The 72,089-nt window shown below is 36.5% G+C and overlaps 1 protein-coding gene across 1 annotated transcript; it reads right to left on the bottom strand.

Annotated features, from left to right (window-relative positions):
• Positions 1 to 22,195: 22,195 nt before the first annotated feature.
• Positions 22,196 to 61,042, bottom strand: LOC137660297 (mucin-2-like). The gene is made up of 6 exons (XM_068395088.1): positions 60,964 to 61,042; positions 28,466 to 28,781; positions 28,170 to 28,305; positions 27,531 to 27,790; positions 27,308 to 27,409; positions 22,196 to 27,183 (listed from the first exon to the last, which is right to left on the bottom strand). The coding sequence occupies exons 2-6, from the start codon at positions 28,640 to 28,642 to the stop codon at positions 22,981 to 22,983; spliced, it is 4,878 nt and encodes a 1,625-aa protein (XP_068251189.1). The 5' UTR covers positions 28,643 to 28,781; positions 60,964 to 61,042; the 3' UTR covers positions 22,196 to 22,980.
• Positions 61,043 to 72,089: the final 11,047 nt, after the last annotated feature.

The following is a 72,089-nucleotide window of genomic DNA, read 5'->3' as shown; positions in this document are numbered from 1 at the left end:
GGTTTTGTAAGAGTGTATTTGCGAATTTATATTCTGTTGCCGAGTGAGATGAACCAATCATTGTTTTATTATTATTATTATTATTATTATTATTATTATTATTATTATTATTATTATTATTAGGTGAGCTATAACCCTAGTTGGAAAAGCAGGATACTATAAGCCCAAGGGTTCCAACAGGAAAAAATGCTGGTGCTTGAGTGAAACCTCAAGCAAGAGAACTCTAACCCAAGACGGTGGAAAATCATGGTACAGAGGCTATGGCTTTACCCAAGACTAGAGAACAATGATGGTTTGAATTTTATGTGTGTTTTATCCAAGAAGAGCTGCTTCCCATAGCTATAGAGTCAATTCTACTCTAAACAACTTCAAGAATGCATAACTTTCTTACTATATGTGCTGTTTCTTGTAACAGTTTCTGCTACACGAGTTCTGTGGTTAATTTAGATTCTAATCTTTCGATATTTAATTCTGTTCAATGATTTCAGTATTGTCCTTAATGCTCCAATAGTCATGGTCACCATCTCCACTATGTATTTCATAGCATTCTTGATTAATTGTTCAGGTCGTAATAGTTTTCTAGTTTATCTCTCTCGATTTCTTCCACTCAGGAGATCATCGGTACTGCGACGTCTGTGATAGGTATTTTCTTTTTTATTTGGTCAACCGGTAGATGTCCTTGTGTCATATTTTGTGTCTTGATATTGCTGTCTGAAAGTAATTTAGCCGGTTTGTTTCCTATCACACCGAGAGGGTTGCGTTCTTGCCCTTTGTTACTGAAGGATATTTTTACGCAGACTCCAGTGGAGTGCTTAAGCCAGTGAGTGAGGGTGCGAGCTATACCTCGTGTGTATATATATACAGTATATATATATATATATATACATATATATATTGTGTGTGTGTGTGTGTGTGTTACTTCTATGAACTATGATTTTTTTTTTCTGGCCTTAGAAAACATTTTCTTCACGTGTTCCATTAGCCAAAGTGATCATCTGGAGATTTCTTACCCACACCTGCATCCCATTTTAATAACATGAATATTAGTCATTTAACTTCGATCACCTAAAAACCATTCACTTTAATTTTAATTTCCTGGAACTAATTCACGCTCAGTGATCGAATGAAATTCGTTCACCTTTCGTTTGAGGTTAAGTGAATGTCTTGAAGGTAAGCTTCACTCAGTCTAACCGTCTGGAGATATGTGCCCTGAGTTCGTCATTATCAGAGGCACTTATCAGATGTTTCATCACCTGGAAGCCATCGTTTTCTACACCACAACCTTGAAAACATGCCTTATTAGGTTACATACCTAACCAAAGTCAACTTTGCTCAGTTAATTTATTTTACTTCTGTTTATTATCCGCATTGGTTTTCATAACTTGTGACACCTAAGCTTGAAGCATTTTGCTTTTCCAGTGAGGATTGCAGCTTGGTTTATAATAGAGGTAATGATAAGCCTTCCTCGTTGATTATAAATTCCTGGTTATTACATAAAAACATGTGTTCACGTGAATGAATTTTCATTTTTAATGATATATAAGATTTTCATAAATTTTCAGATATTCTAAATTACATTAGAGGAGCAGGGAATTAGCCACCTGCAGTTATCAGCTTAGTTAATCTCAAGTCATTTTTTTTTTAGTTTGTTGAACTTGAAATCAGATTAGTTGTATTTCCTGAATATCTAGTTTTTATCTATTTACTCATTTAAATGAAAGACTCTCTCTCTCTCTCTCTCTCTCTCTCTCTCTCTCTCTCTCTCTCTCTCTCTCTCAAATTTCCTAGCACAAAACGTTAAAGAGAAATGTAAATAAACTAGTTAGTAATGCCAAGATCAATAAAGAAAAAAGAGCGACTTCAGCTAGTAAATAAAACCCTATTTTATTTCATTTGTAAATAGTAGGTAACCAATCAAAAGATTGATTAAGAGACTCGTAGGGTAATCTTATAACAAAAAATTTGGAAAAAAAGCAGAACTGATGAATGCATATATCACAACCGTATTCACTATTATTATTATTATTATTATTATTATTATTATTATTATTACTATCCAAGCTACAACCCTAGTTGGAAAAGCAAGATGCTATAAGCCCAGGGGCTCCAACAGGTAAAAATAGCCCAGTGAGGAAAGGAAATAAGGAAATAAATAAATGAAGAGAACAAATTAACAATAAATCATTCTAAAATAAGTAACAACGTCAAAACAGACATGTCATATATAAACTATTAACAACATCAAAAACAAATATGTCATAGATAAACTATAAAAAGACTCATGTCCGCCTGGTCAACAAAAAAGCATTTGTTCCAACTTTGAACTTTTGAAGTTCTACTGATTCAACCACCCGATTAGGAAGATCATTCCACAACTTGGTAACAGCTGGAATAAAACTTCTAGAGTACTGCGTAGTATTGAGCCTCCTGATGGAGAAGGCCTGGCTATTAGAATTAACTGCCTGCCTAGTATTACGAACAGGATAGAATTGTCCAGGGAGATCTGAATGTAAAGGATGGCCAGAGTTATGAAAAATCTTATGCAGCATGCATAATGAACTAATTGAACGACGGTGCCAGAGATTAATATCTAGATCAGGAATAAGAAATTTAATAGACCGTAAGTTTCTGTCCAACATATAAGTTGAGAATCAGCAGCTGAAGACCAGACAGGAGAACAATACTCAAAACAAGGTAGAATGAAAGAATTAAAGGGATGAATCAACGACCCTCCCCGAATCAGTTAACAAATATGAAGGTCACAACCACTAAACTGAATCACCTTTACAATAGAAGATGTTGAAAATAAAATAAAGGGACTCTGTGTGTCTAAGGCACCAGGTCCAGATGGTACTTATCCAAGAGAAATAATAGAACTAGAAGAGCTAACCCCACACTTTTACAAAATGTTCCGAAAGACAGCCAACAAAAGAAAGGCACCAGAAGGGTGGAAACAAGGCACTGTTCCTCAAGTCTACAAGAAGGGACCTAAAGACGAACCTGGCAACTACAGACCTATGTGTCTATCTTCATTGCCTTGCAAAATTTTTGAATCAATAATAGATTCAGTAGTAGAACATATAGAGAAAAATCATCTTTTGATAGACAGCCAACGTGGTTTTAGACAAAAGAGATCCTGTGTTACAAATCTGTTGGAGTTTTTCCACATGTTAGCATTTATGACAAAAGCAAGCGAATAGATGTCATATACCTAGACTTTCAAAAGGCTTTTGACAAAGTCCCTCATAAAAAGATTACTGGTTAAAATTAGAGCACTAGGTATCATTGGCGAGCCAGGTGAATGGATCGAAGATTGGCCCACAAACAAAACAGAGCTGTAATCAAAGGAGAAGCCTCAGAGTGGGCACCTGTTAGGAGCGGAGTACCTCAAGGATCCGTCATAGGCCCATTACTACTTCTGATTCACAATAACATAGATTTAGGATTAACTAATAGAACAGCCAAATTTGCCAACGATACTAAACTAGGCATAAATGCTGCGAACTTAGAAGACGTAGAAGCCTTATAAGAGGATCGAATTAAGTCTTTCAACTGTGGTAAATGCAAAGTTATGCACATATGTTATAGTAACCCACAAACAGATTAATCATTGCTGGGTAATGAAATTGTGGACCAGGAGGAAGATCTCGGCATTATTATTAGCAAAGAGGTAAAGTTCACCAAACAGAGCATAAAAGCTGAAAAAGAACAAAAACTAATAGGTTACATAAAGGGACAATTCAAATACAAAAACAAAGACACCGTACTTCAGCTGAATACATCACTAGTTAGACCCCATCTAGAATATGGAGTCCAATTCTGGGTTCCTAGTATCCAAAAGATTATAAATAGAATGGAAGCAGTACAAGCTAGGGCCACCAGACTAGTTCCAGCACTAAGGCAATTTGGATATAGACGGAGGATAGAACGTTTAAACTTATTTGATCTACAAAACTCAACGACTAAGGGGACAGATAATAAGAGGCATTCAAAATTCTTAAAGAAATAAATGTTGATTACAACAATCTATTCTCGCTTAGCACAAATCAGTCCAAATGTTACGGATACAAACTGGAAATGAAAAGATAAAACAACACTCATTGTGGTAATTTCTTTACATACGAAATATCAAATACATGGAACAGACCTTCCGCGGATGTAGTTAACAGTAACACGGTAAACGAGTTCAAGAATAAATTAGGCAAGATCATAAAATCTCTCTAAACGTTCAAATCAAATCGCTCTACCCAAGAGCAAATGGAGTTTCCGCGAGTGGACTAAAAAGTCTTTGAGACATCCAAATTCCTTGTAACTCTCTTTCTCATATGTGACCCCACTTTTTAGACTTTCAGTACCTCTGTTCCATCTTCTATATTGTGGTTTAACGTATTAACTCTTACTTCGTATTGCAACTGTGGGGTTTTCCCCTTAGTTGGCGTTGAAGGACTCCCCCGGCCACAGCACCAAGCCACAATGGCCAAAATCATTCATCTAAATTCACATGTTATCATGCAATCATTGAGGCGCGCACTCATACTTAGGTATATAATCCAGGAGAACTTTGATTCCTCAGTTGTTATGTTGTTCGAAGTTCAATTTTGCCATTTATGTTCTTCTGTTATATTTTGTATATTTTTAAATCTTTAAAATTGAGAATGGACTGAAATTGTCAGCCAGTATCATTGATTGAACATAAGATTGATTTTTATGTGGCACCCACAGTGCTAGATTACTTACTGTATATTAAAAATTAGTACGAACTTTTTATTTCATATATCATTAAATTCGAGGCTCCCAAAGATATGCAAATTACTAACATTTAAAATTGCTTCCTCCTTTCAATTACCTGTTTGGCAACCAGTACATATTTGTTTTATATTGACCATATTTGATAACTCATGTAATAACACATCATGAAATTCGTATATATTGCTTTATCTTTTAGAGTGATTGAAGGCTTCTGTAGAAGGGGCTTTGGAAGTCTAGTAATTGAGGCTTCAGGCAAAGATTATCCCCTTTAAAATTTTGTTTTTTTAATGAATGCTTTTCTTGTATTATTTAGTAGAAAAAATTACATATAGTTATTTCTACTCATTATCTTCTCATTTTTCTGATGGCCTTCGACTGTGGAAATTTATTGAGCAATGTCCTTGCTATTTGATATATAAATACATATGAATTTACTTTTACATAATAAAGGATAGTAAGAAAAATAATAATTCAGTAACAAGCAGGATAAGTGAAATTTTGTTTATATAACTAGCAACATGATTGTTTCCGAAGAACATTTTTGCTGGTTACTATCTTGAATCTCGAAATGAAGAACCATCATTCGAAAAGGTTATTTAAAGGTTAATGTTGTTACGCCTTTAAAAGGGTAATGGATACACGTTGCATGCAAATGCTGCTGAAAGCTATTTATCAACATTCGCACACTGGTTCTATTTGTTTTTTGAACTTCGTTGAGGTTAATCAAATTTCTGGTATATCAGAATCCAATAATTTTGAAGATATTTTTACATTCCCACTTTTTTTTCTTTTTTTTTTTTTTTAGCCATGAAATTAGTATTGCCATTCCCAGTTTATCAACAATAGATGACGTCCTGCCGTCAATCAGGTCTAAGTGGTAAACTGATATAATCATGTTATTCAGTTGTATTCCGTTGTTGGGATAATGCATCTTTTGCGGTTTCTCCAAGACAGGATAAAGCAACAAAATTAACTATGTTACTCTTAACAAGCGTCAAGTTCTTGCAATATATATATATATATATATATATATATATATATATATATATATATATATATATATATATATATATATATGTGTGTGTGTGTGTGTGTGTGTGTGTGTGTGTATGTTTATATATATGCATGTATGTATATATACACATACATACATTTTCCCACAAACGCATTTTGCTATCGAATTTACTCGACCTCTATGCCTTTGAATTAAGATAAGTTTGTATACCGAGTTTTTTTTAACATTTAATTCCCCTCCATTATCTTTTCCTTTCTTCCCTCTTGTTATTCAACCTTTAACTATTGCACCTCGTCTCTGAATGGTCTCCCCGACACCAGTGCAAGGTCATGTGGCCCAGTTTCCTTAAATCAATCAATAAACGAATGAAACCTTGCACTCCTTCGTGGCACAACTTGTACCCACACGAGAGGTTGCTGGAACGCACAATGTTTTGAAAACATTTCGATCACCATTATTTCTTACAGAGCTCTTTCGTAGTCCCTGACTAAGAATTGAAATAAAAGTTTGTTTTGAATAGTTCAAGTAATTAATAAATGTTTTGTTTTTGAGTCTACTTAAAAGACCTTTGGATATTTAGTGTTTTTATATATTGCCCTCTGGGAGTTATATATTTTCTCAGAGCTCGGGTATTAATTTTTTTATAGCGTAACATATTAACGTAAAAATAAACAGGTGAGTTTGGAACTCAGGAGGTCATGTAATTTGCCAGCCGTACCATATATATATATATATATGTATATATAATATATATATATACATATATATATATATATATATATATATATATATATATATATATATATATATATATTATATGTGTGTGTGTGTGTCTTTTTAGTTTTTACTTCTTTATTTTTTTCCGATTCATTTGTTAAGTTACTGGTAAGTCGCACCTGTTCACGTAAACACTCGTAGGTATACCAGTAGGTGTGTATTCTCCTTATGATTGATATGTTAGACCTTTTGTGTCTGTTTCTTGTTACTTGTCTCCAAATTATTATTAACAGTCTGCAAAAATCAGTTTAATCTAGTAACAATGCCATCAGTTCCTTGCGTCTGAAGAGTTTATTTGATAATGTGAAGCAGCTAATTTAGAGCTGGAGCGTTGAAGGTATTGAAATTAATCACCGATAATATCGATAAAGATTTGTCGTATTTAGTACACGTTAGAAGTTTTAATATGGGTGGTTGTTAATTTAACAAAAGTAAAAGTTGGTATCTTTGAAAACTAATATCTTTTGTTGTAAAAACATACAGAAATAGTTGCCCTTCTTATTTACAAGAAATTAATCCAGAGTGATTTAAATGTTAAAAAAAAAAAAAAAATAAATAAATAAATAAATAAATAAATCCTGACACCCAGTAGGAAAAAGAATATTGTGGTTAGAAGTTAAAAGAAACGTGGATGATATCTGTTAAAACGTAATGCCATCTGATTTCTATAGAATTAAGAGGAATAAACTCATTTACAGATTTCATTCATTTTTCCGGAGAAACTTACGTTCCTCATAACTAAAAAAATAAAAGTGATCAAATTTGTGGGAACAATCTTTTTATTATAGAATGTCTACAGTCTACACTTGAAGTAAATACGTTCATCTCATCTCTGTTACTTATGAAATCAGTAGTATTGATAGAGGAAATGACTAGAAATTATTATTATTTCCTGGTAATAGATAAACATTTTATCATTCCGACCGTCATATTCAAGTATTGAAAAAAAGTCTAAAACAAAGAGAGAAAGATGGAGCATTAGATAAATAGGACAATGATTTATCAGGTCACTTGAAAAAAAAAATAGAAAATAATCAAAGAAATTTCTACTGGAAGAGTGATGTAGAAAGAAACTTACTCCCAGTCGCTACAGATTAAACTTTCCCATAGACCTTTGCTTACTCCCAGTTCTGTGGAGCCACTAGGAATCGTGAGTGGCGTAGCGTGGGGTCGTATTGATTTCGTCTTTCGTAGCACCTGTTGCTGCAAGGAAGAAGGAAGGGGGGGGGGGGGCAATTGGACAGAGGAGAAGAGGTGCGTTGGGGAGACAACGTGAAGAGGGAATGCTAATACTACTTTGCCAGGGAGCTGTTGTAACATTAATGATGATGATAAGAATGAAAATATTTTTATTGCGTATGATCAAATGTTGTCTTTGATCTTTTTTATCATATTGTGAAGTTACTAAGCGTGTTTATGGGCTTCTGATTCTTTCTAAAAGTATCTGTGTAAATTGATAAATATTGATAATAGTGATAATGATAATGATAATTAGGACGGATATAAGAAGGTATTTTACTCTGAAAGTTTATAATTTACTAAATTAGAAATGTTTGATGTCTACCAATAATAACAACTCCGTTTGGAATATAGCCTATACTTTTTTGTTTTTATTAAATTCGCTAAATCCTCAACTACTGAATTATTAATTGTTTTCTCGGTGTTGCTAAAATTAGGATGTCTGAAATACTTGAGAATCTCTTTTCCTTTGTTAGAGTTTTATTTTGAAATTACTTAACATAATATATCACGGTAGATTCACTTTCCATTTTGTAGGATAGATAGATATTTTTGTTGGATGATTGTGGACGACCCTCATACTTAATGCAATTTAGCCCTTTCATATAAGAATTTCTACAGAAGTTGGTAATATTAGAACAGTTTGTTCTTAGATTTTTTTGCAAGGTTCATGAAATTGTTTCACGAGTCTCTTGAAGGTGTTTAGCGTAATCACTGCATATCAACTGGGTCGACCTTACTAAAAGGTCAAACCCTTTTTAAACCGCTTTTTGTTTGGGTCAAATTGACAGTAGTCTTTAGAAGGTTGAATGAGAAAAATACATTATATTTTCTTTTTCGTATCCCACTCTGCAACGCTGAATATATATATATATATATATATATATATATATATATATATATATATATATATATAAAATGTATATATATTTATATATATACATATATATATATATATAGTATATATATATATATATATATATATATATATATATATATATATGTATATATATACTCTGTATGATGTCTATGTGCGTTGGTATGTATGTATATTTATGTTTAATAACCTTTGTAAATTTTGTGGGCTAATAGATGATGAACGCACATATATGCATATACTGTACATGCAGTGTATACATATGTACAATATATGTATATTTTATATATATATATATACACATATATATACATACATACATACATACATACATACATACATACATACACATATTTGTGGCTTACATTACAAAATTTCCTGCACGACCTGTTCAGGCTTCATGCGTCTCTTTATTATGGGACATAAAACTTTTATAAGACACATACATCAACACATTTCCGTTTATATATATATATATATATATATATATATATATATATATATATATATATATATATATTTATATATATATATATATAATATATATATATATATATATAAATATATATATATATATATATATATATATATATATATATATATAGTTATTGTTTGTTTAGACAAATGTACGCATTTAAGACTGCTTTTGTAGAAGGATGTAGAATTTATAATTTTAGGTTATTGAAATTTCATATAAACTTTCCATAGCTCTAAAATATGTTATTTTTTATTTTTGCCGTTTTTATATACTGTTGATTATATTTGCGTTGTAGCACGTTTTAAAGTTTTGAATGAGTAATGGTAAGCTCTGCTTCAAAGTAATTTCACTGAATAATGTAAGCGAAAAATATATTTTAATTTGTATGAAGCAGAATTTAGGTGTTGTATTTAATTAACCATTCCCATTTAGTTGTTCGGATTTTGGGATAGAAAAGATATTTTTAAAGTATTATTATTATTATTATTATTATTATTATTATTATTATTATTATTATTATTACCCAATCTTTAAATCTAGTTGAAAAAACAGGACGCTACAAGCCCAAGGGCTCCAACAAGAAAAGCGCTCCAGTGCGGAAAAGAAATTGAGAAGTAATGAATAAACTATAAATTAGAAGTAATAAAATTTTCAATAAATGTTAAGACCAGTAATAACGTTAAATAGAGCTGCCATATATTAACTTTGAAACGAGATGTATTTCATACTGTTCAATAGAAAATTATTTGCAACAAGTTCGAACTTCTGAAGTTCCATCGCTTCAAATACTAGATTGCGAAGGTCATACCGCAATCTGGTCACTGCTTGAATACAACTTCTGTGATACGGTGTAGTATTGAGCTTTAGAAGACTAGTATGCGTGCTTATTACTATGAACAAGATCGTACGTCTATATTGATATTATCCAGATCAGGTATGAGGAATTTAATAAACTGTAAGTTTTTATCCAACAAATTAAGATAAAAGTTTCCAGCTGAAGGCTAGACGAATACCTGATAGGAGAACAATAAAACATTTCCTTGGGATTGATATAGCACTAATAATCGTAAAATACTTTCTCAATATGCCTTTTTTTAGTGGAATTTAAGAAGAAACTGATAGGATGTATTTCTCAAGAGTAAATTTGCAATCAAGAGTCACAATTAGTTGTGACTCTTATAAGTTGTATATGGTTAAAAAGACATTGTCAAGAAAAGGATCTGGATGTTTAGGAGCCACTGTTCTTGACCTACTTACAATCATTCTTTGAGGTTTGTTAGGATTCAACCTCATCTCCAAAATATGCACCACGGGTTAATTTTAAGGGATTCAGCATCCATAGGTCTACATTCAGGAGATGAAATTGAAGGAAAGGTAGTAGCATCATCTGCATATGCAATGCTAAACCGAACACTACTGCTCAGTAATACAAGATATATTCCTATACTCACTATGGCGCTCATCAACAAATACTTTTTACGATTTATTACATAAAAATTCAATAATAATGCCAAGAAACTACCCACCCACTCCCAAATATTTTAGTTTGAAAATAAGGGCCTCATGATAAATACGGTCAAAGGCAGCACTCACAACAAGGCCAATCATATTGACTTCCTAACCACAAGCAAGGGATTTTTTTACAACATTGAAAATTGTAAGATGGATCATATGCTTCAAGGCCTTAGGAAAGCCAAACTGCAAACTAAGGAATAGATGATTGCCTACAACATGGCCAATTAGACTTTGCCAAAAGACATTCACAAACTTTAGATAATATGGGAATTATGGAAATCGGTAGGTAATCAGCTGGGCTAGACCTACCAAAGACAACTTTACCCAATGGAGTAATGTAACCAATTCTAAAACAAGATCAAAAGAAAATTTTTGATCACTTGCGAAAAATAAAAGACAGCTTGCTAAAAATTTATTTTTTATAAAAAACATAGGAAAAATACTAATTAGATAGCCGAAAGTCTCCGATAATATTTCAGGCCATTCTCTTATAGAGATTTTTTTTTTCTTCTTTTTTTTTTTGCACAGCTAAGCCAAAACCCTAGTTGGAAAAGCAGTCTGCCATCTTTCATACTCTCTCTCTCTCTCTCTCTCTCTCTCTCTCTCTCTCTCTCTCTCTCTCTCTCTCTCTCTCTCTCTCTCTCTCTCTTTTTTTTTAATATATATATATATATATATATACCCCTGAAGCTCTATTCATTGAAGGTTGATTAATATAATGAATATGTTCATCTCTTTCATTTAATAATAAAGGAAATTATTGGAAATATAAAGCTCTAAAGTGTATTTTTCTAATTTAATCCAGTTGTGAGATGGGCAATCTAAATATTTTTTTCCATTCGTCGATTTTATTATTGGGAGTACGAAGGGCCCTAAGATGATAAAATGTCATCTTGATGTGGCATTGAATTTGTTTGATATAAAATAACGAGAGATGGATGAATGTGAATTTAAAGAAAAATTCGATGACTAATATCAATTCTAATTATGATAAGTATGTTAATAAACACGGTAAATGTAATTTTGAAAGGAGATCCATTCACATCCCTTATATTATCATTTAAGCGGTGATAATCATAGCCCAGTTTTACCTAATTACCACCCAGCTGTCAGCAAGGGCATGATAAGCCTAATTACTTGAAGGCAATTTTATCAGGTAATTAATGAATCTGGAAGTTTTAATTTTCATGGTGGAGGAGTCACGAATGTGAGGACTGGGATATGTAAGGGATTTGCAGTGCTTTTAAAGTAATTCCAAGTGGACACAGTTATACTGGATATTAGTTGCGTAGTAACAGCAAATTTTTTTGCTGTTGGTCCTGTGAAATGTTGTGGAAGTTATTTTTCCTTGGTAAGTATGATTAAGTTTACGGCTTTTTATACGGTGGAAATACAATTATTCTTTTAATTTGAAATACTGTACTCTATAATATATATATATATATATATATATATATATATATATATATATATATATATATATATATATATATATATATAGAGAGAGAGAGAGAGAGAGAGAGAGAGAGAGAGAGAGAGAGAGAGAGATAGAGAGAGAGAGATATCAACTGACGACACGTTTATTAAACTGTCCAACACTTTTACTAGTGAACAGAGGTCGATTATGAAATTTTGAACTCATCTCTCGAACATTCGGTCACTTAATGTGTTCTGAAATACTTATGAAGCCTTTAGGTGATCAAGAATCCACTTCTACGTTCGCGTGCGTTCTTTAGCATAGCATTCAGCTTGTTTTACGACACGTCTTCCATATTGAATTGCTTGTAACTTGAGAGTCCATTTAATCTACTGCGTGACACTGTATGACCCATATCATGTGGCAGAACTCGGTATCCTATGATACCTTCGATGAAAAAAGTAGGAGCATCTTTCCCTTTACATCCTCATTTTTTTTTTTCTCGGTACGTAACTCTTCTTCTTTCATACTGTTATCCCTATAGTAGAGGGGCGAAACCTGAAAATTGCTTTTTCAAAATAATTTTCTGTTACAAGCCGGCATCCACCATATTTTGTTAGAATATGATGTTCTGCATTCAGTAAGGGTGGATGACACTTGAGATTTTTCCAAAAAAGGGCTAAAATTAACCCTTTTTAGCGAATACGCGATTTGAAAAAACGACGAAAAAGCTGAAGCCTCGTTTAGGAAACACTCTGTAACTTAACCATCTTGTATGCTATACATGATTATGATACCTCATTTTGTAGCTTATGATAACACCTTTACAATGAAATAAACAAATATGAAGGATTTGGAAATTAAGGGTCCTGATAAGGTCAAAGGTCACGTGATCACGTGATTACCTATTTTGGGGGGTATTCAATATTCTTGACCTCACATATCATACTTTGCCCGCATATATTTCTATAAAGATGGTTTCAATCTTAAGAAGACATCCTTAGGCACTTTTTAAAAGTAAAAGGGTCTTTCAATTCCTTCTTACCTAAATTTTATGAGGGATTGAATTTCGACCCTTTTTTGGGAAATCACTAAAATCGTTGAAAATTGTGTTCTGACTACTTTGTTGTGATAATAATAGCTGTTATTATATAGGCCTATATAAGAAGCTTTGTGTTAAAAAAAATTAAGTCTTAGAGATGTAGAATAAAGGGTACATGCAGTTAAAAAAGGGGTCAAAGGTCATGTTCATCGGTATAAGGCCAATGATAATGTTGTTATTCCTCGAAATTTGAATCGGGGTAAGTTTGTCCAATTTGCAGGTGACAACATCAATATTTTAGAAGAAACCCTTGATGGTAAAGGACAATTCAATGCCACCCAGATGGTAGCATTTCAGGAGAAAAATAGTGAGGTCATGCCAAATGTGGAGGATACCTGCATAGGTAAGGATAGATCTATTGTCAATTCGATTCCTTCAGACTTTCACGAAACCCTGTCAAGCGGCTATACTAAAAGCAGGCGACCTTCTCCAGTGTTACCAACAATTGATTTGGACTGGTACAGAATGACTGACGAAAATGAAGCTATCAAACATGCCAAGTGCCAGGATTTAGCTTGGATTCAATCACGCATTGCTGGTTGTGAAGACGGAGATGAAAGTGTTCCTGCATAGACTGGATTCAATAAGATCATCTCAAATGTACATTCAAATGTAGTCAACGTAGGGTACATGCCAATAATTCCTGCACCTGCTGATGATCCTGATACAGTTTATACAGTACTGTCAAAGTGCAAATACATTGCCGAGTCCTTGGGACAAAAGTATACAGTAGTATCATTTGACCAGGCCCTCTATTGTAAAGCTAAAGAGATTGTATGGCAGAAAAAGGATAAACATGAAGATACGATAGTTCGATTGGGAGATTTTCACATCATAATGAACTTCATGAAGGTTATTGGGCAGCACCTTGAGGATTCCGGCTTGAAGGATGTCTGGGTTGAAAGTGGTGTTTTCGGTGAAAACACAGCCAACCACATGATGGATGGTAAAGCATACAATAAGGCTGTTCGTGGTCACAAATTAACGGTAGAAGCTCTTTGGTGAATTTTGTGGGACCACGTCAACACATGGGCAGATGAAAATGGTAAAATGATCAGTGAAGAGATCAAGGTATGTGCGAACGAGGTTGCTTCTGCATTCAGCGAGTGTAACACGGACAACTCTGAGAAGACATATGAAAGACTAGTTTCATTGAACATGGACGTCATAACACTTCTAAAGGAATTCCAAGGACATCATGCTGATGAACCAACATTTCAGTACTGGATAAACTATATGGAGATGGTCTCTATCCTCTTGAACTTCATCCGAGCTGAAAGAGAAGGTATATGGGAACTCCATCTAGCTTCATTTGCGAGGATGCTTCCTTGGTTCGCTTTGTACAACCATACAAATTACACAAAATGAGGACCAGTGTATTTGGCCGATATGAGACAACTACCTAGTTCTGCTCCTTATGTTCATGATCAGTTTGTTAGAGGGAAATTTTCAGTGAAAAGGACAAACAAGAAATTCTCGCAGGTATCAATTGATCAGGCCCTCGAGCATGTAAATAAGGTGTCAAAGGTCAGCGGCGGAATCATTGGGATAACAAAGCGGAATGCTGCAAGAGATAAATGGTGTCTGGTGTACAATGAAAAGGCAAGATTGGCAGAGGCAACCTTTAAAATGTTTAACCTCCATGTAGATGATGATATCGATGATGAATGGTGTCACCTAGAGTCTGGCCCTACTCGCCTTAAAAGAGACGAAGATGATGTTCAGAAGATAATGGAAGAATTCAAAAGATTTGGTGTATTTAGCTTCAGTGAAGAACATCACGAGGACCTAGTTTGCCTGACAACAAAAGACGTTGCCAGAAGAAATTACAAGGGATATAATGAAAGCCCCAATAATCGGAATGTCGCTTCTGGAATCCTTTGTAGCCACCAGACTTCTTGAAAAGTCAAAGGACTTCTATGGAAAAATAGCCCGCACAAAAACTGCAGCCGTCAGCTCCATGTAAAAAACTCAAGCTCCTTCAGTAGGTGGGAAACAGAAGGAAGTCAAAGCCGACCGTGATCTTATTCACAGACTGTTCGTTGCTTCACAAAGTGGGAGAGAGGTAGACTTAGTCAGTATCTTACAGCATGAACTATCCCCAGTCCCAAGGGCATTTGCTGGAACAAATCATCAACTTCATACAACAGATACAGCTCAGCTACAGGACTTGCCGGCAAAGGATATAGAGATCCCAGTTACACTTCCCTTGAGTGAAGCCAAAACATGCCTGCTTATCGATGGTCAAGCACTAATACAAGCTATTGGAAAGCCAGAAAATGTCAAAACCTTTGGTGACCTAGGTGAAGTGTTCTGCACAAACATCTTGAACCGCTTTGGTACAACATACTCACGGATTGATGTCTTGTTTGATCGGTACATTGACAATTCAATAAAATCAGGTACACGCAAGAAACAAGCTGGAAAAGCAAGACCAATTAGACGTGTCATCGGTTCAAAAGCTGTAAAAGTTCCACCCAACTGGAAATCCTTTATGAGTTTGGCTGCAAATATTCTGATCTAGCTGCTTTTCTATCCAGATCCCTTGTTGAGAAAGCTGAAAGAGAGCTGTCATCTGAGTACGAGCTTGTTTTAGCTGGAGGCTTTGAAGATGTCTCAGGGGTGTGGTCATCCTCAAGTTGGACTATTGATCACCTCAAATCGACACAAGAAGAGGCCGATACTCGTCTCATACTTCATGCTGAAGATGCATGTATCAATGGGTATGCAAGAGTGGTATTGGAATGCAGAGACACAGATGTGCTAGTGTTGGCACTTTGTTTCAGAGACAGACTACCAGCACAAATATGGATGTACACAGGTAAAATGGGTAAACGGCCATACTTTCCAGTACATGAGATAAAACTCCCCGAGGAGATTGTAAAGAGCGTTATAGCTTTTCATGCAATCAAAGGATGCGATAGTGTCAGTCAATTTGCAGGAAAGGGAAAGAAAACAGCGTAGAAAGTATTCATTCAGGAACCTGAAAGTTTGGAACAGCTAGGGTCTGTGGAGCTGACTCCAGAAGCAATATCAGGTGCAGAAAGATTTGCTTGCAGGCTCTGTGAAAAAGATTGCGATCTCATTAATGAAGCAAGAGTAAAGACCTTTGTCCAGGGAAAGAAAACCCTTGACGCCCTTCCACCAACTAAAGATGCGCTTGACAAACATATAAGGCGCGCTAACTACCAAGCCCTTGTCTGGAAGAAAGCCTTGACTCCATCTCCCGTGCTACCTAATGCGACAGACAGTGGTTGGATACTTGAAGATGGAATGATAAAGCCAGAACTAATGACATTAGCACCTATTCCGAAAGCTTGCACTGAGTTAGTGACCTGTTCATGCACAACTGGCTGTGGCAAGAGATGCGGTTGTGTGAGAGCAAGGCAGAAGAATTGCACAAGTGCTTGTGCTTGTGAGGGCTTATGTAACAATAATACAAACGCAGAGGATGATGATACAAACTAGCTAGTCAGTGAATATGTTAGAAGTTAAGTAGTTGAACTTAAATGACTGCCTATGTGTGCATACAAGTAACTCAGTGGAAAAGCAATTTTGACTTTTAAAGAAACTTGATCATATTGGATAATTATGTAATCATATTGGATAATTATGTAATCCGTAATGAACATGACCTTTGACCCTTTTCAACTGAAAACACCCCTTATACACTGTACTATTCTAAACACAATAATTATAATAGAACAATAGCAGTTAATATTACAAGTATTCAAAACATGATTTTCAACGATTTTAGGGATTTTTCCAAAAAGGGTGGAAATTCGATCCCTCATAAATATTAGGTAGAAAGGAGTTAAAGAACCCTTTTACTTTTAAAAACTGCCTAAGGACGTCCTCTTAAGATTAAAACAATCCTTGTAAAAATATTTGCAGGCAAAGTATGATATTTGAGGTCAAAAATATTGAATATCCCCAAAATTGGTAATCACGCGATCACTTGACCTTTGACTTAATTAGGACCCTCAATTTACATAATCTTTCATATTTTTTTTTTTTTTTTTTTGTAAAGGTGTTATCCTAAGCTTCAAAATGAAGTATCATAATCATGTATAGCATACAAGATGATCGAATTACAGAGTTTTTCATAAACAAGTCTTCAGTGTTTTCGTCGTTTTTTTTTTAAATAGCGTATTCGCTAAAAAGGGTTAATTTTGGCCCTTTTCGGAAAAATCTCAAGTGTCATCCACCCTTACTGAATGCAGGACATCATATACTAACAATATATGGTGGATGCCGGCTTGTAACAGAAAATTATTTTAAAACCTGAACGAGGCCTCTTTTCAGATTTCGCCCCTCTACTACTACATTAAGGGGTCGGTTGCCTGATGTGCCCTCTCCAATGCCTTCTATTAAAGGCATCCTCTTCCACCAAACCTCTTCTCTCCATATCATCCTTCACCTTATCTCGCAGAGAATTAGATGGCGAGATAAGGTGAAGAACCTTTAACTTCAGCCTTATTTTATTTTATTTTATTCTCTCTCTCTCTCTCTCTCTCTCTCTCTCTCTCTCTCTCTCTCTCTCTCTCTCTCTCTCTCTCTCTCCCGGCGGGAGCCAGGTAATGGCATTTGAGATGACCGTCCCGTTGGCTTTGCTTCTAAAACAAAGAAGTTTTACCCGATGTTTTTCCATGGAACATAAATGTTCGTTACCGTTTTCAATTTCGGCTATCTTTAGGATAAACGATACTGAAAGGTCTTTGAAATTACTTTTTAAGAACCATCCTAATTGTTTTCTTCCTCTAACTTTTGCTTTAATAGGTAACGAAAAGAACTGACCTTGCTCCAAAGTTTCCCTGTTGTATAATTAATTCTTTGGTCTTCTCCTGCGACTCATTGTTCATGTTAAATTACTTTAAGATTTTAATCGTGTTTTTGTAACTATTTTTATTACCCGTCACAAAACGTCATTTGTCAATGATTTGAGAGGCCTGGCTTATATTAAATTCATGTGCTATATTTTAGGTGTTCATTCATAGTAATGAAAGCAGGTATTGTTGATTAGCCCCCCCCCCCCTCCTCTGAGTAATTAATAACCTTAAATGCACGGGCATGCAAGTGAGGTGGAGGGTGATACAGAAGAATAAAGCCAGTTGGCTGGTTGAATGGATGGAGGATATTACATTAGATGGGAAAGTGTTAAACACGAAAGAGCAGTATAGGGAATACATTTATCTATTTTTTTGTTGGGGGTTGTATACAGCCTTTGAATTTAAGAGAGAGAGAGAGAGAGAGAGAGAGAGAGAGAGAGAGAGAGAGAGAGAGAGAGAGAGAGAGAGAGAGAACATATTTACTTACTCTCAATCTCGCTAAAGATGTCAGTCCTCATACTATTAAATAAGGCAATGAATAGAGGGTATAGTCCGAATGTTTGAGCTTTTTCATCGTTAAAATTTAAAAGCTTTTATTTATGTTACAGATGTGTAAATCATATCCGTGAATGATTTTAGTATGTTTGACTCTGGAATTCCTTTTATTTTATTTAAAAATCTGGCATTCAAACGACCAAGTGTTCAATGGTGTGGTCCAGGCTTGATACATAAGAAATATTTTTTTTTTAGTTATGTGTAGCATTGATAATCTAATACTTATTTCATGAACTATCGTGTGAATTCCGTATGAAATAAGTAAAATATATATATTTAGTTTACCATTTTTTAACGGCCATTTCATTTCCATTTATGATCAAAATTGTTTCAACGCCTTTTTATAGAAGTGATCAATTAGGTCTGATAACAGTTTACCCATTAATTCGAGCAATAATTCAATCAAATTATATATTTTTTGAAACGTGATTTTAAACCCTTAAATATTTTATTGAAACGTGATTTTAAAGCCTTAAACATTTGATTGAAACAGGATTTGAATGCCTTAAATATTTTATTGAAACGTGAGAAGTATTGAATTAAAAGCTCAAGAGAGAGAGAGAGACAACTGGCGAAATCTAACTGAGGTCCTTTGCGTCAATAGGCGTAGATGATGATGATGATGATTTTAAAGTCTTAAATATTATATTGAAACCTGATTTTAAAGCCTTAAATATTTTATTGAAACGAAATTTTAAACCCTTAAATATAATGAAACGTGATTTTAAAGCGCCTTGAATATTTTATTGAAACGTAATTTTAAAGCCTTAAATATTTTATTGAAATGAAATTTTAAACCCTAAAATATAATGAAACGTGATTTTAAAGCCTTGAATATTGTATTGAAACGTAATTTTAAAGCCTTAACTATTTTATTGAAATTAGATTTTAAAGCCTTAAATAATATAATATTGCAATAAGATTTTAAAGCCTTAAATATTATATTGAAACCTGATTTTAAAGTCTTAAATATCTTATTGAAATGTAATTTTAAATCCTTATATATTTTACTGAAACGTAATTTTTAAGCCTTAAATGTTTGATTAAAACGTGATTTTAAAGCCTTGAATATAATATTGAAACGTAGTTTTAAAGCCTTATATATTTTATTGAAACGTGATTTTTAAACCTTAAATATTTTATTAGAACCTAATTTTAAAGCCTTAAATATTTCATTGAAACGTAATTTTAAAGCCCAGTGAAATATAATCGTAAATCTTTTTTTATTTTTTTTTCTTGCAAAAACCTATTATTTTTTAAAAGAAAATTAACCAATGTGTGTTTTCTTCTCGCGGAAACTTTGAAATGATTTCATGGGTAATATCGAACACAAATGAATTAGTATTCCCGGTAATTCAATTGGTTGACGTCATGAATTGGAAGGCTGTGTTTAGTGATCATTAGAAAGAACATTTTGGCAGCTGGGTTGGAAATTAGGGAGTTTCATTAGTCTTCAGTCACAACGTTCTTCTAGATTTGGCATTTTTGTTTTCTTGTTAGAACTGCAATGACAAGGATTAAAAAGGTTTATCAGCAAGTTATATTCAATTTGATTAGTATTTATTTTTATATTTTACGTGGATATCATATTTTGGGCCAAAATATCAATCGACCCCCTTTTGACCCCTAGATAAATTACAACTTTGATGACCCCTGGTTTACACCATGGCCCAGAAAAAGGCCATAAGAGGGGCCATGTTTCCCGTAGGAAATCTTGAATCCCATGCTTGCAGGGCAACAAGATGCTTCAGATGATTAGTGTGAACCATAGGGGCCTTTGTATATGCTAATTTTCATTATAACTGTCATTAGAATCTCTGTCTTATTATTATTGTATGATTCTGTTGGTTTCATTAGTCATTATTCTCTCAATTCTCCTTCCTCTGCTTGTGTGTGTGTTTTTTTTCTTGTTTTTTTTTTTCTTTTTTTACATTCAAGTAAAAAAATCAGATCCCAGCAGGATGGTTTCGCATCATCTAGTGTGCTGTAACTATTTATATTATATTGTTTTTCAATTTTTCGTTCCGTACTTTGTTGACCATGTTGCATCAGTATTTTTTGCAACTATGTGGCCTTGAATTAACAATGAAATATTATTTTTCAGGAAGTCAGGATTCTCACGAAACTGGTTATCTAAAGGTCAGTCATCAACATAGTTTAATTAAGGTTTCTTTTTCTTGAGGCAAAAAATAATGCTGCTGTTTAATTTAGTTTCTTGATTTTTATCAATATTCCTTTTGAGGAATTGTTACGAGAGAAAATCTCTTGTGTAACGAAGTAGGATACCCTTGAGTTTCTTGTATTTATAGCGATAATTTCATACCGCTGCAGTCGATACTTGTTCACCAACAAACTTGGAACACGCCCATTTTAGACGGTATGAGTGGTACAGTTTCTCCCATTGTACACTTCTAGTTTGTCGATTATTTATAACGTTCAGGAGTTATAGGAATTTAATAGTTTGCCTTTTGTAGTAATTATGTAACTCGAATTATCCACTTGTACTTTCTAGTTATATATGAAACTTTTATAAATTTGACGAGTTGTGGTAAATCTAGTTAGTTCTTTAAATTTCCAGTTATGAGTTGGCTAAAAAAACTAAAAAAGCCGTGTTTCTAGGTTTCAGCTTTTTATGCTCACAAGGATTCCATTTGTGTATGGTAAGGATGTTCTAAAGTAGTTTCAACTCAGAAAATTACTGTATTTTTCAGTATGAGTAATGATTCGATTCATTAAAGTTTGGTCTGATGATCTTGCACTGTGACCTGTAGGTTATTTCTATACCATATTAAGACTTGGAAGAGTGGACATTAAGAATTGTTGGACAGCAGGATTAGATATAGACAATAAACGAGATGAATAAAGATAAAAGTGAAACTGAAGGAATATCCAAAAGTTTATGAATTTGACCCATAAGGCCAGGCACTGGGAGGCCATTTGACACTCAAGTGTAATTAGTCGTAGGACAGTAAGATGGAAGAATGCAGGGATGGGGGAGGTTAGAAAGTGAAAAAGGGAGTCCAGATGAGGAAGGCCCTTTATTGTACTGTATAAAGAGCATTGCTAGTACAAGTGAAAGAAATGGGAATGCTGTTACTAAGTTGTCTTATTGCCCAGTACCTTAAGTCATCATCACATATCGCTACGTTTTTGCAATTTACCTTTTCTTTCCATATTTGTAATAATGCTTCAAAATTCCTTTGTATTTCAATTACCTTTTAGGATTATATGCATATGAATCATTGCTAATTTTCTACTTCAGTTCCTGTTTGTTTTGCCACATTGACATTTCCCGTGTTAAAGTTATGAGAAAGAAATAATGTACCTTTTATATAGCTTAATAACGATTTTTTTTTTATTTCTTACTTTTAATGACAATTTTCTATTTGATCATCCATTATGCTTAAAGAATTTATTTCCAACGATCCTTTCGTCAGTACTTCATAAATTTTCCCCTCTTAAAATCACTTAGTCAAGAATTACATAAAACTTCCACAGTACCATTACTTTTCCTAGATTGCAAATTATTAAAATAATAACTGAAACTTCCACAGTACCATTACTTTTCCTAGATTGCAAATTATTAAAATAATAACTGAAAATTTCTCAAGAAATGACAATAAAGGGTTAAGATAAACAATGTTGCCATAATTTGTTTATTTTTAAAAGAATCTACATAATTGAAAATCATCTATGCAATCCCAAATATGTACAATATATTTTTTTTGTATATACAACTGAAGTTCTTGAAACTACACCATTGCAAGACCGTACAAAAATTGTGCACTGATCAGACAAATTTCCAGTGGAAAACTTTCAACTATAAAGAAACAAAAAAGCAATTCGCCAGAAACATATCTCCAGTAATGCAAATTTGCATTACATTAATAATTGTTATCACAGTAAATAGTCGTAACACGTCCACACCAATTACTGCCAAGTTACCTCAAAACGTCTCGTGTATATTCTTCGTGTAAGCCATTAAGGTCATATAAATGGAAGCTTTGTCAATTATGCATAGATATGTGAAATTTTGCATATCGTTAATTTATCACTCTTGGATATGCACAGATAATTCACAGTCATATGCGATATGTAAAGGGAAAGCGTATCTGCAATTTTCAAAATACTCTGAATGATTTTCAGTCATTCACAATCTTGTCCTCATTTATCAATCACAGAAAATTATAAGCAATACTATCAAAAAGACAGCTTCCCTTGAAAAACACTATAGTTTCGTTACCACAGCAGTTCACCATAAAGGCACTTGGATGTGGTAGAAAATTGACAGAAAACTGGAATAAATCACTAAGTTACATGACAAATATATATACTTTACTATACCAAAAGTCTGACAAAACATTATATCAACATATCACTTTATATCACTCTTCCTCCAGAACAACCACCTCTATAACAGCCCTTCCCTATCTATTGTCAAAATAGCGGAATGATGGGGAAGCAGCAGCAGCAGCAGCTGGTGCAAGAGAACGAGTCATATTTTCAATTTTCAGTATAGATGAGGTTTCAGGCAGAGGACCAGTGTCTTTAAGGGGCGAGTTCCCCTTCGAACGACCACTATTGTTCAGTTTTGGTGATTGTTGAGTTTTCACAGAAACAGAGTTGCCCTTTGTAGCAGTTGCTATAGTTGTCTTATTTACATTATTGTTATTTCGCACCTCAGACTGGTGCCTCAGAAGAGATGGATTTGGAATTTGCCGAACTGATGCATTTGCTGGTGACTTTGTCACAGATATACGGTTTACAGACACAGGACGTTTAGTGATTGATACAGTGTTTGTACTAGAGGGAGCAATCTTCACCAAGCCGGGCACATTTTTACCAGAAGAAGGGACTGTTGGATTAGTTGTCGTCGAAGTGGCAGCAGTATTTGGAAGTTTGGTTATGGTAACTTCAGGTGTTGGAGGCGATATTGTTGGAGCGCTATTATCATCACTGGTGCCAGCTTTTAATTGTGCAGATTTTGTCACTTTACTACTGTTGGTTGATGTTGGAGATGTGGTTGATAAAGTGTTGCTGCGACCATTAGTTAGTGGAGTCTGTGGGGCAGCTTTGGAGGTTGGTGAAAGGTCAATTGGGGCTGGATCGTTGGTCTTAGCTTGCGTTTCTGCTGCCTGGACCATAGCAGCCAAGTTGAATTCACGCAAACAGGCTGCAGTACTCAATGTTATGAGATTTCTCATGGCATCTTCACCATAGGCAGACGCCATGTATGCAGCTGCAAAAGCAGGTGAAACTAATCCACCACTTGGATACACAATAGCAGTTTGATTTGCTGAGAATGGCTGCTGAACACTCACTGGGGAAGTTGAATTTGTATTGGTAGTAATAGTATTCGAGAGAGATGTAGTATTTACTGTTCTTTGCTGGTGAAGCTGACGATTTGCCAAATTCTGAGCAATGCTTAATATTGTTGAATTTCCTCCACCTCCTTTCTTACGACCTGGAGACTTTGGTGTTGCTTTAGCATTTGGAGATAACTTCACTGGCCCCTTGGCATCAATACTGACAACTTTGGCATCAGAGCTGTTAGTCACTTTAGCTTCACTACTATTAATAGCATTTGTGCCAACGACTTTGTTTACACCAGGCTTAGTACCACCAACAACTTTGGTTCCAGGATTACTTCCTGCATTTCTACTTGTTATTGACCCATTAGTGCTCACAGATGGAGTTTCTTTTGAAGTTATAGTTGATGTAGCAGCCATCTTTCCTTCGGCTTGGATTGATGTTGGTCGATTTGAAGCAACCGATTGCTTAGAAGTTGTTTGTGAATTCACTTGACTGTTAGCTTTAGAAGTCACAAGACTAGATTTTGTTTGCACTTGTTGGGATGCAGAACTTTGAGGAGGATGTGGACCTGGACTAGAAGATGCTTGTTGGGATGCAGGACTTGATGGTGGTTGAAAAGAAGGGCTTGGTGGTGCTTGGGAAGCTGTACTTGGTGATGCATGGGAAGATGGGCTTTGTGAAGCCTTATGTGGAGCCGGGTTTGTTGGAGCCCTGTGTGGGGCTGGGCTTGGCGGAGCTCTGTGTGGGGCTGGGCTAGGCGGAGCCCTGTGGGGAGCTGGGCTAGGAGGAGCCCTGTGGGGAGCCGGGCTTGGCGGAGCCCTGTGTGGGGCCGGGCTTGGCGGAGCCCTGTGTGGGGCCGGGCTTGGCGGAGCCCTGTGTGGGGCCGGGCTTGGCGGAGCCCTGTGTGGGGCAGGGCTTGGCGGAGCCCTGTGAGGAGCAGGACTTGGTGGAGCCCTGTGCGGGGCTGGGCTTGGTGGAGCTCTGTGAGGGGCTGGGCTTGGTGGAGCCCTATGAGGGGCTGGGCTGGGTGAAGCCCGGTGTGGAGCGGGGCTTGGTGGAGCCCGGTGTGGAGCAGGACTCGGTGGAACCCGGTGTGGAGCGGGGCTCGATGGAGCCCGGTGTGGAGCAGGGCTCGGTGGAGCCCGGTGTGGTGCGGGGCTCGGTGGAGCCCGGTGTGGTGCGGGGCTTGGTGGAGCCCGGTGTGGTGCGGGGCTCGGTGGAGCCCGGTGTGGAGCAGGGCTCGGTGGAGCCCGGTGTGGAGCAGGGCTAGGCGGTGCCCTGTGAGGTGCTGGGCTAACCGATAATCTGTGTGGAGCAGGAGAATTAGGGGGCCGGTATGAATTGCTTGGAATAGATGGGCGAATTGTTGGGCTATTATTAGTGTTACAATTTGCAGATGGACTTGTCTGGGGTGGACCCAAAGGCATTCTGTTGGGTGTTGCAGCAGGACTTCGTTGGGATGCTGTTGTTGTAGGAGTCTTAAGGGACACAGAAGTAGGATTAGATGCTCTTACAGGGGATGGCACTGGTAGCGTCTGAGATGTGTGGTTAGTCTTGGGCTGTGATGAAATTGTGTTAGTACTTGAAGTTGGACTGCCCAGTTGAGGAACTGAAACTGACGAAACTGAAGAGGATATTGTTACTTGATTTGACACAGATGCTTTCCCAGTGGACTGGCTTTGAACTGGAATTTTGACTGTTTTTCCCATTGCTTTCTTGCCAACCATTACGCTATGTTCAGAGTGAGATACTGTGTTAGGAGAACTAGGGTTTGAATTCGGGTGAACAGCAGAAACAGCAGGTGCAAGTTGTTGGGGTTTGGGAACCTGACTTCCTTGGAGACGTGGATTTTGCACTGTTGGTGACTTTTGAGCCGTGGAAACAACAGAACACTGAGAAACTGTAGGACCAGATTGTTGAGAAGTCGGGATGCCAGGTTTTTTACTTTCTTCCGTTACTGATTTAGGGTCTATATTTGTTGGCTGAGAATTATTAGTTGGAGCATTAGAAACCTGACTTGTAGTAACAGCAGTTATTGGTTTTGGTTGAGACATAACTGTAACAGTGGTAGATTGTTGTGGTTGAGACAATGAAGTGTTTGAACTTATTGGTATCTGTAATTCTGTAGCATTCAAATTACTCTTAGCCACTGCTAATTTCTTACTTGGATTTTCACCTGTTCCAATGACTTTTGGCATATCATTCAATCGTTTTATTGCTACTTTAGGATTTCCAATTTTTGGGCCGCTATTTACTCTGTTCTGAACATTTGTATTGGTTGTTGTAATTGAGTTTGTTCTATTTACTGCACCTTGAGTCTGGTTAATAATCTTACTAGGTGCAACTGGTCTGATAGCTCTGATATCTCCAGTCCTTTGATTGCCAGTTTTCATTGCTGCTACTCGTGATGCATTTGGAGGACGTCCTAAGCGAGGTTTAGTGGGAATTATTGGTTGCATTATTGGCTGACTGATGGTAGAATCAGCAAGACCATTTATTGTTGGCCTTACTACTCCTGTTACTGGAAGAGGAGCGACAGGAACAAACTTTGAATTAACAGTATTGGTGGTAGTGGTATTGTTTGTAAAAGTAACTACATCTGTTGACATAAGTGTAACTACTGGGGTAGTCATCTGGACAGTTACAGCAACTCCTTCAACAGGAGTAACTGTAGATATGTTTTCTGTTGATGTATAAGCCTTTGTGGGAACAGCTAAACGTGGAGTTGCATTAGCTGGAGTTGTTTTAGTGTATGCCTGTCGGTGAATGCTTGGTGGTAAAGGAGTTGGTAAGCGTGCGATACCACTGTTTAGTATAGTGCTTGGCAGACTAGGGATATTTATGGCCATGTGAGAAGAAACTATGCCAATACTTGTGGTACATGTTGTATTAGGAGTTGTAGTAGAAATTGCAACACTTGTAACCTGATTCATTTCTGAAACCACTACGTCCTTAACGGAACAATCAGCTTTCTCAGGTACTCCAGCTTTCTCAGGTACTCCTTTACTGTTTGATTCTGTTGTATCTTGATCTCTTCCTGAGACTGGATGAACTTGAGAATGGCTAAGCTGATGAGCAGGTTGCTGTTGTGACAGAGTTTGTTTTGAAGTCTTTGGGACTTTTGGAGCCGGAGCTTCTGGGTCCGTGGCTGTTGAAGTGCGTAAACTATTTGGTCTTGCCCTCTTCCGTGTTTGTGGCACAGCCGAAACCGTATACATTAGCCGAAGAGGAGCATCCTCTGTCCACTTATACATGTATACTACATCCAAAAGCGTTAGCTCACCTACTAAGCAGTCTCCACCGTGCATGATATCAACCTGAGAAAGAAAAAATATAGAAGTTTTAGAAACAATGAGCAAGATCTATGTACTCTTAAACAATGTACTTATATTTTTTTTCAATGAAGTCCATTTTATTACAACTTATATTAAAACTCCTTACCTTGTGTGTTTGTGAAGTCAGATTATACTTGAGTCTAATGAACTTTTCTAAGTGAGAAATTTGCACAGCTGCTGGGCACTTCAGGTAGCGCTTGTGGATAACCTAAAGAAGAAAAAATTATATAACATTATTTCCCCATCCTTATACACAATACTAGAAAACAAACATATGTCCTCTACAACTATAAATTCAATCACTATAAAGGAAAAAGAAAATAAATTACCTTCGCTGGCATTTTTTCTTCCTCTTTTTCCTCCTCCTTCTTTACATCTTTATTTACCCCCAATCCTTCTTTGTCATCCTCCCCAACTTTCCCCTTCTCCAGCTGACCATTACTTATTTTCAGCGGTTTCAGACCATGAAGATGAGAAAAAGACGAGTTTGTTGGGGCTGAGGGAAGGTACTCCAGTGAGAGAGAAATTTGATCATCAACATGGAAGAAGTGACGCCGCTCTCTCAGAGATTGCTCGGTTTTATCTCCACCTAAGGAAACGAAATGCGATTTTAAATGAGAACACAGTTCCTCCATAAATATTCTTAAACACATTTCAACAACTAAGCGTTGAACAAATATGCACCGACTTTACATAACCGTGGATTAAAATTCAAAACTTGTCACTGGTAAATAAAAATCTATAGTTTGAGTAGAGCAACCAAATAAGAAAGAAATAAGTTCATTCAAAAGCATAAAATAAGCCAATGTATCAGCAGTGTTAACTTTTGTATTCTGTATCTAAAAATGTTTTGTGTCAAACTGGCCATTAATCAATTTAAACTGCCTTTATTGATAACTGCAAAAAATATAACTTCGTTATAATTCCTAAAAATCAAAATGTCATCTGAATAATTCTTATTTTCTAACCTGCTTCTGGGTGTTCCTTGTAGAATGATGAGCGCCGATTCATCTCCGAATGGAACAGGTCTGGCACCAGCTTAAAAACTACATCCTGTAGTGTTCTATCCTCTCGCAACGACATGAGGGGCTTCGTCTTGTGTACCTATATAAAATATTACTGAGATTAAAAAAAAAAGAAACCGACAAAAATATAACTGAATCAAAAAATTTGTACATAATGAATACTGTACATATAATAGTATGTACTTGTCTTTAGTTTAATTAAAATAAAATAAATACAAGCAGACTTCGTTATAACTAACCTGCACGTCACATATGGGGCAGAACGACGAGGCTTCCAAGTATCTAACGATGCAAGTCTTACAGAATGTGTGAAGACATTCAATGATTGTAGTGGCATCAACAAAATAACCGGAGCAGAGAACGCACACCAAGTGCGCGTTCAAGTTGGTCAGCTTGACCCTTCTCAAGGGAGCCATCTTGGCTGTCACCACACACGAGTATCTGGACAGACTGCTCTCCGTTAATTCCTAGTGGTGGCCAAGGTGGCCTAACCACACACTCCCTGAAGAAACGCGACCCCTGTACTCCTGAAGGTCACCCATGTACGTAAAACACCTAGAAAGAGAGAAAGAGAAATGCTTACTATTTCGGCAGTTATAAATAAATTATAAAGTTTATCAGTAATGCACATAAACATCGCCACCTGAAATGCTACAGGGAAATCTTTTTTACCAAGGTAACGAAGCATTATTAATCTTGGTTGATGGTAAAATACACTTATTTCAAGTCCCTTTGCCCCTTTCCCTTGTAATATAGGCCCTTTCCCCCCTCCCCATGTAATATAGTCCCTTTGCCCCTTTTCCTTGTAATACAGTCAGTCCTTTTGACCCCTTTCCCTTGTAATATATTCCATTTGCCCCTTTCCCTTGTAATATTGCCCCTTTCCCCAGTAATAATAGTCCCCATCCCCTTGTCCCCTTGTAATATAGTCCCTTTTTCCCTTTTCCTTGTAATACAGTCAGTCCCCTTGACCCCTTCCCCTTGTAATATAGTCCCTATACCCCTTCCCCTTGTAATATAGTCCCTATACCCCTTCCCCTTGTAATATTGCCCCTTTTCCCCCCTTCCCCTTGTAATATAGTCTCTGCCCCTTCCCCTTGTAATATAGTCCCCCCTTTGCCCCCTTCCCCTTGCAATATAGCCCCTTTAGCCCTTCCCTTGTAATATAGTCCCTTTGCCCCTTTCCCTTGTAGCATTGCCCCTTTCCCCAGTAATATAGTCCCTTTGTCCCCATCCCCTTGTAATTATATAAAGTCCATTTCCCCCCTTCCCTTTGTAATTTCAAGTCCCTTTGCACCTCTCCCTTATTATATAGTCCCTTTGCGCCTCTCCCTTATTATATAGTCCCTTTACTCCATACCTATTGTAATATAGTGCCTTTACCCACTTCCCCTTATAATATGAATTCCCTTTGCTCCCATCCCCTTATAATTTAAAGTCCCTTTGCCCTTCCCTCTTCTAATTCTAAGTCCCTTTGCCCCTCCCCCTTGTAATTTCATGTCCCCTTGCAATTCTAAGTCCCTTTGTCCCTCCCCTTGTAATTCTAAGTCCCTTTGTCCCTCCCCTTGTAATTCTAAGTCCCTTTGCCCCTCCCCCCCTGGTAATTCTAAGTCCCTTTGCCCCTCCCCCTTGTAATTTCAAGTCCTTTTGCCTCTCCCCATTGTAATTTCAAGTCCCTTTGCCCCTCCCCCTTGTAATTTCAAGTTCCTTTGCCCCGTCCCCCTTGTAATTTCAAGTCCCTTTGCCCCGTCCCCCTTGTAATTTCAAGTCCCTTTGCCCCTCCCCCTTGTAATTTCAAGTTCCTTTGCCCCGTCCCCCTTGTAATTTCAAGTCCCTTTGCCCCATCCCCCTTGTAATTTCAAGTCCCTTTGCCCCGTCCCCCTTGTAATTTCATGTCCCTTTGCCCCTACCCCTTGTATTTCAAGTCCCTTTGCCCCTCCCACTTGTAATTTCAAGTCCCTTTGCCCCTCCCCTTGTAATTTCAAGTCCCTTTGCCCCTCCCCTTGTAATTTCAAGTCCCTTTGCCCCTCCCCTTGTAATTTCAAGTCCCTTTGCCCCTCCCCTTGTAATTTCAAGTCCCTTTGCCCTCCGGCTTGTAATTTCAAGTCCCTTTTTCTCCTCTCCCTTGTAATTTCAAGTCCCTTTGCCCTCCCCCTTGTAATTTCAAGTCCCTTTGCCCCTCTCCCTTGTAATTTCAAGTCCCTTTGCCCCTCCCCCTTGTAATTTCAAGTCCCTTTGCCCCTCCCCCTTGTAATTAACAAAGTTTATTCTTAACATTCGATAAAAACAAACGAAAGAACACCCTTACGAAAAAATACCGTGTTTCACAAGAATCTGCTTTTATCAAATATTCAGCTAGAAGAGATTAATTTACGATTGATGAACTAAGGCACAACACAGGCCTGACAGGGGCTGAGTTTCTACTGATGTCCTTCATTATGCTCATAAGGAACAAATCCACAATAACAAATCCACAATATATGATTTTATGATTAATTGTATGGTTATAATGCAGAATATATCCAAATTTGGGGATATGGTCATTGCAGCATGTCATTTAGACTAAAATCTACCTCTGTTCCAGCTTAATTTCTTTCACCTTGCTACCCAGCCTGTTTAATTGTTACTGCATAGTGCAAATTTTAGGTTCTTCAGTTTTATAATGAGGTCTTAGTAATTCATTTTGCTGTCCAACTACTCTTAAACTAAATTTCTTCCATGTTGTGGTACGATACTGAATATCCTAGTGGTTCCACAAACCAAATTTTCCTAAATCAAGTCATAAATCACATTACTGGTATCTGCCAAAGATTGATTGATATATTGATTTAGGAGTTATCTGGCATCCTAGCATTTAAGGTCACTGACGCCAGGCAAGGCAAATTCGACGGTAAACTCTGCCTGGCACCGGAGTGAGATAATTGTTCAATATTCTATCTCGCTCAATTGATGCGACAGGTTTTGCCTATTGAACAATGGCCTCGCCTGGCCCATGAGTCTACTGTAAACGTCAAAACAAAAGAAGGAGAGAGTAGGGTGGCATGGAGAAAGGGTGGGAGGTGGTGTATGTCAGCTTAAGCGACGAAATTTCGCTCGATTGACAAGAATCGAAGCCATGAAAACTGTCGGCTTCCTTTCAGATTTCCGTTTGAATGATTTGAGAAACCATATGACGTGTGTGGATATTTTTAGAAACAAGACTGCAATAAAACTTTGATATATATATATATATATATATATATATATATATATATATATATATATATATATATATATAGATAGATAGATAGATATGTATATGTTTAAAAATCTTAAAACTCTGATCTGTAAAGGAAAACAACAACTAGAAATTCAAGTATAATTATATGTTTTTTACCTGCCTGTTCGGGGAGGGTTATATTAAAAGAGAAACTAACACTTTATCAAGTCATGTAAACAATATTTCTTAACCAACATTAACCGCTTTACCTTATTCCATTTCCCCAAGAAGTTGAGAGTTCCACAAAAATCAAATTATCATTAGACAGTAACCAAGAGAGGTGGGATGGAATCGGGGTCAGCACCGTTGTGATCTTTAACCTAAAGAGAAGGAATGAATGGGAAGTCTTTGTGGTAAACCACCCTCTGAACTTTCTCTTCATTTTAATAAAGCCCCATACTTACAAACGCATGCGCTCATTCAAGATAATTTTTTTCCATTTGCGTTCCATGTTTGGTAATAAGAGACGTAAAAATATATATTTTTTTTTGGGGGGGGCACAACTGATAACAAAAGTTAATGCTTTATTCAAAAACATTATTTTTCATTTGCGTTTCATGTTTGGTATCAAAAGACGTCAAAGGAGTGTTTTTTTTTTTTTTGGGGGGGGGCACAACTGATAAAAAAAATTAATGGTTTATTCAAGAACATTATTTTTCATTTGCACTTCATGTATGGTATTAAAAGACGTAAAAATCATTTTTTTTTTTTGGGGGGGAGCAGCATATATCTTTATTTTTACTTTATGACTGGTAAAGAAAAAAATTGTCCTTAATAAATTATCAGAAGATTTTAAGCTAAAGTGGTAAATTAATTCCATGGTCTATATGGAAGTGGGTTATAGCCATCGTCGTAATCACTGAAAAAAAATATATGCATCAAAACCACGTTAAATAAGGACCTATTGATATTGACTTCTCAAACTTAAGTTTGCGAAGTTCAATTGCGATGCATGACAGAAAAGCTCAACCTGTCAAGTCCGCGACCTGTCTTGACAAGGTCATAATTCCGAGGATTTCCTGGCATTCATGAGAGAAAAGACGTATTCACGGCTTTCAAATCTTGCATGAGCTGCCTTTACATATCAGGGGATCTTTGATAAATGACAAGACTATGTAGGCACAGAACAAGCGCTCAAATTTCGTAAATAAAATGTTGAATAACGATCTATTGCAAGTTGTATCAACATTTTTTTTCAAGTTAAAATTCAGTGGTTTACTCCTTACCCTGGAGCAGTAATTTAAAGCCTCCGCTTCCAAACAATGAATGAAACCATTAGACTGGAATGGAAATACAAAGGATGTTGAGACCAGATAATAGCGAAGCACTGACAGAAAAAAAAAAAAACTCATTTCTAGTATTCCTATCATAATGAACCATAGGCTGTAATATAGAAAAGATGAAAGAGTCCTTGTTTTACATAAGGTTAAAATAATTTACAATGAACGACAAAGATGCTAAATACAAATTTGAGAAATGTCAACGTAACTATTTGGTATCTTCAATGAATTTCAAATTGAATTCCCAATTTATCAATTAATCTCAATTTCATAGTTACATCTGATAACCTACAATATATTTATCACGTTAGTATAGACGTTTGTAATTGACAGTTGATTGATCAACTGTTACTGTTATTCGAGACTTATTGATCAACTATATATATATATATATATATATATATATATATATATATATATATATATATATATATATATAATATATATATATATATATATATATATATATATATATATATATATATATATATATATAAATATAAAATACACACACATAGGAAGATCACTCTTCAAACTCGTCGCTGCTTTACGCAATATTTAACGTTAAAAATCGCACCATCTTTCTCTTCAACAGCAACAATAATAACGGAGACACCTATGCACATGCAATCCGTGCATGTTCATCCCGACACATTACGCATAGCTAAACCGGCAATGCATCTGTCTATCCACATCAGTTGATTGAGACGGAGTATGGGTCGTCCCCAGGTTGTTTCTCGGCCCTCGGCAAACACACGCGAACAGAGGGGCTGGGGACGACCCCGAAGAGCTGCTGTTGTGTGGTGTCCGCACCCTTCATTGATACATCGTGGCGGAGAGAGAGAGAGAGCGCAACTTTAAAAAAAACAAATGGAAAATTTAGTTATTTTACGAGATTAACCTCATTATATATTTTCGTGTTAGAGATGATGTGTAACCAAAGACTTCAGGTTTTTCCAGCCTGCGTCTGACGATTTTTTTTAAATGAAGCACTAACGAGTAATGAAAATGACCCAAGAAACTTTTTAAAACTGGAAATAACGTAAAAAATATTTAAACATCTTCTGAAAAGTGGTAATCTTACCCGTAAAGATAAAAAGTAAAACAAGACGTTTATTTGGATGAGTCACGTTTAAAATTTAACTAAATTCATATTCAACTTTACTTTCAGAATACCAGTTTACTTGAGTGGGTAAAATGAATAATTCAACGTACTTGTAGTGTAAAGCAACGCGCATGCCCATTAAGCAGAAGTGTTTTTAACAATCAAGAAATAATATTCCAAAACTATACAAATAAAATACAATGCGATTACTGGTTATAATTTTCTATTTATCTGAAGAATGAACAAGGGGTATTAATATCTATGCTTTGTGAATTACTGAAAAAATTCTATATATACGAAATACAATCTTTAAATTCTATACAAATAATAATTAAATAATTCGAAGCACAATATTTGTAAATTTTATACATCAAATAATCTTACGTAATTCGAAGCGCAATCTTTTGTAAATTTCATCAAAATATAATTTAAATAATTCGAAGCACAACCTTTGTCAATTTCATACATTTACAATTGAAAAAAAATCGTCAGCCATGTGAAAGTTGACATAAAATATCAGTCGCCTACTGTGAAAAACATAAGTCTGGCTCACGTCTAATGTCCAAGGACAAACCCAATGTGAAAGGTCAACTAGGATCCATTATAACCTGGTGTAATGGAGCAAGGGGGACAGTACCACCTGCTTGTGACCACAACACCAGGCATCATAACTTGACCAAACGCTTAACTGCCCACTCGTCCTCGACCGAAAGTGTATAGACTACAAACAAACCTGACTAACCATGGTAGTCACTCAACACTTTAAGCAAAATCAAATTGAGATAGTCACTTTAACACTTTTGGTTCTACTAAGTTCGGATAGCACTTTGCTTATACCAACGGGTTGATGATTGGAAAAAATTATCGTTGAACGCATTGATATTGCCCTAACTTGCGGAAAAGCAATAATAAATATAAATTTTAACACATTTTACGGGAACAAAGGATATTGTATTGAGTGGGGGAGGGGAATCAGGTTTTAAATACATTTGCAAACTAATATACCTAACCGATCGAGTCTCTCTCATTATAGGGTACGGAAAACCTGAGTGACACCTAATTCAAACTGTGTCACTAGGTGACTATGATATACGCATTTTACGGCCTTATTCCAATCCTCTCATTAATTCACCCCACGTTAATTTTCCCTTCCTTTTTTATTTCCTTGATCCTGGATCGGAGTTTCTATTTATTGTTTGGTGGAATATACTGTAGGTCCACACCAGGCTTCTTAATCCTTTTTACACTTAGAGCTGGCAAAAGGTCAGTGAAATCTTAATCTCAGCTTATTAAAACAAATATTCACGATTACTCCTTTACTACGAGGCCGCAGTTTTAACTGTAAAGTTCATCATTTATGGGAGAACGTATGCAATTTACTAATGCATAGACGTGAAGGTATTTAATTCCAATAAAAAATATCCTTCTCCGGTAGGGAGAGCTACACAGGTACCACAACTTTTTTTCCCCAACTACAAGAAAAATTAGATAAAAAATGTGTAAAACCAAATAATCGTGAACGATTGTGCTCTTCGAATACAGACATGCGCAGACTCATTCCCTTGACCTTTTATTTTGTTTTTCTATGCGAAATAATGACACCAACTGACAATTGGGGCTTGCTCCTTAATTTTTATATCATTTGCAAATTATACACACTCCATCCTCCTATCTGCATCCCTATTCTATTTAATAATAAGCATTATCAGCGAGTTCTGCTTATTTACCTTTGACTTTATTTTTTTTTTAGAAATATATTTGACAACACGTCAGAAAATCAAGGTCATAAAGAACTAACTGAACAACGGTGCCAGAGATTAATATCTAGATCAGAATTAATTAATTTAATACACCGCACGTTCTTGTCCAACAAATTAGGATGAGATTCAGCTGCTGAATATCAGACAGAACAGAGAACAATAATCGAAACAAGGCAAAACTAGAGGGGTACAGACCTCCGCCGAATCAGCTTATTTCTCGACTTTGACCTTGGCCCTAACATGTATTAATTGGCGTGGATTTTCATACACTCAAATATGAACCAAGTTTGGAGTTTGTGACAAAATGTCGAAACTTATGGCTGATTACGTGAACTCGGCATTTTGCTTGACCGTGACCTTGACCTTCCAAAATTTAATAATTTCCGGCTTTTCACATAAGTTAATCCCTGCAAAGTTTTAATATTATACGATTAAAATTGTGGTCAGAAAACTGTTCACAAACAAACACTAACAGGAGGTAAAACGCAACCTCCTTCCAACTTCGTTGGAGGAAGTAATGAAAGTGTTAGGTCTCTTAACAGATAAGATAAACAAAATTTATTCTAGTCCAATCTCTTTAAATGACACATTGTCATTTTTCAACAAAGTATAACGTAGATTTTCCCATGCCAAGAGCTCTTAACCAACCTAGCAACCAATTTATCATCCCAAATCCTGTGCACAAAAGAGGCGAGGGAACCATCCATTTAATCCCACTTTATTAACAGAGGCAACCTTTTCTCAAAACGTAAACAGGATGGAGGAGACCGTGATTTGCAAAATCGAAATTAGGCATCACGTTGCCTTATTGATTTCTTGACGCAAAAGATAATATCAAGTAAGATTCAAAATAAAGTATCTTATTTTAGACATTAAAAACAAATTATTTTAGGCACTGAAAAAACTGTTTGGGCATTTTGGACGTAAACAAAACAACTGCAACATGAAGCCATTTCATAATAGAAAAAATATTTTGGGCATTTTGGACGTAAATAAACAACTGTAACATGAAGCTATTTCATAATAAAAAGCGGAAAAACGACTACACAAATTGAATAAGAAATAAACGAAAAGCAATGCAGCGAACTCAGTTATCAAACCATACAGCCATAACCCCCTGCAGTACTCTAAAGTCAAAGAGCGAATTGCATTAGCGACTATCACCCCCCACACCACAGCAGCTACTCTCTCAGTCAAGTGAATGAACTGCTTGCAAAGGGCAACGCACCCGGCAACTCGTTGGCTAGTTCGGATCGAGCTCTGCAGGCTCTCTCTCCCCCTTTCTCCAGCCATGTTATCATGATCGAGTAAACTCACGAGTGGAAGAAAGATTCGTAGTTTCAATATTGTAACCACAAAGAAATCGCAAACATGATCTAAATGGCGTAAGGAGGATTCCCTTGCGTATAGGGGGAATGGAGATATAAGATAATCTAACCTCCTTGGCTAAATCAACACAGTCTGAGTTTTCAGAGAAAACTTCCAGGCTTCCTTTTTTTTATTACACTACTTCAATCCTTAAATCTACATACAATATTCAACTGTATTGGGAACACAATAATGTCTTTCACAAATCAATTGTTTATTTTTTTTTCTATCATCGATTTTCCAATTATTTTTCCGATATCTCCCCCTCTCTCAACTTTCATTCCATTTTCGCATTCCTTCCACAAGAAAAAAATAATCTTTCCCCATCCCCCAAATCTTCCCTCCACCCCCCATTAATTTTCCACAATCCCCTCCCCCTTCTTCCCCCAATTTTCTCCTTATTTCCTGGTGCTCGGCAGACTGACGCCTCCGGTGACACAAACAGCGCCAGAACCGGAGGGAACGAACGGCATACGAGAGAGAGAGAGAGAGAGAGAGAGAGAGAGAGAGAGAGAGAGAGAGAGAGAGAGAGAGAGATGACGGGATGAGGATGATGATGATGGCAATGGTGATGAGGGAGATGATGACAGAGACCGAGGTGAGGTTGGGAGGCCAACCAACATACGGTAGCGTTAGCAGCAGCAACAGCTAACGGAACATTCAACTCCCCCGCTACAAACACTCCACACTTGCTGCTGCTACTGCTGCTGTTACTGTTGCTTCTGCAGCTACTACTGCTGGTGATTATGCAGTACACTTACACTGCTGACCGTTATCATGTATGCAAGTACACAACGATTTAATGATAATATTAATATCTGTGAACTAACGTTACTCTTTTCTATCAATTTTGAAAGTATCAAATGAAGCAAATGGAAAAATATATTTGTTTTCGCACATAACGGCCAATTCAGTAAGTGATGCTTAATGATTACTCCGACAATTCAAGATATTTTTAATAAACAACCTCAAATAGAGAATTAAATTACATATTACATCTGACAAGACTTTTTTGATAAAACTCCTGATAGGCACAACGCAGTATGCCAAAGAAATTCTATTTTTTTTTTTAAATAATTCACAAACTAAGAATTGAAACACTACGATCCTAGTGACAAAAACAATGATAATATATGCAGAATTACACCACGAACCACAACAACAAAATGGAGAAGTCGTAAGACTCTGCAACCAACGCTCGCGGGAGAAATTTCAATTCCGTGACTTTCTCTAAATTACTCTGACCTCCAGTTACGCGTCGGCGACTTGCTCGTGAAACATCACACCCAGCCCAACAGACCCCCCCCCCCCCAAACCCTTCAAGTCAGTCCATAGAATGAACTCTACCTTCTCAGTGCAACAGACGTCACGAAATAGTGGCAGTTCATCTCTCTCTCTCTCTCTCTCTCTCTCTCTCTCTCTCTCTCTCTCTCTCTCTCTCTCTCTCTCTCTCTCTCTCTCTGTATTAATTCATATGAGACTTCACTTCAAGAACAATGAACACAAGCCATGGAATTCAAAAACTCTGTCCCAAGGTCTATAGAATACGTGTGTTGAATAAGAAACTTTACCTACGATTAAACATGTAAGCAATATGATCTTAATCACAGATAAAAGTCAGAACACACGCATCACAGTCATATTAACCACCTCAATGGCGGCTTTACTTTATATAAACAAACTCCCCTATTCCACCCTCGAGGGACAGGTAAGACTAAACAATCACGAGGATATAGTTTTTTTTCTAACTCAGGTGTCAGTCGGATGTTTTAATCATTATTACATAAAGCTTTGGCCTTTGCTTTCTTTTAAGTTTACTTCGGCCCTTTTTAAGATTTTCAAGAAGCGACGCAATGGTTTGCACGCCTCTCTGAACTGCCTTGATCTTATTAAGTTTGTAACACGGACTATGACGTACTTGAAGCTTTAGCATTGGAAAGTATGTAACTCAAAATATCGAAAAGGTTGCAAAAACTAGTGTCCCCGTGCATAAAAAAACACTCTCAACCTTATGAAAAAATAAAGTATGTACAGCCTGAAGGAACATCATGAAAAAACCATGCAAGTCCAACTTCCCTTAAAATCAAACACTTGCAGATGATGTGTACAATTACCCCATTTTCCTCAAATAAGTTTGGAAACTTATAAATCTTTAACTCCCCATGGTCCTAATAACTTCAAGTTGTGACTATAACCCCATAATTAATAAACAATCACTTCATAGTAGTACGAATCGAGCTAAGCAAATAGCTTTATTCGCTTTGTTACTAAATTAACACTAAAGTTGTCCAACAAAACTAAAGCTTCCAACTTACAGACAAAGAATGGATCATCTAATGCAACTCTTAAACATAATCACGGATGACATTCCAAGAAATAATGAGTAATATATGATTTTACTCTCCAAGTACACACCAAATTAAACCTTATTACAAAGAACTTATTTTCTATATAGCATGTTGAAAAAAAAACGTAAATTTAAATATATCCAGATACTTAGATTGCCCTCGTAAAAGAAATTTAGATTTCATTGTCAGTTCAACCATTTAAAAAAAAAAAACATGAAATGTCACATCAAAATGAAATAAGATTTCTAGACTTGGACAAATACTTTCAACAAAACATTACTTCAGTTCCAAACATTTTGATTAGAGAGAGAGAGAGAGAGAGAGAGAGAGAGAGAGAGAGAGAGAGAGAGAGAGAGAGAGAGAGAGAGAGATTTTCTGGCAGCCACGTTCCATCCCAAAACTAAACAAATTTCCTCCAAAATCTAACAAGACAAAGAAACAAAGTTTTCAACGTCAATGAACTGGACGATCAGATGAGGAGGCTGTAGACTTTTCCTGTCTACGTCATCGCATCAATAATTCTTTGGCACCAAGACTCGCTCCTCCCCCTAAAAAGCTGCTGAGAAAAGAGGGAGAGAGATAATTCCCCCAAAATTACTTTGGGTGAAAAAAAATGATCAAACAGTAATGTTCATCTCTAGTAAACGTGAAAGAATTTTGTGAATTATCATCATTTGTGATAAAAATAACTTTCTATAGCACAAGGTAAACCATAAAAAGAATGCTATCAATACGGAATGAGTAAAGAAGAATCGTCTGGGAGAAGATATAGTTGAATAGTTTGGAGAAAAACATTTTATCAAATAATATGAAGAAAAACGTTTTCAATCCTGCAGAAGCATTTTCTGTGGAAATTTAAATTCGAGGGAAAAATCAGTTTAGGCCTTAGGCGCTTATGGGGTGAAAGGGATTATTACATTTCCCCCTCCCTCTGACTTGCAGGGAAACGAAGATTCAAACGAAATTATAGTCTCGTGAGGTAGTTCAACTTTGAAATACCAAATTCTACTACAATATTCTTCTCAACCCTTTCTTACTCTCCATGCTCTTTGAGGCTTCGTAATTTTCACTTCATCCAACAAGAAATACAGATGCAAGGATAATCAAATTAACAACCATAAAAAACTACTACATTCTTAACCTTGTTATCATAACCTGCTTCTGACATCTGGTCCTCTCACACCATTCTTATGACAAATATCACATCAAACATTCTTTCCAAACCCTCCACCACCTCCCCCTTTACGCAGCAGAGGTAAAAGACCCTGGAAGGTTCCGGTGCGTATCAACAACGCCGATTATGATGACTAGCGGAAATTTTCTGCAGCTCTGCTGAAGGGGGAGGGGGGGGGGAGAAAAGGGGAGGAGAGGAGAAGTGAGAGCACCCAGCAGCGTCCGCCGTTGTTCCGGTTCGCCCTTGACCTTGGTCTTGCCGTCCCGTTTCAACCCCAGGGGCGCTTCACGAAATAATCCACGGGGCCCTTTAAGACCACATGATGCACACCATTGTAGGGATGCTTTGTGGGCACCGGCACGCTGAATAAACTCCCCCTTAACACGAGTAAGGTAGCTCGGAACCAGTCGTCGGTAGGCTGTGTGAGGGAGGACGCATTTCATATGAGATGTGTGTGAAAAATATTGACGACTGAAGGGTAAGCGAGGAAAGGTTATTCCCATCCTACTGCTTTTTTTTTTTTTTAATTAAAGCTTTTTTTATTGAAGAGATCCACCGGCTATTTCCCGCATACATCTAAAATTGATCCTAAATCCCAATCACTGCTTAAACATTTCTACTAATACCAACAATGAAACGATATTTACCAATGTGCAACCAAGGCCAACAGCTCCCAAAATGTTTTGATTACCGTATGCCAACCAGATAATCCTTTTATCACATGAGAGTTTACGTTGAAGAAGTTTGCTGGCAACAATTGTAGATAAGACTGAAGATATAAAGGCGTCAAAATGAACCAAAAATGCTATTCGTTTTTCATATGTAAACATAAGATTAAATATATGATTTATAAAAAAGTAAAGATCAAATTCTCTCTCTCTCTCTCTCTCTCTCTCTCTCTCTCTCTCTCTCTCTCTCTCTCTCATATACCTGGCAAGTCTCGTAACAATGGAAGATTTTTTTTTTGTGAACCGTCTCACTCACCCCCATTGAATGCTCGGGATGGTCAGAACGACGAAAAGGGAGTGCGAGCAAAAGAGAGTACGAGGGGAGAGGGAAAAAAAAGTGGAAGGAGAAATGTGAAAAAGGATTAGGCAAAATGGAGTATGTGTGAATGGCCTATGCGGTGAAGAGGGCAGAAGAGGGAGAGGAAAATAAACGGGAAACACAGGAAGAGCAGGAAAAACACTTGGTAGGGAAGAAGGAATTCCAAAGTAGGGAAGATGCAGCTAGTTAAGCATTAAAGTGGGTGAGAAATTTAGTAAAAATATGCAAATGTAAATAAAGAAATGCTTATTTCCGAAATTTAGGAAGGAGAACAGCATTCCGGAAAAAAAATAAAACAAAAAATTCATATATATGCAGGCATGAAAAAAGAGAGCTTGGTGAAAGTGGGGATAAAAAAAAATGGTCCGTCAACTCTTCCCTAAAAAAAAGTAGAAAATTCTTAAAAGGGGGCGAAATAAAGGATACTACACTGTTGTTTTTTTCCCTTCGAAGTGAATAGAAAGCTCATATGCCCAGTGAAAGGAGGGGGAGAGAGAGAGAGAGAGAGAGAGAGAGAGAGAGAGAGAGAGAGAGAGAGAGAGAGAGAGAGAGAGAGAGAGAGAGTGAGTGAGTATTAAAAACTACCTGAATCAGTAAAACTTTCATCTAAAGAAAAATCAAAGTCAAAAGATGGTACCAATATGTGATTTATCTAGGCCATAGAATGAGGCATAAATTCTACCAAATGTCATACACAGCAAAGAACATAACCGAGAAGATTAAAAAAAAAAAAAAAAAATAGCCCGAATATGAGCCCTGACCCTTTTTCCCACAGTGATCCAGGGGAAAAAGCGGAGGGAACGGAAGTAGTTCAGATACAAAAGATACATAGCTTACATGAAGATGTAATTTACATGGTCATTCGCATCAGGCTTGTTTTAAAATCTCGGAAATTATCGAACCTTTAAATTCATTTTATTGAACACACAGGTCACAAAAACAAAAGGGTCCCTTTCCATCTTCATGAACTGGCTCCTGACATCTCTCTGGACTTGTAGATAACCAGAAACTGGAACCCATCCCATAAATATGTTTCCCGAAAATAAGTCGACACCCAGAAAATCCTTTTTCGTGATATATCACCAAGTAGACAACGCCACTTGAGTATTACAGACTTTCTATTGTAATATATATCCATCGATACAGGAACTTTGAAGTGTGTGTGTGTGTGTGTGTGTGTAGCAAGGACAAACAATAGACTAAAACAAAAACAGCAGCACATTAACAGGTGTAAAGCAACATATGTAGTCCAAGCATTTACGTGCTGAAACAATATACGGTTTCGACGAACTGCAACTTACGTATACCATATTAATAAAACACTGACTGGACAGCTGTTTAGAATCCAGTGATATAAAAACGAAGGTTACTACAGTGATGGTAATTTTTTAACACATAAAAAACTACCCTGAATTTCTCACAAGTACAATAGCAAAATACATTAAAAATCTACACTATAGAAGATTATAGTTCTCTTATTCAATTTATGCTTTTTATTTTTATCAATGTTCTTTCAAAGCGGAATGGTAGATCATTCCAACTACCTAATTCAGGTATTTGCCGTCGTCTTCCTCCTATTCGAGAGAACACCTGCATTTTTTTTAATAACCAATATTATTGGGTTACAATTGGTATTTTCAAAGATGACTGAAATAGAACTCGATTTTGCACTTTGATTTTACTTCAAAGTAAATATTTCCATTGCTTTATATTTTCTACTGAAACTTTACTCACCACAAGATACTGTCGTTATTTTCCCGTTTATCAAGCGAACACGAACACTTACATTTTTCAGTTTCTTGTTTTTTTTTTAAGTCACTGTCAATTTTTGCAGACAAAAGTTGAAATATGAATTATAATTTCTCACTATTTTAAGCTATATTTCCAATTTATCACAGAGTTTATTCACAAAAAAAATGCCTACATAGGCTACAGTATACTGATTTTGTTCTATCACTTTGTTTATTCCTTTACGTAACTTCGCACACGATGCACTAATTAATTTTCTTGTGTTATATTTGTTTTAATTATTTCAAGTTTCATTTTACTTCCATTGAAGAATTTTTTCCTATACATTTCCAAATTCACTCGAGTCTTTTTCCGATCTTCGGTGTCCATATTATTAATTACCTTGGCAATTAACATTGAAATAAACTCCCATTTACTGGTTTAGAGAACAAGTTAATACATTTAATGCCACGCTGGAGATAAAATTTCAAATCCAGAGTTCACTTCCAAAATTATACCCACATCAAGCATCAACCCACGAATGAAAATATGATTTCAATATAAACACTCATTTTCATATTTACCAGTTACATAACAAATTTGCCATTCACTGTGTACGAGAGAGAGAGAGAGAGAGAGAGAGAGAGAGAGAGAGAGAGAGAGAGAGAGGAGAGAGAGAGAGAGAGAGAGAGTAGGAGAGGAGTACTTTCTTGACTTAGATATCAGATTTTGCATAACCACATGAATAAGGGCCACAATAATTAATGTCAAGTGTTGTGGTAGCCTATTGCAAACATCCCTGCCTGTCAATATGTTAGACTGGGGTTCTTGACTCGCTCAGGCTCGATAGTTACTAGTAGTTTCTGCAACCTTATCATTTTTGTGAGCAACTGATGAGGGGTTTTGAGGAGCCTATGAATCTACCTGCTGAGTTATCAGCAGCCATTGCTTGGCGATCCCCGGTCCAAGCTTTGATGGCCAGTCTCTAGGACACTGTCCTGTCCCTAGCCTCTGCCATTCATGAGCGACCTTTAAACGTCAAGTTGTTGCATATTGCAACGACATTCAGTGATACAAGAGGAACTCGTCATTTTTCCAAAAGGTCATCGTGACAATATTAGAGCTGTCAATACATGTAACCCTATCGGGGCAATAAATATCGAGCAATGAAATTTGCTATTTACTAAATAAGCGGGTGGATTTTGTAGTCGGCAAACTAAACCAATTTAGGGAGAAGACTGGAATACCAAAGGACATACTATAACAATGGCACCAATCCATTTTACCTGGATACACTTGTATGGCATTCTGTTACATAATCGGTACAATAGTGTAAATTAACTCTAATTACTGTGTTGTATTACACAATAGTATCAGTACAGTTCATACAGTACCCGAATCATAACTGCATTCTGTAATCGGGAAAACTTGGAAAGCCGAAGCAATGGTTATTATTAACACTGAAACCGCTCGCACATTCTTACTTGTTGACAGAATTTTGGAAAATGCAGCAAGGGGACGAGGCGAGGCTATATTTTGACACTGCCTATAACCCGATTTCCCAACCCACTGTTTTCTTAAAGAGCACAGCCAGACAGCCCAACATAAAGCGACAAACCCAACATCTTCCTTTAAGTATCGTGACCTTTTCCTTTCTTTAATCTTCCTTTTCCCTCTTTCTCAAATGCTATTCTTACCCTCCTGAATGGGAAGTCGAATTACCCATCACTTTCGAGCACTTTGCTGATCTAATTCAATCTCCCCTTATCTCACAGGGGTCACATAAATCAATGGAGCGCGTCCGTCTGGAACAGTAAGCAACACTTTTAACAGTTCTTGATACAAAGCCAGAGAGAGAGAGAGAGAGAGAGAGAGAGAGAGAGAGAGGAGAGAGAGAGAGAGAGAGAGAGAGGGGGTCATTTATGGGAGCCTCTTTCCTTTCCCCAAAAATAAAACAAAAAACAAAACATCTCCCAACATTCGCGTTCGGGACGTCGCTCAAGTCAATACCATGACCATCGTTCAACTGTATTCCATGTACAGAACCAAACTTCTCTGAGAGAGAGAGAGAGAGTTAATTCTCTCTCGCCATCCCCAACGTTGAGCAGCTCCGGGAGGCCTAGCTGCCATCCTGCTGGAAAATGTTCCCAGTCCCTATCCGTTCCACCATGGGAGGGGAGGGAGGGGTGTGTTGTGGAACAACCACAGAGTATCATCACACCTGGGATCATAATTATACCTTACTTAGTCATGGCATGGGAGAAAGATAGGGGGTGGGGTGGATCCACACCATCCATTTGGGGACAATATTAGCTCCAAACCGCAGACTAATATCACCATGGTAGAGACACCAAAGTCGATGCGCAGTACATCTAAGATATAAACTTTTCTCTCACCGTTCAACTCCAGCTAACACAGAAAATCAAATCATGAATCTATAGCATCAAATCATTTGATCGTTTATTTAATCAGCAATGAATCTAACAAGTCGAGTCTCCACCCACCTTAAATTTCTAGGAATTAATTACGTCTCTTCGAAAGAAACCTTCCAAAGACACAAACACATGAACGAACCAGCCAGAGGCCCCCAATCAAAGGTATCGAAAACCACACGAAACAAAGAAACCTCCACTTAAATCGGAAACCAATTCCTTGGAACGGTGGGGCGTCATGAATCTTCTAAGGCAACAACTCTCCTGTAGGAGAAAGCATCGTTATTTGACGGTAGCCACGTTTCTTCATGACAAATTAAACGACCACTTTCTGCAGTTCTGCACACCGACGGGATGTTCTTCGGTACCATATATATCCGCTCAAAGGAAGAGAAAAAGTGGACTTTCAAATACAAATCTTATAGAGCCTGTATTTACACTTTCAAAAACAGGATTTTCGACCAAAATTGTGAAAGTAGGCTTCGCCGAGGGAAGGGTGGAGGGAGTATCGAATCTCGTCCCAAGCAGGTCTATCACAGGCGCACTCTCCTCCCCAGCTCATCTCTACTTGCTCCCTCTGTATGTGTGAGCCTTCGCTCTTTCTACATGCGGCCATCCCTACGTGGCTCCCACAGGAGAGAGAGAGAGAGAGAGAGAGAGAGAGAGAGAGAGAGAGAGAGAGAGAGAGAGAGTAAAAATTATGGAGGTTTTCGCGACGAAGAGATGTGGGTTACCTCATCAAGTACATTTTTTTGGCGATATACAGTGCAGTTGACACTATTTTTCTCGTCTTCATCTCTTTCTCTCCCGTACACGCGACCCCGCAACGGTCTACTAACTATACATATACCAACCACCTCTATTTGAGATTTTATATATATATATATATATATATATATATATATATATATATATATATATATATATATATATATATATGAGAGAGAGAGAGAGTGCGTGTGTGTGTATGGATATCATCTTAACTGACAGTCATTAATCACGTCTATTATACTGCTAATGCAAACTATCACAATAATAGACATTTGAAACTTTACGTCAACAGTATGTGAAAATACTTCCAACAATGTTCAGCACAACCAGTTAAAAAAACTAAATGACTAAAAATTACTTATATTGCCCCCTCCCACCTAAAATAAAGACAAAACTGAGATAACTATAAGATCAGTTGCATAAATGACTTCTAAACTGTATAACTTGAATGAAAAATGTCCCTAATATGAACAAATTGAATGGCAATTGTTATATAAATTCTTAATTTTTATCAGGTCCCATATATAGATTTAAAACAATGGCAAAACTAAACATTACACGAATACAAATGACATGTTAGTATACTGTAGATATCCCCTTTATGATGAGAATCTCAATGCAATTGCATGTCTGTATGCGTATGCACAAGGTCAACATTGAAATCAGCTTTGCTTAACGTGTATCCAGAGAGAGAGAGAGAGAGAGAGAGAGAGAGAGAGAGAGAGAGAGAGAGAGAGAGAGGGGGGGGGGTTATAGTAATTAACACAAGGGTGTTTAAGAATATACCAAAGAGCTGGGAGACGTATCGCAGATTAGCGGGTCCTGATCACAGGAGCTGTAAGAGAGAGGCGGGGAGAGTGGGTTAGGGATAAGCCCCAATAGTCAGTAGTGTAAACAGAAGGGATTAAGAGATAGATATACATCTAGCAGATGTTAATTGGGTACAATTATTACTGCGGTTGATACATAAACAAGTCGGGAAACGGACGATGGAGGGGCGAGGGAGAGGTCGCGACTGGAGTGACGAGGAAAAATGGCATGGCAATGAGAGAGAGAGAGAGAGAGAGAGAGAGAGAGAGAGAGAGAGAGAGAGAGAGAGAGAGAGAAAAGAGGAAAAATGGCATGGCAATGAGAGAGAGAGAGAGAGAGAGAGAGAGAGAGAGAGAGAAAGAGGAAAAATGGCATGGCAATGAGAGAGAGAGAGAGAGAGAGAGAGAGGAGAGAGAGAGAGATGAGAGAGAATGAGAGAGAGAGAGAGAGAAATTTTCACCAGCTCGTGGTTGAACAGGACCCCATAAATGAAGAGGAAACAATGTAAGATAAAAATTTTGACAAAAAAAAAGAAAAAAAAATAGTACGAAATAGCCCATGATTAAAAAGCACACATCCGTTACTAACTGTTAATAATTTATCACTGTTATTATAGATCATTTACAAATAAAAAAATATATTAATCATCACCTCCAATCATTGACAAAACTAAAAATTCGATAACGTTACTACTAATCATTACTGTTGGCAAGATTATAACTCATAATAATTCTAAACTACTCTTGTAAGATAGCTTTAACCGGTATATTAGTGATGATTGTTATTTTATTAATGTCGCAATCAGTATCTCTTGCCTATTATAGGGGATACAATTCAAAGGCAAGAAACCCTGGAAATAACATTAATTTTACCATTATGAAATTAGAAGAGAACGCTACATGATAATACAAGCATGGAAGTAAATCGAAGGAATTACTGAAAACATCATGGAGCTAAAAATATCAGAAAGAGTAAGCCGAGGTTGATTAATAGTGCCCAAAACTATACCAGGAAAACTAAGGAAGGCGCACAGGACATTAATCCACTACGCACCAGCATCGATAATGCAGCGACTATTTAATGCGCTGCTAGCTCATCTAAGAAACATACCAGGAGTGAGCGTAGATGTGTTTAAGAATAAGCTCGATAAATACCTTAGATGCATCCCAGACCATCCAAGACTGGAAGATGCAAAATACACCGAAAGATGTATTAGCAACTATCAGGTGGATATACGAGGTGCCTCACACTGAGGGACCTGGGGGAACCCAAACATAGAATAAGGCAATAAGGTAAGGCTCTCTCTCCTCTCTCTCTCTCTCTCTCTCTCTCTCTCTCTCTCTCTCTCTCTCTCTCTCTCTCTCTCTCTCTCTAAGCTTCAGCTTATACATGTATGCATATAGTCTCTGTATGTAAATGTGCAAAATATCCTTGTAAACAAGGTAAAAGAGTGTATAATTGAGGTTCGATTTCACTCTAGGTTTCATAATGATTTACGCTTATTTTGCACCGATTTTTTTACCTTGTGTAGGTACGATATTCTAAACCACTTTAAACATATTTCTATTTTTATATACACAAGCATAAAATGATTGGGTGAACTTAACCTTGACGCGAAAACAAGGTCATATGCAAACGAGTTCCGGCTGCATTGCAAGAATGAGAAAGCAAAAATATTACAAATCATATCGTACACTTTTTAATTTTATGCAAATGCTGAGCATGCTGGCATCGCTCAGAGAACCCGGGGGTGGGTGGGGGTGGATTACACCATTTAATTAAGAATGATACTGCAAAGCGGACAAGGAGACCCTTGTTACTTTGAGAGTTAGCGAGAGGTACCTGTTGAATGTTTCCACATTATCAAAGGAAGGGATTACCTCATCGAGGTCCGAACTTGATGATTTTCATCGTGGTTGGGTTTTGCGTGCAAATATATCTACCGTTGAAATAGCTTCTGTATGCTGTACAATTGAAGGTTTCTACTCTTATAAACCTTTTATTCATTACTAGATAACTTAATGAATGTAAATCAAATATCTCTCATTCTCTATCGTTTTCTCTAACATTGTAAACGGCTACTATTCATGAGTAAAGGTTATCTTTTTAAACCATTTTTTAGTTCTAGAAAACCTTAATTCAGAATGAATACCGAGATTTCAAGCTCTCTCTATCTCAAAAAGAGAGAAAGAAACAAACATTAAACCTCTGTATTCAATTCTGAATTAATTAAATTCCTAATACTGAAGAACTGGTTTTTAAAGAAGCAACCTTTAATGACCAGTAGTAGCTATTTTCAATGTTAGAGAGGAGAGAATGAGAGCCAATTCAATCATCAGGTTTTCTAGCATTGAAAAAACTGGGTTTCTTCAAAAGTAGCACCCTTCATTTTAGCATCTACACATGCACCCAACATCCAGCCACGATCAAATCATGAAGGAATCAGGAAAGGTCACATGAAATGTCACATTTCATGGTATACATTCTTAGGATAGGTGAAGCCATTGGAAATGAAACGGGTGTCATGCAGCGAGGAGCATCGAGAGAGACCGAGAACCAAAATTAAATGCAGAAATGGAGGTCCCAAACAGGCGGAGTCCAAGTCAACATTCGCCACCCAAAGGCGATATTATCTTTCAATTAATGGTTCTGTCAACAAACCACAAAAGGGGGAAGGAGTTCCATTGGTATTTCCTACTACTTTTTTCTTGCAATGATGAGTCTCGTTGTGACTTTAGCGTCTGCTGATATATATATATATATATATATGTGTGTGTGTGTATATATATATATATATATATAGAGAGAGAGAGAGAGAGAGAGAGAGAGAGAGATTTGGGATACATTAACGTAGTTAAACGGTTTGTATATCGCCATGATCAGCTAGGCTCTAGTATGGGTGATACTAGGTTGGTTTGCTGTGAGCGATTAGACGAAAATCCCCCCCTCACCAATACTTACTGGCCAGCATGGCTATGAAAACTGGCCAAACTCCAGACATGAATTGACATATCTGGGGCCTTTGTTCTGCAGTTGACTAAAACATCTGTATTTGTTTTTGTAACATATATATATATATATATATATATATATATATACATATATACACATATATATATATATATATATATATAATATATATACACCATGGTGTTAGCAGGTATAACATTTGTCGTAAGTTTTGTTGGTAGTAGATCTCTCCCCCAACCAGCTACCAATTTCCCCCAGCTGGAGATAAGGACCAGTATTTGCTAAGGTTAGTAAACACGGCAAGGCTTGCAATTTCACCCTTAAAACACTTGTTGATATATATATATATATATATATATATACAGTATATATATAAAGTATATCTGATATCTACATTTTCATATATAACTTAACTAAATCGATTAGAATGTGGGTTTGCATTTAGTTTTGAACCCAGGCCTGTTATATAGTTAATTTATATTAAAAATTCACGAGTTACAGGTCATCCAAGTCATCTTGATGCAATCTAAAGTGGAAAAAAATTCTTAAGTATTCCAGTTGAAAAGTATGGACTCCTACTGAAGCTCCTGGAGCCATGGTTTAATTAAACTCCCATCTGCATTACATGTGCATTGTTACATCATAATGGGAGTGACACGCCGGAACCCTGTTTTTTTCTTGATGGATTTTTCGTACATACTCCTCGGAAAACTTTGAACCATTAATGGTCACATTTTTGTTCCCACCACCTCGTGCCATGGTTTCAACACCAGTATTTACTTCTTTTTAAGGATGCATTTTCACATGGTAAATCATTCCTGACCCAGCAGTTTTAGAGATTTTAAAGTAACACTCACTAAGCTTCATCATCATCTCCTACGCCTGTTGACGCAAAGGGCCTCGGTTACATTTCGCCAGTCGTCTCTATCTTGACTAGCCCAGCTGAACGTTTGGTAAACTAAGATTAGCCGTTTCTTAATTACATCCCCAAAAGGAAATAGATGAGACCTTCTTGAAACAAAATACAAATCTCATTGCCAAACACTGCTTTATGGTAGGTTCATCTGTTATTGATCCGGTGGCGGAAAGTCGAAAAAAAATGAATGAAAGGTTCGTTACAGACGAAGGAAGGCCGGCAGACTTCGATTAGAAAATCTCACCTGCTTACAGCCGGGAGCTAAAAGGCCTATCAGCCGTTTCTCCTCCGACTTGATTTTCGGTCGGGTGGTCTTAATAGGTTATCACCAGTTTGCCAACCAAACATCATTAAATAAACAATGCTGTCACGTGTCTAAGTGAGGCTGGAACCTATTCTTTTTAAATAATTACATTTTTTAGCCGATAGGAACGGTGGGTGAAAGAAGAATGGAGGCAGTTAGCTCACAAACAATGGTAGGGATTAGTGTGAAAGTTAAGTATTAATAAGAGTAATGTAAAGTGTAGTTTGACCGCAAATGTAAAATTACACATTACTTATGGTTTTAAAATTAAAATTTCTTATGTTTCTTATAGTTTTCATTTCGGGCGTTCTTGGCTACTGGCGTATTATTTTATCATACTCAAGTTAATCCTTGTGGGTTTTGGAGAATTTGAGAGACATGGGAAACTTTGTAGCGAGTCTTGTATTTCTCCTACTGATTGATGCAGTTTCTGGCAAACTACTTATATTTCCTGGTGGAGGAATTGGTGAGTTTGAATCCGAATTAGGTTAATTTCTGGGTGTGAAGTCTTCACCTTATGAGTCGTCTTCTGAACTTTCTTTATATTATGTGGAATCCTGCATATGCTTTACAAGCTGAAAATCTTTAAATTTACCCGCACTGCTTGTACGTTTCTTTTGTCTTTTGCTCTGTCTGTCTGTATAGATTGCCTTACCTTGTGTAAGACCCGGGCTCTTGCCTTTGGGCAGCCCAGAATTCTTTTGCTCCTCTTAGTGCCATTTTCTACCTTATCTATTGTTTCTTCAGAGAAGTGCATTATTGGTGAATTGTTATCTGCTAACATGTCATTTATTATTGAGAGATATAGGCTCCCTTAACGTAGCATTAGTTTTTATTGCTATAGAATTGTTATTGTTTCAATTTTTGTGACTCCTTGTGTATTGTTTAGAAGGCTATTTGCATTAGTCTAATAATTCCCCATATTGGTAGCTGTTACCGTTGTTTGTAGTGGTTGTTGCAACCCTGTTCGACTTATATCCTGCATTTTCTTTTTAATTAGGGCCTTTTTTTACTGGGCATTTAGCTACTAAAGTTCTACAGCATGTTGTTGATTACAGTCGACACATTTCTTTGTATTTTTTGCACATTCCTTGTACGTATTGTCATCTGATGAACATTCATAGCATATTTTGAAGTTTTTATTTTTTGGAATATTCGAATAGCATTTAGAGTTTAATTACTATTTTCACCGGATATAATTTAGGCCACTTATTATTTACCCTTGAGGTTCATTAAAGCCTCTTAAGTTTAGTAACTTTACATACCAGAGATGAAAGGTATCTGAACTTTTAAACTTTATCGAAGTAGGGCTAATCTAAGGGGTAGTTTCTTGTATGGTAGTTTAGCACTTTATAAAAGATTGTCAAGGAGGAGCTAGACCTTGTAAAAATAATATATCCCTTTCCTGTAAACCCCCCCCCCCCCACACACACACACAAACAAGAAAACTACGTAATTCTAAAATTGATTGATTGAAAGAGCACTTTCGTGGTGTTAAGAGAGGTAAGCAACACTATTCAATCATGTCTCGTATTAACCAGGGCAAACTTCAGACACCACGTGAAGTAGAGTTAAGTGAAAGAGAACCAGTCTTCTGGTATGGGTCATGTCGCAACTATCGGTACTGAACTTTCTGATATGGACCCTTATATACTGTATATTACTAACTGACACGCATACTAATTCAACATTATACTCACTACCGGCTCCTTTCTACCAAGCCATTAACTGGAGTAACTTATTAAGGCAGAACACCAGCGCTTTAAAGCCTACCCCAGCTAAATCGTACAATTTCTGCACTTGAAAAATATACTTGGAAAGGATTGGTCAGTTTTTTTTTGTTTTTGTTTTAGGTAAAATCAGATTAAGTTTGGTTAGCATCCGTGTCAATAATAAAAGAATTCCTTCAATGTATTAACACACTTTCAGTCAAACCATCAGAACCTTCAATAGGTCACATTTAACAGTGCTAAAAGTACAAACGTGGACAAGAATAAAAACAAAACAGATCTATAACAGGGTGGACAGTCCTGTTAGCTACTAACTTGACTTACTATTATGATCCTTTAACTTTTAACAAGTTTGAGTGAACCACTGAAATCCTTGAAAATGAAAAAAGTACTGTAATATAAAACACAAACAAACACACGTGAACGTACACATCGTAACAAGGTATAATCACAATATGTATCAAGGATTTGTTACCAAAGAAAAAGGGGGCACTGAATATCACATACGATTCTAGGTTTAACTGGAAGTACAATTAAGCAATTAATAGGGTAGTAATAACTTCAGTATAGGGGCACAAGAACATGGTACCTTAATAGGTATCCTTATCAATCAAGATTCAGGAAAATGACATGGCTTACTTTCAAATGTTGATTGACCTATAATCTTTTTGTGGACCGAGACTATTGCCAAACCATTAAATTAGACAGTGCCCTTAATCTATGATAAATAATAATGCGCATATTTATAAAGTACAAGTAATGATAAAAGTATAAAAACACCATACCCATGACGCACAGCTCAGTTGCTTTATGGTAGGTAACCAACTATATTATGCAATCCAAACCGTTTAGGATTGCTAAGCTAAACGCTCATTGCAGTCCTGGAACTCGGTCAGGTATCGTACCAGCTATTCTTAATTCCCAAACTTTGGAAAGTTGTAAATATTCATGGTTTTGTTTTGCACGATTCCATTGTATACGTCCTTGCATCTACGTTCAGTTACCCAGACAAAAGGATAACTTAGTTTATAGTTCAGCAGCAGATACCCAGACAGCTAAATAATTCAACTAAGTGCCATGTATCCTACACAATATTCGTAAACAACACATATCTTAGATTACCTGTTATCTGGCAAAGAAACAAGTGGCTAAACCCGTTTAACAGGACAATAGTAAAGACATTTCATGGAGAAAAATAAAAGACCTTGTTCATAATGGACGATCATTTTCCTAAAATTGCAATTTTTCATTGAAATGAAATATAGGAACAAACAAATCATGGAAACCCATGTTTCTAGTTCAGAGGGCAATGCCAAGCTATGTCTCAATGACTCAACAAATTATGTGCATTAGAAGTGAATGATAGACATCACACACGCACAATAGTACTTAGAAGCTAATAGCTTAAAAGGGAATAGTGACTTTCGATCACCAAGAAGTGGGCTAAATATAAAACTTTAACATATATTACGGTGTATAAACAACAATTATAGAAAAATTGTTTAAATGTTTTCAGATAACATCATTAGAATATAAAATGTAATACGTATACATTTGGGAATAAGTTCCCATGAAGTAAAAGGCATATAAAAACTCTCTCTCTCTCTCTCTCCTCTCTCTCTCTCTCTCTCTCTCTCGCGCAAAATGAGTTCAGCCCATTACCTTTAAAACCTACAATTATAAAAGTTTCTACATAGCCTACAGGTACTTTTTGTAAGCACACTGAACGGGATACATTTAAAAAGGAAAATTAAATATCATTAGAAACTACTACACAATCATCTATTTACTTAAACACATTGACGGGAGAAACTAAGAGCAAATGTAAGAATTTGTCCATTTATAATTACTAAATACAGCTGCAGATGAAGGTCGTTATTATACAGGAAACACCATTCACTCTACATATATCAAAACGAGAAACAGCAATTTGTCAATTATTTTCATTAAATGTACATTAACTCAGAGGATAACATATGTACATGCGTATATTCACTCGCACAAACACTAGTATAATAAAATTATATACTTCAATGTGAGAACAAGGTCACCAATTCTAACATTCGTATGAAAACCGACAAAACACCACTTGACAGCCAGTCTAAATGAGCCTACAACACTGGAATACAGTACACACAAACCCAAGACACAGAAGATGATCCAGACGAAGCCATTTAAAGTGGTCAATACAGTACACACAAACCCAAGACACAGAAGATGATCCAGACGAAGCCATTTAAAGTGGTCAATACAGTACACACAAACCCAAGACACAGATGATGATCCAGACGAAGCCATTTAAAGTGGTCAATACAGCACACACAAACCCAAGACACAGATGATGATCCAGACGAAGCCATTTAAAGTGGTCAATACAGTACACACAAACCCAAGACACAGAAGATGATCCAGACGAAGCCATTTAAAGTGGTCAATACAGTACACACAAACCCAAGACACAGAAGATGATCCAGACAAAGCAATTTAAAGTGGTCAATTATTAAATAGATGGAAATTAAATGCCTTGACTCCCGTGTCAGTTATACCTTTACGTGCAGTAAGTCATAAGAGTTGCACAAGTCTTAGGAAACTCCAATTACTACATTTGCATCAGGACTTAAGCACCTACAGGTGGCAAATCGCGTTAAGGTTAAAGCTACTTGACCGAAAAGCCTTTATGTTACAGGGCTACACCATACAAGGTTTAAGGATATTTTACCTTGGAGAGCCCTTACCGATTTGAGGGAGTACAGTTTGATGAAGTAAACAACACTTAAGCCATAGTATTTGCTCAAATTCACCACCCTACACTACCCCCCACCCTCTCTCTCTTTGAACATAGATGCAAGGACGTGCAATGGAATCATGCAAAACAAAACCAAATAATATTTACAACTTACCAAAGTTTGGGAATTAAGAATAGCTGGTACGATTCCTAACATTTGTTCCAGGACTGCAATTTGCGTGAAGCTTAACAATCCTAACGCTTTGGATTGCATAATACAGTTGGTTACCATTTATACTATCACGCTACTGGGGAACCATATTTTTTTTTTTTTTTTTCATAAAAATGAGGTCAACTAAATGTTACATGTAATCTCGGGAGAAAGGGGATGCAGAATGACAGTTCAAAGAAGCAATCTATACACACGACACGACATATTAAAATCACATATACGCTAAGCCATAACAGATTACGACAATGGAATGTTTTGTCAAGTCAATTTGCATAATGTATTTTCGAAGATCGTGATTTGGGGACGTTCCAATATATGCCTTCCTGTATGTCTCGGTTCTTGAATCAGAGTCCATTACAATCTAATAAATAATGGTCACACGTATTTGTGAGGGGTAACATTGCCCTGTTCGATTTTTACGTTAGCCTCTACATAGTATGTGTTTACTCTCTAGTTTACCCCCTTATATTCCGCATCGGTTACGGAACCATAAAAAACACCCAGCAGTACCATAATGAGAGAGAGAGAGAGAGAGAGAGAGAGAGAGAGAGAGAGAGAGGATATCAAAATCAAATGGTTGGACTCTAACGGGACCAAGGCAACCACAGCAGCAAATCATTCAAAATAAACTAGAGATTAATGTGGGCCCAGAATGGTATGGAAAATTACTAGGGAATACCGAGTCATGACTATAAGCAAGCATCAATATCAAGGGGGTTATTATTATTATCATCAAATGCTAAGCTACAACCCTAGTTGGAAAAGCAGGATGCTATAAGCCCAGGGGCTCAAACAGGGAAAATAGCCCAGTGAGGAAAGGAAATAAGGAAAATAGAATATTTTAAGAAGAGTAACAACATTCAATAGATATCTCCTATGTAAACTATAAAAAACTTTAACAAAATAAAAGGAAGAGAAATAAGATAGAATAGTGTGCTCGAGTGTACCCTCAAGCAAGAAAACTAACTCAAGACAGTGGAATACCATGGTACAGAGGCTATGGCACTACCCAAGACTAGAGAACAATGGTTTGATTTTGGAGTGTCCTCCTCCTAGAAGAGCTGCTTACCATAGCTGTAGAGTCTCTTTTACCCTTACCAAGAGGAAAGTAGCCACTGGAATGAAAGTGCAGTAGTTAACCCCTTGAGAAAAGAATAGTTTGATAATCTCAGTGTTGTCAGTTGTAAGAGGACAGAGGAGAATCTGTAAAGAATAGGCCAGACTATTCGGTGTCTGTGTAGGCAAAAGGAAAGAACCGTAATCTGAGAGAAGGGTCCTATGTAGTACTATCTGACCAGTCAAAGGACCCCATAACTCTCTAGCGGCATCCAACTAATTAAAGAAACTTATAAGTAGTGGTAGGATTTTATTATAAACATGTATGTATACAAGATCACAATGAGTAATAAGTAGTTAGTATATCATAAGCAATGCAAGTATTCAAAAGAATGTTACAAGTAATCAGGATGTCACCATCTACATAAATGAGATGCTAAGATATCATATCCTAGGAATCTATAAATCAAATATATATTACCAATATACTGTATACAATACGAAATGTTCAAGGATTCCAGTTAATATGACAGTTCTAAGACTACCAAGAATAAAATGAAAGGTAGCGAAACTTAACAGGCGACAAATAGCAACAAAGCCTACGACAATTATCTAAATGAAAAAAGAAAAACCAACAAATGGTTACTACCTGGCATTACCCTTATCATTATGGTATTGACAGTAAGAAAATAATTTGTCAGAATATCTAGATTGACCGACAATCTAGATAAAAAGTAAAATGAAACCCATCGTACTTATACAAGTTTAACAATGTGGCAACTTGAAAATGCACGTACCTTGAATGCAACATCCCTCTCATTAAAAAAGTAATAATGAATGATGAAAGCAACCAACCAGGAGGACCACAAAGCTTGTTGCAACATATGTCAGATCGTAGCAACAACACACACATTACCCGGAGCTAATCTCTTGGCGGAGGCCCTTGAGATAAGCTCCAGGCAATCTGGGTGTTGTTGCTATGATCTGACATATCTTGACGCTATGTGGTCCTCCTGGTTGGTTGCTATCGTCACGGTCATAGCAACAGGGAGAATATGAGGGAGGCAAATCGGGGTCTAGACATCGTATGCAATAATACGCCCAATACACTTTTTACACTAAGGGCTATTTTACCGGTTCTGTCACTCACAGGCGGAAGCCCTGTACCCTGCAGGACCTAAAAGACGTTTTTGTCCCCGGGCCTGTCACACACACACACACACAAGACGTTCTATGCCCTGCCAGACCTACTAGATTCTTTAGTCGTCTACTTCATAAGTATTTGGAGTCATACAGCGTAATCCCAGTTATCAAATCATAGGTTGTGTTGCATTTTGAAATTAAATACACTTCTTAAAAGCCTTTATATCATCAATCAGTCCTTCTAATGTCAAGTGGGTGCTTGTTATGCAACCTTGAAGCCACATTTTTATTAAAATCTCTATAAACTCCAAAGTCGAGGTGCATTTAGCCCTAAAAACCTGAAGCCACCAGTAACTTCTCGTGTAATTTGTTGGCTCCACAATGTATATATATTTTTTTTTGTAATATTAAGTCAATAACGTAATAATAAAATAGCGAATCTCTTAAATATATTGGAAGATCAGTTCTGCCAACTTGCTGAGTCATTGCACACAATTTATTTTAGATTTAATAGTCAGAAAGTGTAGTTCAATAGATAGTGGTATAATACTGTGTAGATCACCTTATCAATCTTACATTGTTTTGTTTCGTAACACGACGTGACATTTACCAAAATATGTTTGACAATTGGTTAACTACATTACCTATATCTTATTACTTTTGAAAAATAAAAACGTTATGCTCAATTTAGAAAATTAATAACAAAAATTACATAATAATCCAAATTATCAACGCCGTGAGAGCACCTGAAACTTACTGTACAGCTTACTGGTCAAAAGACACCCTCCCCAGCCGACAGAAAGTCAACAAATAATCAAAGTTGCCCACCAGTCGTCACCCAATTTTAATGAATGATGGACTTGTGGAGGGGGATAATCATCCCCTGCTCTTCACAGCCAGTTACGCTCGTAAAGTGGCTGAAATGGAAGGGAAGTCTCGCCCCAACAAACACACACACACACACGCGTCCCCACGTTAGTCGTTCGATATCTTTACGAACGTATTACACATGAATGTCTTTACACAATATACACGTGTATGAATGTATATATACATACATGATATTACACACACACACATATATATATATATATATATATATATATATATGTGTGTATGTATACATATATTAACTGGGACGTCAACAATGTAATACCTACGTAGAGAAATACAGTGAAATAAAATCACTACTCTGGGTTTTTGTGAAATTTGACAAACAACAAACAGAACCTATAGATCCCCCCCCCCAAAAAAAGAAAAAAAATTACCACCATCACTGCGTAATAAAATTTTTACAGTTGTTTCTACAAATGGCCAGCAGAACAAGAGAGGTGGCCCTTCAGAGACGGCTGGCCACACCACCACACGAACTCATAAGTCGACAACGAGAGAGAGAGAGAGAGAGAGAGAGAGAGAGAGAGAGAGAGCGGCGGGGACCGAGCCTGTCTCACGCCTATTTTTCACTCTGAAAGGAATGAGCAACACAGACGCCAAAACAAAGCAACGTGCTACTTTACACAAGAAGTCTTTTACTCAAAATACATCGCTGTTCACATACATTCTAAATGACACTCACAAAAGAAAACTACGTCATTATTCCTATGGCATGAGAAATGTACGGCGTCACACAATGTGCGAGCTCTGAGCGAGAGAGAGAGAGAGAGAGAGAGAGAGAGAGAGAGAGAGAGGAGAGAGAGATGGGGGTCTGAGGAATGGAGGGTCGGAAGAATTGGGGGTAAGTAATTGACAAGAGGAAGGGAAAGGACGGGACGGGAGGGGAGAGACAAACGTGGGAGAAGAAACCTCTCCCTGAGCAGGGGGGAAAAGAGGGAGGCGACCCGGGTGGGGGAGAGGGAGTAGCTCTAACGGGTAAGTCAGACCAGCTGATCATCTCCCCGCATACAGAATTTATTAGATTTACGCGTTCTATTAAACTGAATCAACTACTAACAACAGAGTTTCACCTTCATACTTACTATACAGTGACACCTCCATTGACGAAATACTGCTGGAATAGAAATAAATATATGTTCTAAGAAGAAGAAAAGTTCCACTACACGCTCAAAACCGTTATGCCCTTTTTCCACGGAACCCGGAGTTTCGTTAAAAACCAAGCCATTCCTATTAAACAAACTCCAACTTTTAATAGTATAAATTTCACGTTCAACATAATTATAAACACACAAAATTTGTCCTCTACATTTACTGTCAACTTTAAAGTTAGAAGATTACGTTGAATGCGTTGTTGCAATAGTCAATAAATAATAATGGAAAATGTTAAATCTTGAATGTCAATCGATATAATAACTTAACAACTAAACATGATCGCAATATGAACTTACTACAACCTACAAACCGTCCACAGGAAAATGACAATAAATGAGGAAGAAAAAAATCAATGGAAAGTCTCCGAGCCCCAGCAGTTAGTCCGCCATTTTCTTTTTCAGCTTTCGAGTGGGTGTATGCAGCATTTCAACATATTTAATTAAAACAACACTAAATACAAATTGCAGTGGTCATGCAAGGAACCCACTTTAATAAAATGCACTAAAATCTTATACAAATCTGAATTATCTTACCTAACAATAATGTATAGTCAAGATAGAGCAGGAGCGTAATCCAACACGGTGTTAACTTCACAAGAGTCACAAACACACTGACGAAAAGTGACGTCATGAACTCCAGCGTTTGGTTATCGTTGCCATGTATTGATAATAATAGTTTTAATCATTTTACATTTCCCTCTTTAAACATTAGTTGCATCGGTTACGTGTTAGGGTTTATATAATCTTTAGACATTTTTCGTTATACATCGTATACGTTATTATTGCTATTGTCCTTAAAATCATGCTTTGACATCGCGTTAGGCGAGTCTTGACGATATCAGTTTCCGATTTTACATTCGTTGCGAATTCCCACATTTCTACTAATAACATACACAACGGTCTGTGAAACCTGTTCAGGTTTATTTTGTTATGATGAGATGTTTTTATCACGCCTCTAATGAAAATACTGTCACAGCACACTGAAATCCATGACGAAAATTACGCGTGTTGTTGAAAACAAGGAAAATTGTTGAGGTACCAAGAAGTATATTACAATACACCCACGTTAATAACGACAATGATATCTAATGGCATTAAAATATGAGAGCTGTCATTCGTGGCTTTAGTTTCAAGAATAAATAGAAATTCATGTGGTGTATGAACAGCGAACTTTGCTGTTGCTGTTTAATATCACCGGGGTCTGTTTGCCCCGTCCTCGAATCCCACCCCCGTTATCCGGGTTTACTGTGACTTTGGAAAGTTCACGTTCGGTTAGAGGCGTCATTGTAGATAAAATACTTTTAATTTAGTATGAAAGTTCTAGCATAGATAGCAGTTGCTGTGATATAAATTACACCTTTCTGTAAGAAAATTGTATGGTAGTTCCCAGAATGTTGGTTGTGTAGATTTGGCAAGTGACAGTTGCTAGCCCATTGACCGCGCCAGACGTACGATTATGTTTACTGTTTACCGTTGACGGATTGTGCATTCTCTTACTTTATTTCTACCAATGTGGTCAATCAACTTGACCGTTGGTTTTATTCAATCTGTTCATATCTATAATTGATCCGTATGTTTAAAATATATCAGGCTTCTAGCAAACCATAGATCCGCTATTAGGAGAAAAAGATTACTTTGCGATTTGGCTGAGCCTGGTGTGAGGCTAGTGGCATGGCCCGGCCGTTGTGTTATCAGGCTTGCCAACCGCAGTACTTCCACAAAAGTTTTAATAACTTTATATATACTTTTATAACTTCAATTGCATAATGGGATAAAAGTATTTTTTTAACTATGAGACGTAATTTACTTTTAGTGGCCAGGTTTAACAAGTAGAATGCTGCTGAAGAGTTGGATTTGCCTATTCACAAAGTACACATGAGTACTCATGCGGGAATGTTGGCAGAAGGGTGGATTACATTGACGGAAAGTCATATGGGTGTTTGTAAAAGGCGAAAGTACAAAGAACATAATTACACATGCTACGATGGAAATATTTTCATCCTAAAATGATAATTTTGTGATGAACAAGTTGATGAATAAAGTATGTCAAAACATAACATGGCACCTTTACTCACAATGTCAGTCACACTGGCTTTTAAAGTTTCGATGTCGGTCGGGGGAGGGGGAGAGAGGGAGGGGGGCTTTTAGGGGGGGTCCATGATAATGTAGGGCATTCTATTTATGCAAAAAAGATTGGGATATTATTGATATGCTCGCTATGTGATTAGCATGTGTACGAATAATCATTTAAATAATATAATGAAGATCGGAATTACGCTAACTGCCAACTCGACGAGTAGAGAGAGAGAGAGAGAGAGAGAGAGAGAGAGAGAGAGAGAGAGAGAGGAGAGAGAGGAGAGAGAGACTCTGCATTTCTTGGGGGAAAGGAGTGGGGGGAGGGGGGTTCGTAAGCCTCAACGGTGACCGCGTGAACATCTGGTCCCCCTCCTTATAAATTAATTGCTTCCTCGCGTACGTATCGAGCTGTCAGTGACGTTGAGCGTAGTCTTCATTCTGTAATTATATGAACCGAAACTCAACGGCTTATCGAGGACAGGATAATAAACTCTCAGAGTCGTAGGCATAAGTAAAGTGTAGATAGGTAAACGCCACTTATGAGAGACCCTGTGTATCGATGTGTATCTATCCCCTCAACATCGCCAGGCAGCTGTGAGTCTGGTGAAGTTCGGGGGGCGTGGTGTGGTGACGTCACAAATACCGGCGTTCCACTTGAAACGCGCGCTCTCTCTCTCTCTCTCTCTCTCTCTCTCTCTCTCTCTCTCTCTCTCTCTCTCTCTCTCTCTCTCTCTCTCTCCGTTCAAGCGTTCCCCTTTTATTTCCAACTCACCCCCCTTGCATGGCTAACCCCTTTTTTTCAACTCACCCACCCTCCTACCGGGGGGGGGGGTTAAATTATATTCTATTTTATACCATGTAATTTCACCATATTGTATTGGTAATATATGATAATTAATTAATTATTTATTATTATTATTATTGTTGTTGTTGTTGTTGTTGTTGTTGTTATTATTATTATTATTATTATTATTATTTTGTTGTTGTTGTTGTTGTTGTTATTATTATTATTATTATTATTATTATTATTATTAAGGAACAGATAATTTGGAAAAATAAACCTGATCGACAATGAATTAGCTTGTCAACTAATTTTGAGCAGAAACATTATACATATGAATCAGAAGAGAGAATAATAGGTATGATAAACACGGAAAATTAAAATGTTTGACTCTAATACGAAAAACTTATATTTTACAAAAGTGAAATATATATAGAGAGATTAGAAGCCATAGAAATCTATGGTCGTTAGCCTAAGCAAAAAAAAAAAAAAAAAAAAGGCCAAGCTCCTTACGCGGATTCCAAGAGACTATAGCCAACAAAAATATATAAAAAAAGATAATACTTTGAAATATATCTATGAATTGCCCCGTAATCTGTAATTAGGTATCATTGGGATGGGATTTATTAATACAAAATTATGAAGAATATAACTGCTGTGTGCCCTGCAAGCCATTATATGTACACTGTAAGTGCATTTTGGTCGGATATATAGTACGGGAAATTGCTACCCGGTTGTTTATTTCCTTATTTCCTTTCCTCACAGGGCTATTTTACCCTGTTGGAGCCCTTGGGCATTATAGCATCCTGCTTTTCCAATTAGGGTTGTAGCTTAGCTTGTAATAGTAATGAGGGAAAATGCCAGAATTGCAGCCCGCTTGTTAATTGCCCTATTTCATCACTGGGCAATTTTTCCCTGTTGGAGATCTTGGGCTTATAGCCTCCTGCTTTTCCAAATAGGTTTATAGCTTAGCTAGTAATAGTAATGAGGGAGAATGCCAGATTAAAATCGGACGAGTTTACAGATTTTGGTGCCACGCACACAAGAGCGAGCGTATGAAATAGGTTTCGATTTTCTGCAACGCGCAAATCTCGACGATGCCAAATCAATGCCCGGCCATTTTGGGGATTTTCACGTAGCTCAAATCCACGAGATAACTAATGCTAAAAGAAAGGAGTCAAGGGGTGACTTGTCCACCGCGGGGTTAACTGGCGTTGATTTCGGGGTTTAGCCGTCATTCTGGACCCATATAGTTACCCTTTTGCTTAGGGGTACACTCGGGCACCCTGATATCTTAATTCTCTTCCTCTTGTTTTGTTTTGTCAAATTTTTGTAGTTAATATATTTCATTTTTCCTTGTTTCCTTTCCTCACTGGGCTATTTTCTCTGTCGGGGCCCCTTGGCTTATAGCATCCTGCTTTTCCAACTAGGGTTGTAGCTTAGCAAGAAATGATAATAATAACAGCCCCCTGATCTCCATTATATTATGTCTCGATCTTTACCTACAGTGGATTGATATTTCTGTCCAATATCCTCATCAATGATGGGACGGCATGTAAATAAGTTCAATTAAAAATTACCGGTAGGTAATCCTAACTTCATCTAAAATCAGAGGAAGAAATAGCGTGAGACAAGAAAAGAACTAGCAAAATTGTAAAAAAGATTTCAAATCTATGAGAAAAGAACTAGCAAAATTGTAAAAAAAAATTTTCAAATCTATGGCCCTCAATGTCCAAAAAAGCTCGCATGAGAGTGAGAGACAAAGAGAAGTGACAAGGTAGGCATACAATATGTGTAGAGCAATTGTTAAGTGATATTTCCGAGGAATACTGATGGTTGCTATATGCGGGTATATTAGGCTGCAGATGTGGAAGTTTTCTGTACCGAAATTCATCCTAGATTCAGCCGATAAAGAATAGCTTTGGAAGTGAATGCTCTTCTGGTTTTCTTAGAAGCCATCCGACAATAGGGAAATAACATTTTCATGTATATATATATATATATATATGTGTGTGTGTGTGTGTGTGTATATGTGTGTATATATATATATATATGTGTGTGTGTGTGTGTATATATATATATATATATGTATATATATATACATATACTGTATATATATATATATATATATATAATATATATACACCCTCATTCGCTCTTGTTCCTGAAAGTTCATACTAACCCATTTAACTTTTAAAATGACATCTTCGCTTTTATGGTTTTAATTAAATATTCTTTTATTTTTTTATTTACAATAAATATCGGCGTCAATGACCTTAGATGTCAGGACACCAGAAAACCTCAAATCAATCAATCAACCAATCAACTAACAGGGGATGGCTCCTCATAAAAATAAATCAACGAACACTGCCACTTTCACTCTATAACTACTGAATCATTGTAGAATAAGAAGAAAATCTTCCTTAACATCATCCTCGTCAACATCGGAAGTTGGAAGAAGTTTAAAAACATGAAGTTTATTCACGACACGGAGGTCAAAGTAGGAAGACTAAATATAATAGTATAGATCAAATGTATTTTTATCCAAATCTAATTTTTGTCATTTTATTTTGAAACAAAAAAGGCTTGAAATCCATAAAAAATAAATTTGAAAGTCTTTGGTGCGACTTGAAAGCTCCATGTCCCTTTGGTTATGTTTTAGTGGCCTTCCGCTGTTGTCCATTTTATTCAGTGAATGATTCTTTACGAGTCTGTGACTGTAGGCTTGTTCGAATTTAATTGTCTCTAACCTAGAATATTAATCATAGTGATAAAAATGATAAATTAGAATGTTAACGCGACTTTTTTCAATGCTAAAAATAATTATGAGGGTTTTAACAACAGCAGTAGTAAAACCAACAACAATGAAAATAATAATGATAAGATTTAGCGAATTTACTTCTTATTTCCAGTCTTGCTCCATTTGGAGCTTGTTGCATAGCTTTCTTCAAAGCTGAGGTCTTTCTGTCTCCCCATCCTCTTCTTTTCCTATTGTAAATTTTTTTTAGTGAGGCATATTTGCACCGACTCGCAGCGGTGCCCTTTTAGCTCGGAAAAGTTTCCTGATCGCTGATTGGTTAGAATTATCTTGTCCAACTAATCAGCGATCAGGAAACTTTTCTGAGCTAAAAGGGCACCGCTGCGAGTCGGTGCAAATATCCCTCGCTAAAAAAAATTGACTATAGTTTACATCTGTTCTGGGTTATATAAAGACATTCGGTTGCATATCTCACCATAATCGAAAAACATGACGAAATATAATTGGGAATGTTTTCTGTTATTCTTATGTTATTTTTACTTTCTTCAATCCCATTCTTCGATCCTAATTTTTGAACCTAGCATCCATACTAAATGCAAGCTTCATTAAGCATATATTGTAATTCCAGCATTTATTGCCATTCCAGTTCGACACTGAATAATTACGATACAAAAGAACCAACCGAAGGAGTCGTGTGGATTTTTTTTTTTTTTCTTTTTCCTTTTTTTTTTTTTTTACGCGAAATTATATTCAAGAGTATTTTCGCTCACATAGTAGGCAACAGAATTAGGTTGAGAATTCCTTAAATATATGAATGAATAATGATAAAATCTTAAGGATAGTATTAATAGTGATAATTATATAAATTGTAATAATTCACCGTAATGTGCATTGTTACTCGCGCTCATTGGCGAATAAAAAAATTGAAGATTCTTAATCTGTCTTATCTTGTAAATGTCATCAGCAATGATATTTGTTTCTAACATTAACGAACTTTAATAATCATTAATTGTTTCGCTTTTAGTATCACGAGTGTGCCAAGATATATATTTTCTACCTGGGCTCAATCCTCTAGTATAGCTCGAATTACCCTTTATTCTTCTAGTGATGTGCTTCTTTCCCATTTTTATGGGATGAGTACGGCTGCCTTCTTTTTGAAGGCCTTTGCTTTGTCTTTGGGGTACACCGTAGTCCCGATCGGCAGCCCTGCCTGACATCGCTTAGACCCCGGTAGCGTATGTTCATGTGTTGTACCAGTAACCAGCGTCCTTCCTTCCAGCAGCGAGGAGTCCTGGAGCGGTTAGGTCGACAGTTCGAGACGTGTGAGGTGTGATTTCCAAAGAAAGAACCCCGTCTCTTAAAGTAGCATCAAGGAAGCACATTTGATTAATTGGCTTTCCAAACCTTAATGTAATTTGAGGCCATTTTCACAACACTGCTAAGGTTTGCTTAGTTTTTTGTCAGGTTAGTAATCTAACACTGATGATTATTTTCTTTTAATTCCATAATGAAACATTCTAAAAGAAAGTATACATGTATAAAAACACACACACACACACACACACACTCTCTCTCTCTCTCTCTCTCTCTCTCTCTCTCTCTCTCTCTCTCTCTCTCTCTCTCTCTCTCTCTCTCTCTATATATATATATATATATATATATATATTTATTTATTTATATTTATATATATAATATATATCTTATATATATTATATATATTATATGTATATATTTATATATATGTGTATATATATATATATATATATATATATATATATATATATATATATATATATACACATATATATATATATACACGCACACACACATACCTTGATTTGTCGTATAAGGAATGGTTTTTATGTGATATTATTGCTAATATAGAAATTAAAACAAGAAACTATTCATATTTCAATTAATAAGAGACTTTTCTCCGGAATCTATCGTCATTTATGCTTTAGCAACCTGTATTTTGATTCACCATTCTTTTTTTTATTATTATTATTCATTGAAGACCGGGTGACATCCATTCTGTATTATAGCGATCATCGGCCTTTTTTTTCTTCTTTTTGTGTGTGTGTGTGTGTGCAGTTCGCGTGAGATTAATGATTTTAGAAGTTTGGAATACCTTTAATATTTTTTTGTGAAATCCGTGTCTGATTCAAATTAGATATATATTTTGTTATCAGAAGAAAATATTTTTAATTCTTTACAAAATTTCGAAATATACAGGATAATTGAGCCGTGAAACCATTACCACAATGTAATAAATGTTATCTTGAAGTATTTTCTGAGATCTTAATTTTAATTGACTAATTCATAGAAGTTTTTTTAGCGGATATATTCAATCGAATTTAATTTTAAAAGTATTTTGCTTTAAGGTAGAGAAATGTTGTTTGTTTACACCCGAATAAAGACAGCAATTTAACGCCCGGATTCAAATGTTGGCACCGGACGAAGTCTTAAATCTTCCAAAATTTGGACTATGGGCCATACACAGCCGGCTACCCTAAATGCTTCGCTCCACCAAGTCCGGCTGCCCCATCCTAGGAAAGGATGGGTTTTGGGAAAAAGGGATTAGGTCAATCAGCAGCTGCGCTAAACGCCCACGGTTCTAATAGGGCCGCATCACGCAAACAAGAACATGATAAATTCTATGCTTTTCAACAATAACGTCAATTTTATACCGATTTTAGCGATAGTAAGATTCTTAAATATGGAGAAAACTTATTCGCGTTAAATCCTTTCGCATTACGTATTTGGGTTGATGGGTTATTAATACCTGGAAAATCAGTTTACAAGAAAATGATGTACATGATAAAAACCTTACAAATTTACCTCATAAAGTGCCGACACAAAGCCTATATTTGGACACAGAAAATTCGATAGATCACAGAAATTTGGAACAAGAGTAAATTTGAAATACACTAATAATTGATGAACAAGTTTCGGTAAAGGGAATACTAATTGTTGCAAATGCATTACACTCACGCACACCAAATAAAGTACATGGAAATCGTCCCTATATAATGAAGAGCAAGTATCTTCTATATATATATATATATATATATATATATATATATATATATATATATACACACACACACATATATATATATATATATATATATATATATATATATATATATATATATATATCCAATCACGCTCAGCCAGACGTATAACTGCATGGTCTCTCCCGTCCCTCGGATAGGGGGACAGAGAGTAGTCATATCCTAGTGAGGGAGTAGGGGTTGTGTATGCTATCTATGTAAATAATAAGCCGTCATTTTTGACGGGTCGCGTTCTCAAGTAATTTATAATTGACAAAACATTGTTTTTCTTACCATAACTCGTGGTGGTTTTATGGCAACTTTGGCGCTTGATGCTTAGAAGTAGGCTTCTCAAAATTTTTTTTATTAAAAGTAGACGACTGGCGGCGTGACTGGCAATGGTGCCCCTCAGGGTCCATGTCTCCCGCTGTTTTTATCTTTGTCCGTTAATATACCACCCAGCGCGCCTGCGCTATTGTTAGAAGAGTGAGCCAATGGCAGCCGAAACCCGTATAGAGGGTATTTGGGAGGAGAGAATAGGCGTCAAAGCGATTATAAGGTTTTCTATTTGCTTAAATGCATTGAGGAAAATAATCTTTATTTTTATTCAATAATGAATATTGTTTTTGCCACTTGTAATGAGGTGGAAGTATTTCCTTCTCTCTCTCTCTCTCTCTCTCTCTCTCTCTCTCTCTCTCTCTCTCTCTCTCTCTCTCTCTCTCTCTCTCTCTCTCTCTCTCTCTATATATATATATATATATATATATATAATTGTGCGTTTGTGTGCAACCATACTCACGCTACACTTGTGTTTATACATATATATATATATATATATATATATATATATATATATATATATATATATAGATAGATAGATAGATAGAAAGATAGATAGAGATACAAATTGCCTATATTTGTTTTTATATGTGTGCATGCGCGTACGTACGTGGGCGAAACGCGTCATCAGTGCATGCATGTATTATTTACCTACAAATCTTTCTATTCATTTACTATGTATAAACGTGTAACATGTCCAGATAATATATATATATATATATATATATATATATATATATATATATATATATATATATGTTGTGTGTCTGTCTGTGTAAATGGATATGTATGAATGCGTGTGTATGTAAGGGGTTACCGACAATTAATTTTTTTCACCATTATTCAATTGTGAAATTTGAAAAAAAAAAAAATAATAATAAAAAACGTCCTTCCGTTGACTGTCATTCAGTACCCAAAACGCTCTCTTGACGTGTGATATATATCGATGGTCATCACATGAACTGGCTATTTTAAAGCCTGAAGTTACTCCGGTCCATAGTTGAAGAAATGGCTATACATACGCGACCGGTTAGTTAGTAAAGAGACTCCTGCTTTTCCAACTAGGGTTGTAGCTTAGCAAGTAATAATAATAATAATAATAATAATAATAATAATAATAATAATAATTACCTTGGTGACTTGGGGGTAATTTATAAGTGTTAATTACCTTTATTTTATGACTCTGCGACTCTGCTTTTGAGGTCTCTCTTGGAGGCCTGTGGAAATTTTTAACCCCCCCCCCCCTCTGCTGTTCCCCCTAACTTTGCCAGTTAGTGTAAATAAACTCCGGAGACTGTATATGCCGCCTTTTAACATGCGATTTGCTTCCAGAATTTAAAAACAAGTTAAATGGCTTATCAATGGTTATCATCGCCGTTGCTATTTTTTTTTCGCTACAGAAAAAATCGAAGGTTACGAAAAGTAGCCCGTATAAAGTTGATGGTAAGTAGGTTCTTTATTTAAAATTCATTCAGTATTCGGATTCAGTCATCACATTAACAAGATAAATTATATAACTGTTTGACTTCACATTTGCAAAGCGTAACATGTGTATTTACACGGGCGCGTATGCACACCTGTTTTTTTCTAACTCTAGATCGGGGTAACTTGTGGCTCATAACAATGTAAAATAGACGAAATAAAATTTTGGAGCGGGTAGAAATACTTCCTATTATAAAGGGTACATAAACAGTGTACCCATTTTCTTCTCCTACTATTAGCTGGTCCTTAAAAAAACATCATAACGGGGATAGTAATTTAATTTAAAAATAAATTTCATAAATTATTGATATACAGATAAGTATATAAATGAATCACATTAGAAATCTATAATTTGATATAACCTTAACTTTAAATGTAATGAATATGAAAAATAAAATTTCAGTTTAGATTTGAAAGTATCTGGTGCACATATTTTATATTTTCCTTTCAGTGAAGAACTTTAGGATTCTCATTAAGCTTTCGTTTTCCCCGACTTTTATGATTTACTCGAATTTATTAGATTAGCATGTAGTCTATTTCTAGGATCACGTTCTCGTTATTTTCATCCTTCCTTTTCTTATATTCATCGGTCTTAGGTTATTGTGTTTCCTTTCCTTCCTCCATTTTCTTTAATCTTCCTGAATTAAATGTGGGGCTTAGGTTCCCCTCTCGTCAGCCTCTAGGCAGGAATATAACTGTGTGCGTGTGTGTACAGGTTATGATAAAGGTGCCTATGTCTATATAAAAAAAAATATGGCCCCTCTATATATAGTAAAAGAAATAAGACCCCTTTATGAAGAACGTGAAAATATATTTTATAAAAACAAAGAATATGACTCCCATAGGGGGCCATTATGGATGTGCCCCCTTTTATAGAAGGGTACATGGCATGAAAATGGTTCGGCCGTATATTGCGGTTCCTTTGATGAGAGCGGAAAAAAAAGGTTTCCCTTTCATAGAGGTCATTAAAATATGTTCCTTTCTAGAGGGTCCTCCCCCCCCCTTTATGAAGGCCATAAACCATATACCTCTTTTATTGAGTGAAGGAGATAGGTTCCCTTTTATAGTGGTTATTAAAAAATATTTCCCCGAGGTCTTAAAATCTGTTCTTATTTTATAGAAGCCATAAAAGTCTGCCACCTTTGATGTATGGTTAAAAATGGTGACAATG

The sequence above is a fragment of the Palaemon carinicauda genome, chromosome 20, assembly GCF_036898095.1.
Source record: "Palaemon carinicauda isolate YSFRI2023 chromosome 20, ASM3689809v2, whole genome shotgun sequence".
NCBI lineage: Eukaryota > Metazoa > Arthropoda > Malacostraca > Decapoda > Palaemonidae > Palaemon > Palaemon carinicauda.
This window is presented reverse-complemented; position numbering and strand designations above follow the sequence as displayed.

What these genes read in the sequence shown, in the direction of transcription:
- LOC137660297 (XM_068395088.1), bottom strand. Translation starts at nt 28,642, where the DNA reads ATGGCTCCCTTGAGAAGGGTCAAGCTGACCAACTTGAACGCGCACTTG. An exon ending in CAAGGAACACCCAGAAGCAG is followed by an intron (nt 27,791 to 28,169) that starts GTTAGAAAATAA and finishes TCGTTTCCTTAG; the next exon opens with GTGGAGATAAAACCGAGCAA. An exon ending in AAGAAAAAATGCCAGCGAAG is followed by an intron (nt 27,410 to 27,530) that starts GTAATTTATTTT and finishes TTTCTTCTTTAG; the next exon opens with GTTATCCACAAGCGCTACCT.